The sequence below is a fragment of the Lonchura striata genome, chromosome 4 (genome assembly GCF_050655825.1).
Source record: "Lonchura striata isolate lonStrDom1 chromosome 4, ASM5065582v1, whole genome shotgun sequence".
NCBI classification, from domain to species: Eukaryota; Metazoa; Chordata; class Aves; order Passeriformes; family Estrildidae; genus Lonchura; species Lonchura striata.
In genome coordinates this window covers 65269361-65340009 of record NC_140706.1, presented here as the reverse complement: position 1 = coordinate 65340009, position 70649 = coordinate 65269361, and the positions used below count along the sequence as shown (strand labels likewise).

The window sequence follows — 70649 nt, the reverse complement described above, 5'->3', positions numbered from 1 at the left end:
CAAGTGCCCGCGAGTGAAGCGGGCCGGGCCCCCGCGGCCGCCGCGCTCTCACCTGCTTCCTGCTGCGCGCCGGGCAGCGGCCACCGCCCTGCAGCCGCCGGGCTGGCGAGCGGCAGAGCCGGGCCGGGGCAGCGCGCACAGGCGGCTGCGGCAGCCCCGGGGCAGCGGGGCAGGGCGGCACCGTCGCTGTCCCCGGCGGCGTGGGCTGGGCTCTGCTCCTGACGACGGCCGGGGCTGCAGCCCGAGCCTTGGCACAGGGGGATCCCAGGAGCGGCTGCAAGGCAGACAGGGCTTTTTCAAGCCGTGCCGTCGGAGGCACTGGAAACAGCCGGCGACTAGGCTGCTCGCAGGGGCCCTGGCCTGGCCTGGCCGCGCCCCTCCAGAGCCCCGGGGGAGCCGCAGGCAGCTCCTGGGGAGATCTCACCTGCTACTAGAAAGGCCTTGGCGGCACTCGAGGGCTGTCTTGGGGCAGCTTCCTGCAGATGGAGGAACCTCCGTGCTGTCTGGAGGCCCGTCTCCACCACCAGGCTGGGGCTGTTGCTGGCGGGCAGAACCAGAAGAGCGTCCTGGCTGTCCTGGCTGCTGTGGGATGCCCACTGCTGGCTCCAGGACGCTTGCTGCCCCAGCAGCTGCTCCTGAGCAGGCTCCCCTGTACCGGTCTGGGCTCCCAGTTGGACTTCTGGGCTTTCCCTTGCCACGTCAAGGGTCAGGATGTTGCCTGTGTTGTTGAAGTCCCAGAGTCCAAGGGAGCTGGGAGGCCTGTCCACGGGCTCTGCTCCTTCTGCAGACTGACAGGTCTCACTGAGCCTCTGCAAGGGATGCAGGCTGTCAGAGATAGCAGAGGCCCCTGGCTGGATGCAGGGTCTCTGACAGCCTGAGCTTCCTGCATGAATGGTGATGTCTCTCCCCTGCTGTGCCATCCTTGCAGGCCTTGAGGCTCTCCCAGGGATGGAGAAACTTGCTGGGAGCAGCCTGTGGACGGGATGGAGGCTTCTGGAGGAGCTGGATAAGCCACAGTAGGGCAGGTGGCCTTGGTTCTGCAGCTCCTCCAGTTCTTTCCACAATGCCTGCCACATCCCGGAGTAGAGCGGCTCACATGTCCCGTTGCCATCCCCGAGGTGCAGCATCAGTTCCTGCAGCTCCCGGGCCTCTGCCAGGCAGGGGCCGCAGCTGCAGGGGCTGCCCAGGGGGCTGGCGGGAGCACGTGGCCGCTTGCCAGGAGTCGCCCGAGGCCTGGGGAACCTGGGAGCCGCAGGGGCTCCTCGCTTCCTCCGTGAGCCTCTGGGCTGGACCCTGGGGCGCTTCCTCCACTTCCCTCTCCGTGTCCGCCGGCCCCGCGGTTGCCAGTGGCCAAAGGCCCACCAGACAGCCACGGCGGCCAGCAGCAGGAGAAGCACGGTCAGCAGGACGTCACCGTCACCCATGGCTCCGGCACGTCCCGTCGCGACTGCACTGGCAGCTGCGGGCGCTGGCCCATCTCACACAGCCACAGCGCGGTGATGTCACAGCGATGTCACAGTGCTGCGGCCAGCACAGCCCTGGGACATCACAGCCCTGCCTCACGCCAGCGCTCTGCCCCTTTGTGCAGTCACAGCCCTGCCTCGGCCCCGCCCTCCGCAGTGCCCCAGGAGGGATGAGGGGGCTCCCTAGGGGCACTTGCCAGCTCTCTGGAGCAGAGCGGGTGGAAGATTCTGCTTTACGTAGGACACAGGGATGAGGAGGGGAATGTTGATGGTCTCACCTCCTTGTTGGCAGAGCACGGGACATGGATTGTCCAATGTGACACTGCAAAGTCCTTGAGGAGGGCAAGCCCCACTCAGCAACATCCAAGACATCTGTGTGCTATCCACCACATTCCCGTCCTGAATCCAAACCCAGCTCTTTGCCGCTCCCTGGGAAGAAAATGGATCCTATCCTACTGAAAGCCAGTACATCTGCCCATTCTTCACCCAGCACACCCTTTCTGTGTGTCACACAGCTGGACACCTGCTCCAGGTGTATTCTGTGAGGGACAGGATCAAAACTCCACTTAAAACCCTGAAAATAGAACCTGCTTTTCCTTCCCATCATCCATGAGACCAGGCCAGGACATCGCTGCTGTTTCTGTGCTGCTGGAACTCCAGTGGTGTGAGCTCCAGTCGAGGGATCTGTGACCTGTGGATGAGCCCAGAAAGGAGCAGGACACCCGCAGGCATCCGCGGCTGGGAATAAGCCCATGGCAGAGCAGGAATCTCTCAGAGTACCTGTGGCCATGGTTGTTTCCATGCCCAAGAAGGGATTGTGGGCCAGGGATAAACCTGAAGCCTCTGTGGCTGTGGATTAGGCCATGCTCAGCAGGTAGCCCTCGAAACATCAGTGCCTGTGCCTGGGGTCGTGCTGGAGCACCTGAGAGCCATGACCATGGAAGAACCCCTGGCAGAGCAGTTACAGCCTTGGGGGTGCTGCAGCCGTGGTTCAGGCCACATCCTTTTCTTTAGTGGGGATGGAAAACTTAATTGCCTATACTTTGTATAAAATCATGTTTGTAAAAATGTAAGGTTCTGAATTCTTAGGTTCAGGACAAATAAAACACTGCTAATTTTCCTTCAGCTATTTCGTTACTTGTTCCATGGTTATCTTTAAGAGTGAATAAAGGATACAAAAGGCGCTCTTAAAAATGAATTTCAAGAGCTCCTTGGAATTTTGTTTTCAAAGGAGAATGAAATAAAGAGGATTGATAGTATGACCTATGCAGCTGGTGACAAGCTTGGTATTATGTTTAAGCTTTTTTTAAATTATTGGATATAGCCACTTTTTAAGAAATCTTGCATGTAAATATACTGTTAGTTTTTAAAGTAGAAAAGTGTAAGCTGATGTTTTGTAGAAGCAGCTGAATGCATTGGTCTTCCTGGCAGGTTTGGCTGAGTTGTGTTGGTGAGTGTGTGTTTTGGTTTTGTTGCAGTTATCCTGGAGAGGATGGTCTGGGCAGGAGAAAAAGGCTCTCTGCAAACCTAGCAAACAAAAGTACCTTGTAGCTGGGCTTTGTTTCAGAGCTGGATCTACACACATCCTTTTCTTATGCAGCCTTGGAAATTGCACCGCTCCTTTGCTGTTAATGACAAGGTTATTTAAATATGCCAAGGTAATCTGGACTCTTAAATCATGGTAGCCTTGCACAGCACAGCGTGATCCCTTCTGTTCCCGGAGAAATCTTGGAAGTTTTATGGAAGAAATTGCCCCTTCAAGGCAAATTAATAAAACACTTTATTCTGTGAACTTCATCCTAACATGAGCACTGTGTGAGCAGTGCTCCAAGCAGTGTCCAACTAGAGTCACCCTTGAAAACTGGAATCTGAAGGATCATCAGCCTGCCTGGGTCACTTTGTTGGATGCATGGCATTGCTGGTAAATTTGTTTCTTCCAGAATAGAAAAGAAAAAGAAAATTGAGGCTTTTTGAGGGTGTGTATTAGATAAACTTTTGTCTGATAGTTCCTATTTATTGATATTCTGTGGTCAATATCACCGTTAGAGTTTGAAAATCACCTATCCAATCTCTGTAGTATGTTGAGATCTTCAAATATAGACGTTTCAATATTTGCAAAATAGTACTTATTTCACTTGGGTTAAATTTAAATTGGGTTAATAATGGGGAAGCACAGCAAAATCTACCAGCAACAACTACGTGGAGCAGTGTCTTGGTTTGAAAAGACAGGTGTCTGCTAAAGAAGGCAGAAGCCTCCCCTGAAACGGAAAATGTAAACCCCTTCCCTCCAAATCATTATAATTTTAAAATTAAAAGGCTCTCGGTTGAAAATATGGGAATAACAGTTCTTGTCGTAGTTTCATACGGAAAGAGAATTTTTTCCGGAAGGACGAGGTCAATTTAGATATTAACCAATTGAAGGTGGACACACCTCTGGGAATATAGAGGGGTTAAAAGCAGAATTCCCAGGGGAACTCGCTCTCTTTAGTTCCGGTCAGCGTGCAGTGCAGCCTCCCCCGCCTGGCCCGTGGCTGGGTGGGGAGGGGAAGGCCCATGGCCTGATGGAGGTGAGGCCGAAGGGTGGAGGGACTGAAACCGGGCTGGCCCCTGCAGATGGAAGGGTGGAAGAAACCTAAGATGTCTCCGTCCCCCCGCAGAGAAACACAAGATACACAAGAAGCACATAGAAACACAAGATATAGAGCTGTATTTTCTTCAAGAGTCTGTGCCACAAGAGACTCCTGCCTCCCTCGAAGGGCTGAGTATAGATTGTTTAGAAGGTAAAAACCTGATTGGGGTCTAGATTGTGTCTCACTGTAGTTTGTTAGAGTTTGGTGGTAGGAAGATGAATGCTTTGCAAGGTTTCAATTTGATCTTTGTGTATTTTTTCTTTCCCTTTTTTCCTTTCTCTTTTCTTTTGTAGTAGTAGCTTAATAAAGTTTTTTTTTCTGTTATTAAGCTTAGGCCTATTTTGCTCTGCTCTAAATTCCACTTCACAGCATTCAAGGGAGGGATCACATTTTCATGGGAGCACTGGCATTGTGCCAGTGTCAAACCATGACATTTTTGGTTTCCTGACCGGGAAAAATAAAATAAAATCAAATAAGACAAGATAAGATAGTGATAACATAAAAGCTGTAAGATGAAATCAAAGAAGAATAAAAGCAAAGCTTGTGTTAAGTTTTGAAATAAATTAGGGTAGAAATTTAGTATAAGTTGATGTTTCATATAGAATGTGTTAAATGTAATTTTGATACTGATTTTTTTTTTTTTGTAATCAGTGTTCTCCGAAGCAAAGGGTAGAGTGTCGTAGTTTGACACGGAAAGAGAATTTTTTCCAGAAGGAAGAGATCAATTTAGATATTAACCAATTGAAGGTGGACACGCCTCTGGGAATATAGAGGGGTTAAAAGCAGAATTCCCAGGGGAACTCGCTCTCTTTAGTTCTGGTTAGTGTGTAGTGCAGCCTACCCCGCCCAGCCCGTGGCTGGGTGGGGAGGGGAAGGCCCATGGCCTGACGGAGGTAAGGCCGAAGGGTGGAGGGACTGGAACTGGGCTGGCCCCTGCAGATGGAAGGGTGGAAGAAATCTATGATGTCTCCGTTCCCCCCCCGCCAGAGTTTCTCTCCCGAGAGAGAGAGAGAAAGAGACATCGGCAGTTTTGTCAGCAATTCCACTGTCAGGAAGGAGGAGCGGGGGGAGCTGCAAGGTGCCCAGTGCGTGGGAGTTGCCGGAGTCTGGGCATCGAGCCATCTGTGGGGAGTTTGAACTTTTAACCCTTTCTTGAGAAATGAAAGCTTTGTGAATTTTTCCTTCCCCTCCTCAGTTTAAAAGAGAGGAAGAGAGACACCTTAGACCCTGGGATGTTAGAAGGAGAAATTCTAGATGGGAGGGGGACAAGGAGTGGCTTTTGACTGGACTTTTCCGTGTTAGCCACAAACTGAACTAATCTTCTTTTAAGAGAGACTGTATTTTGAGAAAATGCCAGTGAGTCAAGAGACCTGTTTCAGCTGGGAAGACACAGAAGTGAACAGAGAAAAAAGTTAGAGGGTTTGTGGTGGCGCCCCCTGTCTTTAAAGGAAAGAGAAGAGAAGATCTCTGTTTTTAAACCCTCAGCTCTAGGGGAAATGGGAAAATAGGGGGGACAGTGGACCCAAACAATGAAAAACTGAACTGTTGTTTTTCTCCTCTCTTGGCAGGGCATCCTTGAAAGGAAAAATCCTAAAAGCAGTCTGTCCATCTATGCATTGGTGGTGAGAGTACTGTGCATAGAAAAGAGAAGGTCACTATAGCAAACTTTTCTCCAGGCGGTGCCATGTGTGACATAGAAACACAAGATGTAGATCTGTATTGAAGAGTCTGTGCCACAAGAGAGACTCCTGCCTCCCTCGAAGGCGCTGAGTATCGATTGTTTAGAAGGTAAAAACCTGATTGGGGTCTAGATTGTGTCTCACTGTAGTTTGTTAGAGTTTGGTGGTAGGAAGAGGAATGCTTTGCAAGGTTTTCATTTGATCTTTGTGTATTTTTTCTTTCCTTTTTTTCCTTTCTCTTTTCTTTTGTAGTAGTAGCTTAATAAAGTTTTATTTCTGTTATTAAGCTTAGGCCTGTTTTGCTCTGCTCTAAATTCCACTTCACAGCATTCAAGGGAGGGATCACATTTTCATGGGAGCATTGGCATTGTGCCAGTGTCAAACCATAACAGTTCTTTACTAGGAAAACTCAAAAATACAAATGTAATAGGACAAAGCTCAACAAAAAGAAACGAGTGAGAGAGTCAGAATAAGACCTGACACCCTGTGGGTCAGGGTGGTGGCAGCATCCCATTAAATGGTGGCTGCAGTGCTCCTGCAGTTCCAGCTGTGCTTCTGCTGGAGCAGGGATCCTGTAGAAAGGTGGAGTTTTCTTCTGAAGGCCCAGTAGTGGTATAGATGGGCCTGGTCTTCCTCTGGGAATCCAGTGGCAAAGAAAGCTGCACCTCCGGGAATCCAGTTGGGAGAAAGGCTGCCCTGGTGTCCCAAAATCTCTGATTATACCCAGTTAGGAATACTTGGTTCCTCCCCCTGAGCCGAAGATCTCCCAGTGAGATGATATAATTTTATCAGCCATGCAGGGCCACTCCATGGCCCATTACCAGCAGATTTCTCCCCAGAGAGAGTATTGGTTTGTAGAAGAGATAAAGAAAACTGCCCAATGAACAGAAGATAACTGCCACACCTCCAACAGGTGGCAGAGAGAATACACACATTGCCTTGCAATCTAGGACAAGGAATAACCAAGCAGTTTGGTTGGATTATTGTAGGAAGAAAAGTTACAAATGCTCACTTGAAGAGGGCAGAAGATGCTGAACAACTTCCAGCTTGCTTTAGATCTACCTAAAGAAAAAAAATACATCCCAGGGTTGTGGTGTATAACATTTCTGGATTGTTAGTGTTCAATTTATGGATGGAATGGAGTGGGGAGAGAGGGAACTTGCAATACCTCTGGGAAGGGAGGATGCTTTCACTCCCGGAAAACCTCTGCCACAAATGGCATTCCTGAGATCAGGGCTCCACCTTTTCAGCGTAAGGGTGGTTGTGATGGAATGGGATTGCTTGGTTCCAGTTTTGCTCTGACAGTGGGAATGAGAGCAGGAGAATGCGCTGTTGCCTCGCAGAGGCAGCCACACTATTTTCTGAAGGTGGCACAGGTTTAGTAGATGGAACCTGCCACAGGCGGGCAGCTGGGTGCTTTCCTGTGACTGGTTACTGCGCTTTCCATTACCATCGGTTGTTTTTAAGGCAGCAGAAGATATTTTTGGGGGGTAAAATGAGACCAGCACTGTGGGAATGACTCTGGCATCTCAAGATTTCCTGTGGGCTCCATGCACATGACTTAGGATGATGCAGACCAAGCTGGTCAAGTGCCTAGCCCTGCCTCCCATTTCATAGGAAGAAATAAAAAAGAGCTCAGCAGGGCTCAACCTGAAATGATATTTTGTAGCTTCTGGCTCTCCTCAGAGTTCTGCTAAGAGAGGAACGTCTCTGTCCCGGAAACCAAATAACCCTTGGAATTCACACATGGACCTGTGTGTCGCTTCAAGAGACACCAAGAAGCCCTGCCACTTTGCAAGGGCAGCTGTTGTTCCGCTGCTGAATTTCTTGGCTGGGCAAAGCCCCTCCTGCCCGCACTAGGGCCTGAGCTTGAAGATATAAAGAACCAGCCGGGAGGGCAGGCATGGAAAGCTTGACAAAGTCTGAAGGCAGCACTCTGATTCCCCCTTTTCCCAAGACGTTTCTTTAGCTGAAGTTGCTGAAAAGAACCAGCCCCTTGACACACCACAATGGGTTTGCTGTTTTATTTTTCGGGTTCTCAGTCCTGCGTGGAACTCGGAAAGTGGGTGCTGCAGAGGCTCCGGCAAGGCATCAAAAGTGCCGGCCCTGCACCCAAGGGTGGCATGAGATCTCCTCCAGCTCCGGCCTGTCCGCAGGGTGCTTGGCCAAACACCATCGGATCAGGTGCTGGAGCTCTGGGGAGAGAAGGCAGAAAGCGCCGGTCACCGGCAGAGTCTCCTGCCCAGCTGCCCCCGTCGCCCGCGGGGCCCGGGCCATGTTGTGCCGGGCTCTGGGCCGTGCCGGGCTCCCGACCGGCTCTGCCCCACGCAGGAGAGCGGCACGGCGGGACACGGCCGCCTCCTCCGGCCGCCCGTGCCGCGCTGACCCCGTCGGCACGGGCCCCTCCTGCGGCCGGCCCTGGAGGGCAGATCCACGTCCCGCGGAGCTGGTGAGGGCCGCGCCGAGCTGCGCGCCGCCAGCTGCCAAAGCCCGCCGGCTTGAGGCCGGACACCCACCTGGAGAGAGCTGCTGCCGGAAGACGAGCTTGCCCAGCACGATGTCAGGCTCATCCTGGAAGGGGAGGCTCCCGCAGACCATGACGTACAGCAGCACGCCCAGGGACCAGATGGTGGCTGCGTGGCCGTGGTAGCAGCCGAGCCAGATCCACTCGGGCGGGCTGTACACGCGCGTTCCTAGGGGAGACAGGCGGCGCTGGCCGGGCGCAGGCTGCTGCCTTCCAGAGCCTGGCGCCGGCCTCCTGGCCGAGGCAGGGGCTGCAGCCGTGGCCACAGCTTCCCCCCGAGGCCACCCCGCGTCCCCCAGCCAGCTGGCCAAAGGCACGAAACCATTCCGCAAGGCCAAGAAGGCCAGCGGAGCAGCCCAGGCCCTCGTGGGCCCGCTGAGCCCAGGGGCTGGGAGCCGCTTTTGTCCCCCCTCTGTCAGCAGGGCCGGCAGCCGGCTCCTGGGGCTCGGCATCCGCCCCGTTCCTAAAGGCGGCCGGCTGCAGGACGCAGCCCGCAGCCCAGGAGGGAACGGGGCCGTGCGGTGCCTGGCACCGGGAGCAGGGCCCAGGCCATGGGCTCACCGGCAAACCCCGTGAAGGCCCGCTCCTGGAGGAAGGTGCCGCAGCCGAAGTCAATGAGCTTCAGGTGGCCGCTCTCCGGGTTCACCAGGAGGTTCTCTGGCTTGATGTCCCGGTGCAGGACGCCGCAGGCGGTGCAGTGCCGCACGGCCTCCAGCACCTGGCAGAAAAGGCAGCGCGCCTGCTCCTCGCACAGGCAGCCCTGCTCCTGCAGGAGCTGCAGGAGATCCTGCGATGCCTCCGGACGCTCCAGGACCAGCACGAAGCTGTCAGGCAGCTCAAACCAGTCCAGGAGCTGGATGATATTCTGGCAGCCAGAGCCCACCTTCTCCATGAGCACCACCTCCAAGGGCACGCGGGTGCCGTCGGGCTGTGAGCAGGAGAAAGTCAGTGCCTGCAGCAGCCTGCTGCTGCTGCTGCTGCTGCTGCAGCAGCCCTGGGGCTGCGCTGCGCCCTGCCCGGGATGCCCCAGTGCCCCCTGGCGCAGCCTCCCAGGCGCTTGCGCTTCCTCCCGCCCGGGGGATGCTCGGGGGTGCCGCTGCCCGGCCCCAGCTCCGCTCTCCGGTGTGCCCAGGCCCGCGGGGCTGCGGCTCCGCACGCTGAGCCCGCCCCGGGATTCTCCCTGCCCGCCACGCCCCGCTCTGTCCCGCTGGCCCCGTTCACTCACCAGCTCGTCCCACTGCAGGACGCTCTCCCGGGCCACGCGTTTGATGGCCACCTGCGAGCCACGGAGAGAGGAGGGCTGAGCTCCAGCCCTGCCGCTCCCCGCCGCTGCCCCTCCTGCCCCGCCCGGCCGTGGCGGCCACTCACCGGGCTCCCGTCCGAGAGGCGGATGCCCGAGTAGACGGTGCTGAAGCCGCCGCTGCCCAGCTGCGGGCCCCACAGGTACAGCTCCTGCCGCTGCCTCTGTTGCCCTGCGGCCGAGAGAAGCCATCAGCCTTGCGCCCAGAACCCCCCGCAAGTGCCCGCGAGTGAAGCGGGCCGGGCCCCCGCGGCCGCCGCGCTCTCACCTGCTTCCTGCTGCGCGCCGGGCAGCGGCCACCGCCCTGCAGCCGCCGGGCTGGCGAGCGGCAGAGCCGGGCCGGGGCAGCGCGCACAGGCGGCTGCGGCAGCCCCGGGGCAGCGGGGCAGGGCGGCACCGTCGCTGTCCCCGGCGGCGTGGGCTGGGCTCTGCTCCTGACGACGGCCGGGGCTGCAGCCCGAGCCTTGGCACAGGGGGATGCCAGGAGCGGCTGCAAGGCAGACAGGGCTTTTTCAAGCCGTGCCGTCGGAGGCACTGGAAACAGCCGGCGACTAGGCTGCTCGCAGGGGCCCTGGCCTGGCCTGGCCGCGCCCCTCCAGAGCCCCGGGGGAGCCGCAGGCAGCTCCTCGGGAGATCTCACCTGCTACTAGAAAGGCCTTGGCGGCACTCGAGGGCTGTCTTGGGGCAGCTTCCTGCAGATGGAGGAACCTCTGTGCTGTCTGGAGGCCCGTCTCCACCACCAGGCTGGGGCTGTTGCTGGCGTGCAGAACCAGAAGAGCGTCCTGGCTGTCCTGGTTGCTGTGGGATGCCCACTGCTGGCTCCAGGACGCTTGCTGCCCCACCAGCTGCTCCAGAGCAGGCTCCCCTGCATCGGGCTGGGCTCCCAGTTGGACTTCTGGGCCTTCCCTTGCCACGTCAAGGGTCAGGATGTTGCCTGTGTTGTTGAAGTCCCAGAGTCCAAGGGAGCTGGGAGACCTGTCCACGGGCTCTGCTCCTTCCGCAGGCTGACAGGTCTCACTGAGCCTCTGCAAGGGATGCAGGCTGTCAGAGATAGCAGAGGCCCCTGGCTGGATGCAGGGTCTCTGACAGCCTGAGCTTCCTGCATGAATGGAGATGTCTCTCCCCTGCTGTGCCGTCCTTGCAGGCCTTGAGGCTCTCCCAGGGATGGAGAAACTTGCTGGGAGCAGCCTGTGGACGGGATGGAGGCTTCTGGAGGAGCTGGCTAAGCCACAGCAGGGCAGGTGGCCTTGGTTCTGCAGCTCCTCCAGTTCTTTCCACAATGCCTGCCACATCCCAGAATAGAGTGGCTCACATGTCCCGTTGCTATCCCCGAGGTGCAGCATCAGTTCCTGCAGCTCCCGGGCCTCTGCCAGGCAGGGGCCGCAGCTGCAGGGGCTGCCCAGGGGGCTGGCGGGAGCACGTGGCCGCTTGCCAGGAGTCGCCCGAGGCCTGGGGAACCTGGGAGCCGCAGGGGCTCCTCGCTTCCTCCGTGAGCCTCTGGGCTGGACCCTGGGGCGCTTCCTCCACTTCCCTCTCCGTGTCCGCCGGCCCCACGGTTGCCGGTGGCCAAAGGCCCACCAGACAGCCACGGCGGCCAGCAGCAGGAGAAGCACGGTCAGCAGGACGTCACCGTCACCCATGGCTCCGGCACGTCCCGTCGCGACTGCACTGGCAGCTGCGGGCGCTGGCCCGTCTCACACAGCGACAGCGCGGTGATGTCACAGCGATGTCACAGTGCTGCGGCCAGCACAGCCCTGGGACATCACAGCCCTGCCTCACGCCAGCGCTCTGCCCCTTTGTGCAGTCACAGCCCTGCCTCGGCCCCGCCCTCCGCAGTGCCCCAGGAGGGATGAGGGGGCTCCCTAGGGGCACTTGCCAGCTCTCTGGAGCAGAGCGGGTGGAAGATTCTTCTTTACGTAGGACACAGGGATGAGGAGGGGAATGTTGATGGTCTCACCTCCTTGCTGGCAGAGCACGGGACATGGATTGTCCAATGTGACACTGCAAAGTCCTTGAGGAGGGCAAGCCCCACTCAGCAACATCCAAGCCATCCGTGTGCTATCCACCATATTCCCGTGCTGAATCCAAACCCAGCTCTTTGCCGCTCCCTGGGATGAAAATGGATCCTATCCTACTGAAAGCCAGTACATCAGCCAATTCTTCACCCAGCACACCCTGTCTCTATTTGTCTCACAGCTGGACACCTGCTCCAGATGTATTCTGCGAGGGCCAGGATCAAAACTGCACTTATAACCCTGAAATAGAACCTGCTTTGCCTTCCCATCATCCATGAGATGGGTGACTTTATGTTAGGGTGTGGGATTCCTTAAAATCAGAGGGTTTTGGGCATGTTGCAAAAGGCAGACCTCAGAGACAGCAGGATGGTGATTTAGAGCTAAGCAGTACCTATAAGATTTGTCAGTAAAAAAATTATACAAGCAGTAGTAAGAAAGAACAAATAGAACTATGGTCTGTGTATTAACGCCTGGGTAGAATAACTTCCTAAGTTGCAGAAAAGTATATCTGTTGAGATATTATGAAGTTCTAAGCTTAATAATGGACCTCTGTGCATTTTATCTTAAGGCTTACAAGCAAGTATTGTATTTGAAATAAGCAAGCATTGCTTTTACCAAAGGTATGTGTATTTATAGTGATTGAATAGAACTACTGTCAATATGCTTTTGCTTTGTGTGATTGGTCAAAATGTTTATAAAGTATGTTGTAACATTAAGTTCTTGGTCTGTTGCTTGGGAATGTGAGCTGCTGGCATCTTCCCATTGTCATAACCATGTAATGAGACTGATGCTAAAAAACAAACAGCTCAAGTCGCATACTACAGTAGTCCTGTCCCGTTCATGACTTGTATCTAGCCCCTGGCCGGCGATAATATAGCATTCAATATTTTTATACAGCATGACTTCTCATTACCTAATAAAATGATTTGTATAAATGAATTGGAATACAGGAAATAAACCAAGAAAAATATTCAAGCTATAAAAGATGTGAGTTTTCTTTCACAGTTCAAGATTTTCTTTGTATTTCAGACGAAAAATATTAGGAAGCTAAATGGTCACCCATTCTTTTAAAAAGTATCTGGATATCCAAAAGATATAAATTTTGGCAGGACTTGGATGTCAGGTATTCCTGAAAAACTTGATTTCACTGCTGCCCAACCTTGATTCAATCCACTTAAATGCAGCTATATTCCAGGTGCTCAGTGAAATTCTCCATGGAATGCATATTGTTTAGAAATCATCTGCAGAAAAAGCTAGATACATTTGAAGATCTTTTTTTGGGAATGGCATTTCAGTTCTTTCTACAAACACACAGATGGGATTTCTGCTGTCTTCTTCAGGCCACTTCCTCCAGAGACCTCTCCATTAAATCTCTCTAGTTCTACTCTTCTGGTGATCCAAAGTCAGCACTGGCATTGTCTAACTGCATGGAATTACTGTATGCTACAGCCACGCACTGAGGGCTTCTGTGTGCAGCATCACGTAAGCCACCCTAATGGCACCCTGTTGCTATCAACTCAGCTAGCTCAGCTGGCTGACAGTTGGATCTTAGGGGACAAGAATGTGCCCTGATTTTGGAATACAAATGAGGTACTAAGAAGGAGGCTGGAGGATTTCAGTATTTCTGCCTCCAGCTTAAGCAACACTAAATCTTGGTCTTTATCTGAGAAATTATGTGAATTAACCCATTTGGCATTCATATGCCAAAAATGTGAGTAATACTCCTTAAGAACTGTCAAAAATGGAACAAATCCAATCATCACTTTATTAAAAGAATTCACTTGAAGAAGTCAGGAAGAAGGACTAATCATGCAAACATCCTTCCCTGAGAATCAGTCTGTTTATTTGCACAGCTCTCTTCTTATATTCCCATCTAATGCATTGGACATGTCTACTTGTGATGAGACAAATTCTTGCAAAGCTTACCAGATAAACCACGTGTTCTCTTCAAGCAGCAAAACATTTCTTTCTGCTTGGGTTTGCTAATTACATTTAGACTTAATGGTCTTTTCCAACCCAAGTTATTCCATCGTTCTTAAAGTTCGCACATACTACTTGTTCTGCTTTAGGGCAGATCTGGGAGAAGACCTTTGAAAGGGGACACCCTCAGAAAGCCAACCCACATGGCCCCTCCCCCAACTGGTTTGGGAAAAATTTCCTGGGAGAGAAGTGGAAGAAACATGTTGATTTAACAGGCAAAGCACTCCCCAGCACAAAAAATGAACACTAGCAGATGACAAAGCTCATTTGCTGCTCTGAAGAGATGACAACTTCAGAAAGTCTCTCCTGTGGCTGGCCGCTCTGTTATCAGTCCCTCCGGCACTGGGAAAGGCTGCTGCCCAGAGTAGGTCACAAAGTAAAAGCTCTCGCTGCTCCCCAAATTCCAGTCCGGGGCAGGTTCAAACAGGTCCAAGAAAAGGGAAAGAAAAAGCAACAGTCCAGAGAAAACTTCTCTGCCTCAGCAGCTAAACTAACTAAAAAGCAAAGTGCTCTCTTCTGCTCCGTCCGTGCCCAGACAGCACAGTCCAGCACAGAATGTGGAGTGTTGCTTTTAGAGGAGTGAGTGTGGTCTCTGATAACCAACTCCATGCTTTGTCTTCTCTTTGCCTTCGCTCTCAGAACCAGTCTTGAAGGCACAGAATATAATAGCCAGCATCAACAGAGCAGACCACTGGGGATACAAGCATCAGAAAGTCACCCTAGGACACTGCTCTATTGAGATATGTCAGGAGACTATGCTAAGACCAGGTTTTGGAATTGCTAATTCAAATTCTACAATCACAGTGGAAAGCTGAGGAGGAAACATTGTTCACTTCAGTTATCTTGTGGCATATCAGTACTTCCTTTCAATCCCAATGTTTTTTGGTTTTAATCCCATGACATCACAGGCATAACTAAACATCTTTTGAGCAGGAAGGAAGATATTATTCTTCTCATGATACTGATGGGTAAGCTGAAATGCAAAGCAACTAATTCAAAGTGAAAAAGCAATAATGTCAATTGTAAAACTCACCACAGTTTTGTTTACTCCCCTAAATCCTTACTATCCCAAAAGACAAGAACAGCTGGAAACACCTTGTGGCTACTTAATTTTTTCCTATACCTACATGGTAGGGGAAGGGATAAATGATCCCAAACAATGGTAATCCACAACAAAGCATTCTTGGCATCACGTTCAGGTCCTGCATAGCAAGCTCTTCACCTGGTAAAGTTATTCCATTGCAACAGTTTGGGGAGTATCTTAGAGGGCTGGGTTTAAACCATTAAACCATCCTGATGATTGAGGTCTTCAGTAGCAATGAGAAAGTTTCCAAGAAGATAGTACTATGCATTGATTTTCATCTATGACAGACACATTTCTACAAGACAGAAGGCTGACCTAATGCTTTACTACATATGGGTGAAGTGGCATCCTGTTGCCACTTTTTTCTGGTTTTCTGTTTCTTTTGAACTGCTTTCTTACCAGATTAATGAGCTGAACTACCTCAAAAAGGAATCAGGTAAGTGCCAGAGCTTTCAAAAACAAAACAAAACAAAACAAAACAAAACCCCCCCCCAAAAAAAATCAAATGCAAAATGGTGATCTATAAGTGCATTTGAAAATAAAAGATTTTCCTACTTTTCATAGACACATGGAATTCTCTAGAATAATATTGTTCCAATGTTTTGTTTTGGCTTTTTAAAATTCTAAATGTTATGCATTATTTTTGGCCATTTTAGTAATGAGATTTTTTTATATGTTCTTTCAAGCTGAAATTGATTCTAGTAGATAGAAGCACACTGGTAGGTAAAAGTAGACTAGAAAAGAGAACATTCAGATATTCAGACTGGCAGTTCATTAGCTTGAACAGTCTCTTTACAATGAGATTGATTTGGAACTTCTACTTGCCGTGGGTTTGAAGCCATTAGGAAGGCTGCAATATTAAAAACAATCAATCAATCAATGTCTAGGTTCGAGACAGGAATCTGCGAAGGAGGGCTAAAGCCTCCTGTGCAATGGAGGCTCTGAATTACTAGGAGTTTCAAATCAAAAGGCTCTCAGGCAAAGATATGGGAATGGGAATAACAATTCTTTACTAGGAGAAAACTAGACAACAATTTAAAAAGGCAAATGCAATCGGTACAAACAAAACCAGTGAAAAAATCCAGAACCTGAGAATTCGGGGTGCCAGTAGCAGTCCTGCTGGGACGATTGCTCCCCTTGCAGTAGTTGATGAATTGCAGATGCAGTGGTGATCTTTAGAAGGGTATAGTTTTCCTCTGAAGATCTGGTGGCAGTGGGGCCGATCTTCCTCTGCGCCGGGGTTGCCTCCGAGCTCCGCCGCCGTCGCCTCAGCACGCTCCGGCGGCTTCGCTGCGAGTCCCGCCGAAGAGAGCTGCTTCTCTGGGAATCCTGCGAAGTAAAGAGCTGCTCTGTCCCCAAAAAGGTACCCCCTTATATCCAATAAAAGAGTGCTTGGCTTCCCCCTCTGGGTGGAACATCTCACAATAGCATGGTGTTATGTTACCAGCCCTGCATTGAATCAGTCAATGGCCCACTAACAAACCATTACCTCTTAGGACCAAAACCAGTTCTTGGAAAAGATAACAAAACCTGTCCAACAGGTTTGCCTTCAACAGATGGCAAATAGAATACAAGCTTATCTTACAACCCAGGACAATCAATCAAACAAAAAAACAAACCAAAACAACTTTCTCAAAAAGCTTTGAGAAACTAGAGAAATGATGATTTTTAGGGGTTCAGTAGTCCTTTAAAATTGTCTCTGGGAAAGAGATAAAAAACCTGTAATGACTGTGGAGTATATTACAAAACTGTAATGAAGCCTGTAATAAAAAGACTATGCTGGGTTCATCTGTTGAAAGCATTCCAGAATGGTCGAAATGACTATTCACGTGTTGTGAGAGAAAAAAAAAAAAAAAAAAAAAAGAAATCTGATGAAAAAAATTTGAACATATTTTCCCTTTCCAAGATGGTACAATGGCTTTATTTCATTTTGTTACTAAGACTATGTAATATCTGAAGTGTTTTACAAGAATGAGAGTGTTCACACTAACCATACCATTTGGATGGATCTCTTTTACTTTATACAGCAGCAGATATGGTTTAGCCTCCACAATTCATTCCCTGAAAGTGAATGAGCAGCAGATTTAACCTATTTGCCCAGTCCACCAGAATCTTTCAATATCTTTAAAAATGCTTTGCTATATCTCATTATCTGGACATATCTTCTTATCTCCACTGTGAGCTCCTTGATCTTTCATCGACAGGATGAGATCCAAATTAGCCTAACAAGGATATAGCCTTTCAAAACCTCATCTGTTATCTTCTCTATTCCTACAAGTACATTTATGTGGATGTGATAGCCTGGTCAGAGAGAGAGAAAAGGACTAAGTTTTCTCACAGGGGACTTGTGAGACTTTTCGGGAGTTGTAGAGAAACAATGATAGCTTGTTATTGTAAATAACCTGCAGATTGTGTTTTTCTATTCTTTCCTTTTCTCTTCTTCTCAAGGATTGTTTGTGAGGAAAGTGTTTTTGCTAATTAGCCAATGTCCTGGTTTGTAAGATAAGCTTGTATTCTATTTGCCATCTGTTGGAGGTTGGGCAGGTTTGTTATTTCTTCCAAGAACAATGGTTTGCTCCGAAGAAGTAATGGTTTGTTAATGGGCCATTGACTGACTCACTTGCAGGGCTGGTAAACGTAACATCATCCCATTGTAAGATGCTCCACCCAGAGGGGGAAGCCAAGCACTCTTTTATTGTATAAAGTGGTACCTTTTGGGAGATGGGGCAGCTCTCTCTCTCTTTGCGGGATTTCCCAGAGAAGCAGCTCCTTCGGCGGGATTCCCAGGGAAGCGGCTGGAGCGCGGTGAGGCGCCGGCGGCGGAGCTCGGAGGCGACCCTGGCGCAGAGGAAGACCGGCCCCACTGCCACCAGATCTTCAGAGAAAACTATACCCTTCTAAAGATCACCACTTCAGCTGCAATTCATCAGCCACTGCAAGAGGAGCAGCTATCATTTCAACCGGACTGCTACCAACACCCCGAATCCTCAGGTTGTGGACTTTATCACTAGTTTTGTTTGTACTGATTGCATTTGCCTTTTTAAATTGTTATCTAGTTTTCTCCTAGTAAAGAATTGTTACTCCCATTCCCATATCTTTGCCTGAGAGCCTTTTAATTTAAAAATCCTAGTAATTCGGAGGGAGGGGATTTACCTTCTCCATTACACAGGAGGCTTTTGCCCTCCTTCACAGACTCCTGTCTTGTCAAACCAAGACAGCCAATCAGGTAGAACGTGTGGGAACAGTCTATAAAGAGAAGGGTTTTTAGAATTGAAGTTGTGGTGGTGCAAAGCAGCCTTCTTGGAGTCCATGCTGCTTTCTCACTCGGTAGCGACACCTCTAAACTGCAGGAAACAGTTTGGAAGAGCCTAGTTGTTTTGTTTCTCAGATATGTTGCTGCATAAAAGAGCTCTTCTTTGAATTTTTTCTCTGCTGAAGTATAGCGTCTGTTCTTCAATGATTGTGATGCTAAATCATGGTCATCTATTCTGTAGTCTTAGAGAGTATGCAGCAAAGTTTTCTCTTCTTCTGCGGATATTTTCCTCTTTTGATGAGAAATGTTGAAGGTCTGAATTTAGTTGCAAAGGTCACTGATTCACAGGCTACAAAATTGTTAAGGCTAGTAACAGCAGGGAAAGTGTGCTGTTGATGTGTGTGCAAATGTCATGTCAGCTGCTGTTTGGATTAAAAAGCATGAACATAAGCAAAGATATCTGCATGGCTATAAAAGAAACAAATAAGAAGACACTTGTTGTGATTTCTCCCCTAAGGAACAAGAAGTATTGGAGGCCTCATTTCAGTGGCTAGATGTAGTATCTCATTTGGAGGAAGGCGGGGCAGGAATGCAAGAAGAACGATTTCCACTGGGGCCCTGAGCAGCAGCAAGCTTTCATCCAGATGAAGCAGGAGATGGATCATGGAGTAGCCCTTGGCCCAGTCAGGACAAGACCCAATGAAGAACGTGCTCTAGTCTGCAGCTGGGAACCATGGTCTGTCCTGGAGCCTTTGGCAGAAGGTGCTTGATGAGACTTGAGGCTGACCACTCGAGGCAATCCAGGGATTTTGGAGTCGGAGCTACAGAGGGTCTGAAGCTAACTATACCCCAACAGAAAAGGAAATCTTGGCCTCCTCAGAGGTGATTGGTACAGAAGCACAACTCCTCCTGGCACCCCGACTACTGGTGCTGGGGTGGATGTTCAGAGGAGAGGTTCCCTCCACTCGCCATGCCACCAGTGCTACATGGAGCAAGTGAATTGCTCTCATCACACAGCGCACTCCTATTGGTACATTGAATTGCCTTGGGATTTTGGAAGTAATTACAAATTGGTGTGAAGGTGAAAGTTTTGGTGTCACAGATGAAGAAGAAGAACCAGTGACACGGGCTGAAGAAGCTGCACCATACAACCAACTGCCAGCAGAGGAAACACACTAAGCTCTCTTCATTGATGGTTCCTGTCGCATTGCAGGGATGAATCGGGAGTGGAAAGCAGATGTATGGAGCCCCACAGGACAGGTTGCACAAGCTAGCGAAAGTGAAGGTGGATCAAGTCAACTTGCTGAAGTCCAAGCCGTTCAACTGGCCCTAGACATTGCAGAAAGGGAGAATTGGCCAAAGCTCTACCTCTACACTGATGCACGGATGGTAGCCAATGCTCTGTGGGGATCACTGGAGAGATGGAAAGAGGCTAACTGGCAGCGTAGAGGAAAAGCAATTTGGGCTGCTGCAGCATGGCAAGACATCACTAGCCAGGGAGAGAAACTACCTGTAAAGGTTCGCCATGGAGATGCCCATTGAGGCGTGCCCTGGACCTTTGTCCCACGGGGAACACCTCAGTGGGGTCAGTCAACAGGAGCCTGCATAGCTGTAGTATGTTGTTCCACCGAGGCAGGATGACTCACAGGCTGCTGTATTTCTCAGAGGGCTTTATTGTAGGAAAGGCAAATCGGAGTGAAGGGAAACAGCCACTCGAGAAGGGAGCAAGCTCTGAGAGCCCCATCCTGAGGGCAGGCTAAGGTATATAACTGGGTAAGGAAAGGAGGGTCAAAGTACATAAGGACCAATAAGGGAAAGGCTCAGGGAGCAGCAGGGGATAAGTGACAGGGGATAAGCCAATGGGGACAAGGGGTAGGAGTGGTTATTAGGAGGGAACCAATGGGGGTACAGAGAACAGGGAACATTCTGGAACTGAAGGATAGTACAAACAATGATTGACAGGAACAGGGAAAGGCATAACAAATGATTGACATCAGGGGAGGCAGGAAATTACACAGTGGTAATCTCCCAGCGCATCCCAGGGCAACTATCCCCAGAACCCCCTCCCACAGCCCATGTACCAAGAAGCAGAGCTAATGAAGAGCAGCAAAACAATCAGCAGGTAGATCAGGCTGCAAAGATAGAGGTGTCAAAGATAGACTTTGAGTTTGGGAGCACAACGGAGGGTTATTCCTAGCTTGATGGGCCCATGCCTCAGGTGATTAGGGTAGAGACACCACCTCTAAGGGGGCACGAGACTGAGGTGTGGATTTAACCATGGGCAGTATTTCTCAGGTTATCCATGACTATGAGACATGTGCTGCCATCAAATAGGCCAAGCAGGTGAAGCCCCTATAGTATGGTGAGTGGTGGTCCAAGTACAGCTATGGGGAGGCCTGGCAGATTGACTATATCACACTGCCCCAGACACGCTACGTGCTCACAATGGTAGAAACCACCACGGGATGGTTGGAAAGCTCCTCTGTGTCTCATGCTACAGCCTGTAACACCATCCTAGGCTTTGAAAATCAGGTCCTTTGGAGGCATGTTACCCCTGAGAGGACTAAGTCAGACAATGGGACTCATTTCAAGAACAGCCTTATCAACACCTGGGATAGGGAACATGGCACTGAGTGGGTGTATCACATCCCCTACCATGCACCAGCTGCAGGCAATGTGGAGAGGTACAATGGACTGTTAAAAACCACCTTAAAAGTATTGGCTGGGAATCTTTCAAAACTTGGGTGCAGCATCTGGCAAAAGCCACCTGCTTAGTTAACAGCCGAGGTTCCACCAATCGAGCAGGTCCTGCCCAGTCTGATTCCCTTAGGTCAAGTTTAGTTAAGACTTGTTTTAATTCAAACAGTAATATCACATCCCTCATAAAGAGCAAGTTAAACCATCCCTTGCGTTGAACATCATCATGTTCCCAAGAGTTTCAGTATTAGCTCAAGTTAATTATGTTTAAATTATTTCCTTTAGTGAGCTGATGTAAAGATCATCTGACCCCTTAGAACATGAGCAGCAAATTAAAGGTTTCTGCCACTGCCAACAAAGGCTGCCTTACCACTGCACCCTCGTGGTGGTTTGCCTGTCTTGAATTTTAACACTGAAGGGCTACATCATGTAAAAATCATTGCTCAGTTACACTGCTTGGTTTTTTACCTAAGATTCTTCCAGGTAGGTGCTCAAAGTTCTCATCTTCCAAATATCTTTGTCAGGCAATGGCATGAAAACAAAAATCACTGAGCATAAATGCTCACCTGTGGAAGTTTCCAAACATAGGAATGTGTAAATTGGAAGCTCTTTCTGTCTTACAGCACAACTAAAGACAGATAACTTCCAGGTGAGACAGCTGAGAAAAACCCGGGGTTTCTTGGGCAGCATTCCTTTTTTGACTGTTTTAAAATAAGCCCTTCAAACACATAAAGGACACGAATGAAAGAAACTGGATGAAAATGCCTCAAATCTGTTTTACGAGTTTTCAAAGTTTTTAGCCCAGGAGCATTCAAATTATCAGACAATTGGAACCTTTTCCACATATTGTAAGTATACAGATACTCTGGCCACAAAACCAAACAAACAGTAATGAACCAGAAGAATTTGTAGCTAGTGTTATCAGTGGCTTTAATCCTTGTGCTGAAGGCATGCCAAATCTCTGCACAAATTAAAAACCAACCATGAAGTACACGAAGGGACCTTTTCTGATTCTGGCAAATGCTTTCTTCTGACCTTTTGTGTTGAATTTCTACACTGTAAATAAATAAAAAATTACTTAAGGCTTTCTTCTAAAGACTTACACTTTGTGATCTGATGGGTAGGGATGATGCCATGTGCAGAAGACAGGCTAGTCTTTTGTCCTGCTGTACAGGGATTTTCACAGGAAAAAAGCTTAAAAGCAGCATAAATCTCCAAGCTGTTTTTTCTTACAGCCTCCATTCAAAAACGGTGGCATTACATTAGCTGCATACCAGATGAATAAACATGATAACCTCAATGCTGTCAAATTGTTTAAGAGAAGGCAGAAGGCAAATATGATGTTGTCTTCTAGCCAAAGCTTCAGAGGACTTTGGTTTAAAAATTAGGTGAAATACACCAATGCCTGCAGACTAGCACTCTTTTCAATTCCACCCTATCAGGGGGCTCGAAGTCCCATCCAACCTGGCCTTGAATGCTTCCAGGCATGGAAACTTTAAAGCCATTCTTCCTTTCTCTATCACTAGATCCCCTTCTAAAAAAAATCCCTCTTCATCTCTCTTGTAGCCCTTTTCGATACTGGAAGGCTGCTAGAAGGCCTCTTCAGGGTCTTCTCTTCTCCAGGCTGAACAACCCAAATTCTCCTGTGCTGTTTTCATAGGAGAGGTGCTCCAGCCCTCTGATGATCTTTGTGATGTTCCCTAGACTCCCTCCAACAGTTTCATGTCCATCTCATGTTGGGGATACAGTATTCAGGCTGGGGTCTTAGGAGAACAGAGTAGAGGGACAGAATCATCTCCCTTTACCTGCTTCCCAGGACACATTTGGCTTTTTGGGCTGCAGATGCACATTACTGGGTCATGTCAAGCTTCTCATCCACCAATATCCCCAGTTCTTCTCAGGGCTGCTTTCAATCCCTTTGCTGCCCAGCCTGTACTTGTACTTGGAATTGCCCTGACCCAGGTGTGGGATCTTGCACCTTGTTGAACTTCATAAGGTTCACATGGGCCCACCTCTCAAATCTGTCAAGGTCCCTTTGGATGGCATCCATCCCTCCAGCATGTCCACCACACCACACAGCTTGGTGTCATTGGCAAACTTGCTATAGCTGCACTCAATCCCCCATCCATGTCACCAAGATTTTAAACAACTTCTTTTCAAGCTAAACCTTCTGTTTCCCTTTGAATAGGAAGTGTTTGTAAACATGTATTTGTGCTATGTGAAATTACTTTAGTTGTGTAATGACTATAATTTGTCAGTTTACAACAGAGCAGGCTAAGGTTAAATTTACAGGCTGCTTTTGAAAGTACATCTGGCATTAGAAGAGCCAAGGATGCTGCAAGCTGGAGAAAAAAGCTTCCCATCATGTCCATTCACTTTGCCAGGCAACCTCCCTAGTTTTTGTTTGAAGCTGAAATAAGCTAGCTTGGGACTGGGTAGAAATTAATTTTGCTGAATAGAGGAGGCCATTCAGGTGTGGGAAAAACTGTTGAGTAACAAGGTGTCAGATAGCTTTGAGCTCAAGTTGAAAATCTAAATTTTTCATTTCTAATTGCTAACTATGCTTAGCCTTGAAGTAGTACTCTTTGCATGGGATAGGAACAATTTGGCCACTTTGCTTAAGTGACTGGGTATAAAAGCCTCTAGAAGAAAGTCCATCAAGATAAAAAAAATCTTTCCGATTAACACGCTATGTTTCGATTAAGCCTGCTCCAGTTAATGCAAAATCTAGAGTTTCATTTAACCTTTGCAACGTGTTTGGGTAGCCATAATCTCAAAATACACTTGAAGTCACTTTTGTTCAGACAAACGGAATGGTTAGGGAGTATTTAAATCTCCAAATCCAGATATATGCTCTGCAGGACTCCTGCAAACTGACCCTGAAGATTTTGACAACACAAATACCCACAAGCTTTCAAATTTAAACTCCCCAGGTTCATCTACTTCTGCTTTTGGGACAGCTCAAAGCATGAGTCTCTTTCAGCCTGAGGATTAGCCTGCAGATCCTTGCTTCTCCTGAACACATCAAACCCAGATCATGGCTTGCCACATCACCCCCTCTCAGTTGCTTGGCATGCAGTATCTGCAAAGGACAGTTTTTTCCAGAAGAGACCAGAAATCCAGAAATCCAGTTTTTTCCAGAAGAGATCCAGAAAGACATGATTGCTTCCCAAGACAGAGAGAGCACTGGGAATTAGGACCTGCGGCTTTGGAGGTAAATGCCTTGTCGTTTAGGATAGCTAAACACGGAGTTTCCTTCTCAGACAACTTCTGCATCACAGCATTCTGCTACAAACAGCCACTGTGAGAGTCAGGGTTTCATTCCTGACATAGTACAGAGGTGCTCTCTAGAGGCAAGAATGAGACTGGAACCTGAGCTGGCCACTGTTGTACACTGGAGGGGTGATGGCTGCATTCCTTTCCTGCTGCTGGATGTGGAGGGAATGCTGGTCCTTGCTTGGCTCTTAAGAGAGAAGAATTTGTTGTCTCTCTTCAGCAGCAGGAGGTACCTCACTATAAATCACAGTACCAAAATACACTCTATTCTGACCAGAAATTTAAGGGGCTCTGGGATGTACCGGAAGTTGTCTGCAGCTGACACTGCCAGCTCCTCATTCTGAAACACCCAATTCTTATTGACATTTTAAAAAATGCCTGTTACCAAGATTATCCTGAAATCCCCAAACACGTCAGAACATCCAGATTTCTAGCCTCAAAACAGTGTATCTCTGGTGCAACTGGAAGTCTGCTGAGACACAGCTTTGCCCAGTAGAAGCTGTCCTTTTATCCTGTGACCTCTACCACAGCTGGCTGTCCCTTGCCATTCTTTCGGTGAAGGAAGTTTCCTGATACCCAGGCTGTGTCTTCCCTAGTGGAGCTCATCCTGTTGTTTGCTACTTGGGAGAAGAGACTCACCCCCATCTCACTACACCCTTTTCTCAGGTAGTTGTAGAGAGTGATAAGGTCTCCCTTGTCTCCTGATCCCGCTGCTCGGCCGCTGATCCTTCCGCAGAGCCTCCCGCTCTGGGAGGGAGTGGGATGGGGCAGGATGAGGGGGAATGCGGCGGGATGCGCGGACGGCGGGGACATCTAGTGGTACCCAGGCCCGGCCGGGAGAGGTTTTAGGTCCTGCTGCCTCATTCAGATACCTGGTGAAATGCTTGTGGAAAAAGTAAAGTCAAGTCAGTATTTTTGGACCACTCTGTTCAAAAGAGGGGAAAAGCATGTTCAGTGTAATTGTCACAAAACCGGGTCCACAAAGTGTGGCTGTTTGCAAGTGGCACACACTTATTACTTAGTCTAACACTCTTTAAGTCTTACAAACTGAGCTTAAGAAGGGAGATGAACTGTTAGAGACGAGAAGGAGGGTCCATTCAAAAATGGGATCTACTCAATAATTTTTGATACCAAAAGCATAAGGCCAGAGCCTTCCTTAGGGACACTCTAAATACTCTTCTGACTTCATAATTTTCAGCTCATGCTAGGCCACGTACTGCTATTGTCCATTTAGGATGTCTCAGTGTAGTGCAGACATGCCATATACTCATGGGGCTGCAGTGCTCTGGCACAGTGGCTGGCCCTCAGCAGAGGGAAACACATCCCATCCCATCCCATCCCATCCCATCCCATCCCATCCCATCCCATCCCATCCCATCCCATCCCGTCCCGTCCCGTCCCGTCCCGTCCCGTCCCGTCCCGTCCCGTCCCGTTCTGTTCCATCGTCCTAAGCAGGAGCCATCACCTGCTTAGAAGTAATGAAAGTACCCTCTGAAATTTAAAACTGTTCTTTTTCTCAGCTTTTTGTGTTGAACCAAATTTTGTACACACACAACTCAGGTAATTGGGCTAAACTGACAGTTTTATTGAAGAAAAATTATAACATATTATATACAAGTACATATAAAACACAGTCTATTTGCAAAATGTGTGTGATAAAAATGAACTAGATCTAATCATAATGTCTGAAGGGGAATCACAGACTGCTGTCACAAATACATGGCCAAGAACAATCTGGCAGCAGGATGGTCTGGGGACAGCCAGAGGCCTGAAGAACTGGTCCTGCATCCATCCCTGCTGTGCTTCCCCGTGTCACTCTCTCAGAGGCCACTGCTAAGGCTCAGAGCATCTGCCTCCAGGTACCTGCCTGGTGCTAGGAGCAAGGCACTACTGCTCCTGCTCCTGTGGGTGGTGGGTGCCAAGGAATACCCTGCACACAGCCCTGAGTGCCCTCCTGAACAGGGACTGTCGCTGCTGTTGCACCATGGTGTGACTGGCTGTGAGGGAACGAGATCTGTCCCCAGGGGACTGTGAGGGCGACAGGCGAGCTCCTGCCTGCAATCCTGGCACTAAGGGCACTTTCCAGGAAGAAAAAGATTGTTCATGGCTAGTGCTTGTGGGTGTGGTGTGACCAGTCTCCCCTCGCTGCTGTGATGCTTGAGCTGGGGATGTGGCAGGCTCATCCTTGGTGTCCATGGAACCAGACAGGGCAGGAGATGTGCTCTGCAGTTTGCTGATAGCCTCTCCTGTTGCTGCTGTTCTCTCATCTTCTTCCTGATGAAACAGCTCTTGGTCACTGTACACTTCTGACATGTCTCGGGACTCCTGGCTTTGGCTGTAGTCTTTCCATATGTCTGAGGTCACTGGAGATGTGATGTCCTCTTCCAATATCTCATGGAGCTGCTCGTTGTCAGTCTTGTTTTCATAGTCCTGATCCACCTTGGCCAAGGCCTCTGGATCATTTGGAACATGCACTTCAAGCCACTCCAGCACCTTCTGCATGCTCGAAATGACCTCCAAACCCTCCAGGCCTGTTGGTGGTGGCTGCCCATGGTTGCGAGATGTGTTTCCCTGGAAAGTGAGGAAGGAGAGAGGGGTATTTCTTGAGTAGTTCTTCCCCAGCTTGAGTAAGAACTTCTTCACACTGGGGTGGCAGAGCCCTGGAATAAGCTGTCCAGGGAGGTTTGTGGAGCCTCTCCCTCCAGAGACATTCCAAAGCCACCTGAACTTTTATGTGTGTAACCTGCTGAAGGTGACCATGCCTTAACAAGGTGTTGGACTGGACTGTCTCCTGAGATCCCTTCCAAGCCTAATATTTGTGATTCTATGTGATTCAGTGATTCTGTTATTTGTAAAGGTCACCTGTCTTCCTCCAGGAAATACCTTCTGGAAACCTGGCAGCAGCAGCTGCTGGAACAGTGCTGTGGGAGATGATAGGGCTGCAGTGGTACAGTGCAGCTGGCCCTGGTCAGAGGTTCATCCCCGTGTCCCATCCTGTCCTGTCCGTGGCAGTCACCTGCCTGGGTCTGCCATGGAGCCACCAAGACCACGTCAGGAAGGCAAGCTGCTCCTTGCCTTCCTGCTTTGGGGGCTCTTTTTCCTCCAGGCTGTCCCGCTGCTGTGGCAGGATGGCATTCCTCTGCAGAGCCCTGCCCCTGGGATGGGCCTGGCCAGTTTTCTCCAGCCCTTGAAAAGGTTTCCACTTGCTTTACAGGATGGCTGGGGCACCCCCTCCATCCTGAGAGCTCTGGGTGGAGGAGCCTGTCCCCATGGAGGGACGAGGCCTGGACCTGCCTCTCCAGAGGCGCTGCCTCTGGCAACTTGTGATGCACCCTTGGGAAGCAAGACCAGGAGGAGGAAGAGGGGGATGGAAGCAGCTGCCTTGGCACAGAGTCCCTCACAGTGCCAGCCAACCCAGCCCCAGCCCCCGGCAGCGCCATGAGCCCCACAGCCGGCCTGTCCCTCCTGCCCCGTCCCTCACCTGGCACATCCAGTCCAGGCTCAGCAGAGTCCTGTGCCTCTGGGAGCTGGCATTCCTTGCCCGGTTCTCCATGTCTGTCCTTGACACTCTCTGCTGCAGGGCTGCCAGGGCTCCAGGGGAGACGCAGCCTCCTGAGGGAAGTGCTCTCCTGAGCGTGGCACCCCGGGGCTCTGCGTCCTTCAGCCTGCCATGGCCCAGCAGGGCCCGGCAGGGTCACAGCGGTCTGTGGGCACCGAGCCCCGAACCCAGCCCCGCTGCCTGTGCACGCCTTCCATGGCAGACAGAAGAAATTATACACAACCATTTTATCCCTCAGTTCTTGTACCTTAAGCTGATATAAGAACTGTAACTCAGATCGTTCTGATGCCTGCAGGAGCCACCACCTGCTTAGAGGTAATAAAAATACCCTGTGAAATTTAAAACTGCACTTTATTTCAGCTTTTTGGTCTTGAACCAATTTTTTGTATACACACAACTCAGATGTGTGGGAATCCAGGGCTTCCCTCTGGCTGCCCTGGAGGGCCTGGGACCCTGGCAGGGGTCAGGAACCCCCCTGGACAGAGCCCCCAGAGACACTGTCTGTGATCTCTGGCCATGGAAAAGAGTTTTCAATCTTACAGGATGAATTACCAGCTCTGAGTGCTTGATATGAGTTATAATTAAGTGTGGCAATGTAAAATTTAAATTAAATTTAAATAATAATTAATTAAAAAATAATTAAGTGTGCAAAAGTAAAATTTTAGGATTCTAGATTAGGGGTCCAAAGGGGACAAGATGGAGGAAATTGGGTGTGTCTTGTCCTTTTTCTCCTTCTTCATGCCCTCCATGTCTCACTGTGGTGTTGGCATTTTTCTGTTGGTTCAGGCCGGGGACACACTGTTCAACGTAGGTGACAGATATTGGCACATTATTGTAAATCCAGCCCAGGGAGTTTCTGGTATTTAATGTTTGTAACATCCCACTGAGGGCAGAGCCCCACACGCTGCCCTGCAGGACAGAGCTGCGTCAGGGCAGCAGAACATGTTAGAGATAAACAGAATAAACAACCTTGGAACCAGCACAGACCAATTATGGGCTTCTTCTTTGGCAACAGGGCAGAAAGACAGAGACTTTCTACAATCTCAGAATCATCAATACCACAGATTCCAACACAGATGAAATGGGTAAATTGACAGTTTAGGTTAAGAAAATCTAATACTTACTAAATAAATAGGTGCAATAAATTTTATTTGTGAAGTATTTGTAGTAAAAATATGAAACAGATCTAATCATAGTCTGTCTGAAGGGGAATCATAGGCTGGTCTCACAAAGCCACAGCCAAGAGTAGTCTGACAGCGGATGATCACCCAGCAAGACCTGCATCCATGTCAGGGTTGGAAGCTGCTCCTCCTGCTGTGGGAGTTCTCTTTCAGTGTCTCCTGCTGCCATGGCATGGTGGCATTTCTCCTCGGAGCCCTGTGAGGCTTCATCACAAAGCCCAGGCACCTGAGTCTGTTCCCAGTGCAGGTGTTTAATGGAAGATAAAAGAGACCATATAAGAACATTATTTTTGGTTTTGAATCAATTTTTTTTATGCACATAACTCAGGTAATTGGGCTAAACTGACAGTTTTATTGAAGAAAATGTATAATGTATTATACCCAAATACATATAAAACACAGTCTATTTTCAAAATGTGTGTTGTAAAACAATAAAACAGATCTATTTTCAAAATGTGTGTTGTAAAACAATAAAACAGATCTAACTGTAGTGTGTCTGAAGAGGAATCACAGACTGGTGTCACAAAGACATGGCCAAGAACAGTCTGGCAGCAGGGTGGTCTGGGGACAGCCAGATGCCTGGGGCACTGGCCCTGCATCCATCCCTGCTGGGCTTTCCCGTGTCACTCTCTCAGAGGCCACTGCTGAGGCTCAGAGCAGCCATCTCCAGGCACCTGCCTGGCACTGGGAGCAGAGCACTCACGGGTGGGTGCCAAAGAATGCCCTGCACACAGCCCTGAGTACCCTCCTGAACAGGGACTCTCACTGCCACCATGCCAGGGACAGGGGAGATCTGTCACAAAGGGGCTTTGTGGACATCAGACAAGCTCCTGCCTGCACTCCAGGCACTGGGGGCTCTTCCCAGGAAGGAGTGGATGGTGCATGGCCAGTGCTTGTGGGTGTGGTGGCACTGAGATAGCCTGGCCAGTGCTGCTCTCTGTGATGGCTGGGCCAGGCTTGCCCTCGCTTGGACAACACTTGACTCAGGGATGTGGCTGGCTCATCCTTGGTGTCTGTGGGACCAGCTGGGCCAACAGACATGCTCTTGTAAGTTTGCTTTCATCTGAAGTCAGGAACTTCTTTTGTGCAGCTGGACATGACACAAGATGGAGTCAGGCAGAGCTTGCTCCATCCCGGAACAGCCTGTTTGTATCACAGTTTGTCACATCAGAAACAAGGTCAAAGTATGCAGAACTACACACACCCTTCAAGTACATACAACCTCCAATGATAAGCCCCAGTTAGGTAGGTAATATAAGCCACTACTGGGCAATAAGAGCTCTCGATATGTTTTCTTTAGAGGTGTGCATGATATCAGCCAGATAGCATGAGTATTTCACTTCCTGCAATCAAAGAGCAGGGTCCCAGCAGCAGAAGTGAAAAATCCAGCCTCTTGCTCTGAAAACCACATGGAACTAGCTCAAAACTCAAGTTCCTGCTGAGCTGGGGACAAATGGCCCAGTCACTTCACATGGGAGCAGCAGCCACTCGAGGAAGCAAATTGCTTCTATTGCCCCTTGACAGAGAGAAGTGCAAGTCACCTGGTAGCAATTAAAGGGGACCAAGCCTTGACTTCCCTGTGAAAATATGTTACCTTTACACAATCACTTGCAAAGGGAATGTACATGTTAACAAAATCCTTATAATACCAATCTTTGTCACCTGCTCCCTTAGGGATTGAAGCATAATTCCTTGTAATTCACCAAGGAACAAGCATCAGTATTAAGAAGTCAGGATGAAGTATGCATCCCATGAACAAACCCCAGTGTCTGTAGTACTCAGCTGTACATTAATGGAGGGCTTGGAGTGCTGGGCTAATGACTAGGCTCAATCGTGTCGAGGGTATTTTCTGACCTAAAACTGGTGTGTGTTTATGGGTGACACATTCCCACCTGTTTTTGGCATCCTGTCAAGATACAGGACTCACACTAAAGTTCATGCAATTTGAAATTGCTAAACAGGGAACTGAATATCCATTTAATAATTGGGAAACTACTTGCAAGATAAAGGGAAATTTCAGTTTAGGTAGTAGTACCAGCTGGACAAAAGGACTCTGTACGAGTAACAGTATCAAACATGATCTGTCTAGCAGGAGAAAACTCACTGCTAATTTTCCTCTTCCTTTCCTCAGAAGACCATTAGGAAGCAGACACAGACCACAGGAAAGCTCTATGCTCCTTCACAAGTTTCCTAAAACCCAAGGAGGTGCCCAGCACACACCCAATTGGCTGAGGGTTTAACGTTACACTCTGTGCAATTTCGAAATAAGATGCATTTTTTACCTGGCTTGTTTGAGACTGCAGGAGATAAAGGGCCTCAAATCCAAGACTTAAAAGGGAAGGAACAGGAAAGCAGGGAGAGGTAGCTGCCAGCTGCCTCCCCATCAGCACCACAAATAGTGAATAGTGATAGGTCTACATCAGTATTGTTGGAGCGAGCACCTTTAGGAAAAGATGACAAGCCTGCATATCTTTGGACATGAGGCACATTGTACAGTATTCAGCAACAGATATGGGTGGTCTGAAGTCTAGAGGGACAAAAGGTTGGAAATTAATAGCAGACTTTCTACTAAGTACACAAATGTAAGGAATGAAAGGAATATAAGTTCTTGTTAAGAAAATTCAACCCACTATACATGCTATAAGAAATAAAAGACAGGAGGATTTCTGCCCCAGTTTTATTTTTTTTACAACACCTGCTTCAATGAAAGATTGAAACAGTCAAACTAAAACTGACATTAAATGCTCATACCATTTACAATATTTACAGAATATACATTTTTCTTTTTTGCTCAGCAGGTAATCATAGCCACTTGGGACAAAAGTGCAAGTGAAAACAGTCACTGGTGTAAAAAGTTAACTTCCTTGTTGATCATGTTGCAATGCTTGAACTAACAGAAGTAGCCAGTGTGGTAAATTCTCTTTATAGTAACCAAGCATGGATGTAACAGATCGTGCTCAGTCATATTTACACCAAGCCTAAACCAGAAGGAAGCTATTACTCTACCTAGAAAATTGATGAGTGAGTTCACAGGTGATCCCATCTTCATGTTAACATTGAAAAGCAGAATCGCAGTGTTGAATTTTCTATTGCATACACAGCAATTAATTTCAAATGCCCTATTGCATTAAATACTAAAATATATTTTAACTTTCTTACTGTACATGCTATAAAATTGCACTAAAAATTTCAAGTTTCTGAAGTAACAATTATCCTTTTACATATATATTTTCTATATAATTTTAAAATATTTAGATATTTTAATACCCAGGATAAAGATATACTAGCTCCAGTACAGCTGTGTTTTATCATAAAATATACCAGAGTCCCATACATAACCAAAGCCTCATATAGAAGCTAGTTTTGAAGATATTCTACTTTGGTTTCCTTCACATTTTCTCTTCCCTTGTTTTTAAATCACCTTTCCAAAAGTAGCTGTGATATCTTTTAACTTCAGGTTCTGCTCTATCCAGAGCGAGGGCTGAACTTCAGCCCCCTCTAACTAATAAGTCACAGAGCCACTGATGGACAAGCAGCAGGTGATGTTTTTCACCTCTTGGAGTGTTCCTTCATTACAGTACTGCAATCTCCAAGTCAGCCATAATTTAATATCTATCAATATTTGACATGAACAGGAATTACTTTAGAATTGGGTTTTGTTCAATGTACAAGGGACTGCCTTTCCACACACAAGCTGTACAAGCCCAAGTGCAAAACAGAATGCACAGTGGTCTCAGTTATGTTATGTTCAATAAAAAGCAGTTTGGATTTTACTTATACATCTTACCACTCACCCAAGTGATTTCCTCCATGATTGTAGCCTCAAGTAGCACCAACCATTTAAATTTTATCTTTAGTATATATACATACATCTTTTAATAATTTATATACACAGACATAGATACAGCATCGGTATGTGGAAAAACTTATTTACAATTAGTTGGAAAAATGAAATTGTATCAATTTACAGTATATGAAAACAAAATTGGCATTTGTGCTTTCTGTTTGTACAGCAGTAATTTTTGTCATTTCAAAAAACGTTCATATTTTTATTTGCATCAAGACATGTTACATGTTGAAAAAAGTTGTAAAACAACTAGGATTGAAAATAATAGAGCATTAGTCCTCCTCATATATCCCACTAAATCTAGAGAATAGCTGCTTTCTGTAAAAATTCTCCATTCATATTCCTCTGTGGTTACTTAAGCTTGCTTGAGGATCAATCTTCTTAATAAATAATAACACACAGCAGAAGAACCATGCCTCCTGTCTTGCACTGCGCACATTCATGAGATAAAAGTTTCTGCCTTCACTGAGTAACACACTGATACACACCATTTAAACCTCATTTTTTACTCAGGACCTCAAAGTGCTTTTAAAAAGAAGGAAATATCCCAATTCTACAAAGCAGTTAGGAGGCACAAGGAATAAGGCTTGAATTTCTTCAGACACACAGACCTGGCCGTGGAAACTAGGGACTTAAGCTTCAGATTCTCCCTGATCTGTTTATTGGGCTGAAGAATTTGGTTTTCTCAGGTAATCTCTACTCCTGGAGGTACACACTTGTGTATGATGTGCAATGTTAACAACAAAAAAAAAGCAGCTCCACAGTCCAAACTATCCAACTGTATTTCAATGCCCAGCTGTATTTCCATAAATGTCCTTTTTCTCTTGAAAGCATGAAATGGTTTAATAAGAAAGCTGTTAAATTAAAACAGAGCTAGGTTTAATCTTCATAACAACTAAGTAAATACAGATAGTCTGATACAGCAGGCTTGAACTACTTTGACCAGGCTAACAAGTGTTTTCTGGCCAAGAGTAATTTCAGCATCAGCCTATACAGAAGTTACTGCCTCCCTGATGTGTTTACACTTCATTAACCATTGGAGACCAAAAAGGTATTGCTAAGATATACAGCTTTAAATAATTCATTAGAAACTTAAAGTGAATTTCATAATTTTTTTTCTTAAATACAAAGACTGTTAGGCTGGGTGCTGAAGAACAACTACTCCCATCTATCTCAGAAACTAAAATGCACAGCATGTGTACCATTACTTTATGAGCATTTGAATTATTTTAAGAGTAAGAAATCTTTAGTGTCCTAGTAGGAAGTCATAGCATACACATTCATTTCAGGAAACATTCACCTTTTCCAGAATACAAACTACTCTTCCTTTAGCCATTATTTATGTGCATTTTCGCAATGTTTTTCCACAGGCTTCTGGTAGATGGAGTTTTCTTCTAGTCTTCTGTTTTGACAAGCTACCCTCTTAGAGATGGCTGCAAGATCCCTTTTTCAACGAGGTGAGATTTCAGGGTTTTATACACACTTAATTGTTGTTCGGGCTGAAGTATCAACAGTTGTTTCAGTAATTTGCTGGGATTTGGACCCCTGTCAATGAAAAAAATAAATCTTTTTTGTGACCACAGCTCTAATGAGTCTTTTAGATTTCTTCTTGCTGCCCATACAATGCCTTCCCTTTCTTGAGGGCACCAAGTTACAGATTTCTCCCAGACTGTCTCCTAAGGATGCACAGGCCAGCATTATTGGCAAAGCATACTCTTAGTTAAATATAAACAGAAACTAAAAAGCATTTCTATTTGTTGTCAAATTAGGATATTAAGAAGGCTTATGACAAGTAAGATTTCTTGATTAATCTTATATCACTGTAATCAATTTTTTTTGTTAGTAGATCTTTATTTAGTATCTGTTGCCTACCAGATAAGCTATGTACTACTGAACTAAATGGGAAATTGGCCAAGTCAGTAAAGAAAACTGCAAATTAAACCAAAGTTTTCTAAATATCAGCCTCATTTTTAGCTAGGCACTTACAATCTACTTTAAGATGAACCAAATATAAGGCAAAGAATTTGTTGCTGATTAGGTATCTAATAATTAATTAGCCATATGCATTTACAAAACTACGGGCATGTCTTGATTTGGTCCCTTGAGCCACCCTGCCTCAGAAACTAAAGTGTATGTTATAAGAGAATTGCAATTCCCATTATTTCATCTTGAAAGTGATGGTGTGGTTCAGGGAAGATCAGCAATATTTTAGGAAGCTGTCTCCTTTCCCAAACTATAGTGTTTTCATCTTAAACAGAAAATCCCAAGCCAAGCAACTGAGAAATATTGAAACTCATGGGAACAACTGCAGTCTCTCAACCTACAGGATCTTTAGGAACCACACAGGGAAAGCAGATGCTGCACAACCATCCTGCCTGAAACCCCATCCTCCACCTTTCTGTAATCAGTAAATTCTAATAAAACTTCTGATAGGCTGCTACACAAAACTTTCTTGTATTTCAGGTACACCTGAAGGTTACCTTCAACAGCTGTCACAGAAACATTCAGGCATAGTTTGAACCCAACACAAATCCTAGGCAGGGACATTGTTTTCTTAATAGTCCTGTATTTGAAGTGACTGGATAAATCCTATTTAGCAACCTGCAATCTCTGCTATGCTAACATAATGCATAATGCGCTCCTATGCATTCATTATGGCACAGTTCCTGTGCATGCTTCTGTAGTTAATATTGTAAAAAGTCCATACCTTATGAAACTTGTGATATAGACATGAACAAAAGTGGCCATCAAGTACTGACAATCAAAGCGATCCATTATCCCACCATGCCCAGGGATTGTGTCTGCAAAATCCTTTTGGAAAGACAAAAAAGGGGAAAGAAGGAAAAGAAAAGATGGTCAGTGGTTCCCAAGAAACACACAAATGATGTTATCACTTGGCAGCAGCACATTAGGGCTGCAAGTAAGCCATGGTTTCACTGCCTGGAGCCAAAAGTTAGCAAGAGGCTCCTTTGCTAAAGGAGTTTTTAACTGCAAAGGCAAGCCAAGGGGTGAGAAGAAAAAGAAGAGAGGCAGCAATTTGTCCACAGTTTGGCATAAGAGGACAGTAGTAGATCAGGTGCAGGTGTGCCAGTACTGAGAACACTTGTGTGCCTATACACACATCATATTGTAGCAAACCTCTTAAGCTGCTAGCTGTTGTTTCTTGCTTCTGAAGAATCTAATTCTCCTCTTTAAGACCTTTTTTACTTTATCCTCTACCATAGTTAAAAACCATAATATGTGCAAACAATATAAATTTATCTAACAGAATCAAAAAACACACTGTGAAAAAATGATCACTACTTTAAAAATATATATTTCTGATGCAAACAAAGCTAGGTAACCTTTGTGTTACCTAGCTTGTCTATAGAACAGCTTTATCAATCAAAATACCTTCAGACATCCTTTCTGTCAGCCACACTCAGTCGTGTCCTCTCTGAGTGAAAACCATGATCTTAGTCATGTGGGGTGACTGCGTGCAAGTTAAACTAGTCCTGCCCAGGGCAGGTCAGGCATGGAGTGTGCCACCTTCAGCTGCAATTCCACAATATCCCTGACTTCTGACAGTCCTTAAGTCATCACTTTGGGGCTCAGAAGTTTTAAAATGAATCTACTTTTTTTATGTTCTACTTTAAGAATAAGTGCTGCTTTTCAGCAGCATTTTTTTCATCCCAAATTCCTTCTTCACACCAACAGTCTTTTGCTATGTGACTATACAGGTACAAGAGTGCTGTGGCCAGCAAAGTGCTGGGCAAGCTGCTGGGATCAGCATGAGAAAGGGGGGTAAGTACAAGCACATATACAGGAGTTCAGCACAAACAGAGAGGTTTACACACTTCTGTGCAAAGCACATGCCAGCTTGGTGGACATACAGAACAACAATATGAACAACAACAAGCAAGAGGGTAAGAATTACAGCAGTCCTACCAAGACATAAAGAAGGTCGGGAGAAATTTGGGGCTGCCCTCTTGCCATACTCCTGCTGCCATTTAATACCAGCCAAGGACAGCATTGCCACAAGCGACAGCGCACACCTTGCAATAAACAGAGGGCAGCAGGTCATATAATTTGCCAGTACACACTCCAGTTACAAGGCAGATGTTTGGCAAAGGCAGCCAAACATCTCATGCTTTGGCGAGCCTAACACACGAATGCCACCGGTAAAAATCAACCAGCCAAATTCTGAAGGGTAAACCACTGTCAGCACTTCTGAGGTGTCTACAGATTGCCCTTCATGTCAAGTATAATATCTCACATCTTGCTGTCTAAATCACTTCTGCACCATGATTTGGAAGAGTAATCATTGTCCAAACTATGTAACCAAATTATTCTTAGATTTCCAGCATTGAAGTCACATGCTGACTATGCAAAGTTTGACGAATATCATGCACGCACACACACATCTGATAAAACTAAATCCTGCTTCTGATACTAAAAACCAGCCAAAACATTGTTGCAACTTAGTAGAAGCATAACTACAATGAAGGAGTTAAAAAACCTCTAACTCCTAACCCACCAATTTATCTAATCCAAAGAGAAAAACAAAAGAAAGCTTAGAGTCTTGCAGGATTCATAACATACCTTGATTTTGAAAGCTCTTTTAAATCCACTGGCAAAGAATCCTCCAAATGGCCCAATTAACGAGGCAAATGTTGACAGTGCAAAGCTGTGCATCTGAAATGGGTACATATTCACCGTTTCCTACAAGAAAAATAATTAACACTGTGTTTCAACACATTTGATTGTAGGCATTGTTAGCTTACATATTTAAAGGGTTTGGAGAGTACATTACATGTAACTATTGCTGGCAGTACTTTTTCACTCAGCCTGGAAGTAATGGCACTAACACACAGGATTCTGTGTGGTGAAGAGTGTAAAACTCCAATCCTAACAGCAGTTACACACTAGCCGAATAGAGAATGAAGTTCTACAGGCTTACTTCAGCTTGCCACTAATTCAGGCCATAACAAGCCTTTGTCCATTTCCCAAAAAAAAAATCTCAAAGGTTGCTCTTCAAAAATAAGTTTTCAAAATGCTTAAGCGGCATCCACATGTAGCACAAAGAGAACACAGGCAGGTTCCCTTGGGTGTCTCCAGAGGTGATTCTGACTGGGTGACCACATCCCCTGTATGAGCAACAGAGGAGCTCATGGTATTGACTCAGTTCTTAAGGTTAAGCTTTACCAGCATTCAGATACCCTTTTAAAATGATTTGGAAACCCATTTAAGCTGGGAAGCACAATTTAAATTTTAACCAAAGGCTGTTCGTTGTTTTTTCTCTTACCCATCCCAACACAGCCTGAATCAATGGTGGCACGGAGTACTTCTTAATTTGGAAGAGCTCTGAAGGTTCACATTCTGTCACAAATCTGTTGGTTTCACTGTTGTATTCCACAGGGCAGACAAAGTACTGATGTTGAGCCAAAAAATAGGAAAACTGAAAAGCAAAACAAGAACTCCTGAATTAGGCATTTGTTATTGCACTCAAAAAACATAGTAGATGGCTTTATCACCACAAGCTCAGGGTAATAAAAATCTTTCTAATAAGAGACACAGAATGGAGAAAAATCAGCCTGCTTAAACTAGAGAGTGCCTCAACAAGGCAGATGTTCCATGAGCTTAGTGATGATTTCCCAAATTATTTTCCTTTTTCTATCTCTCAGATTTCTATCTAGTTATCTTCTGCATTATAAAATCCAAAAATGTCATCCACTCTATTTTTTTGAAGTTCACTTGTCCATTAAAATTTGAATATCTCCTCTACTAAGTTTGGCTATTACGAGTTCTGCTGAACTTGGTGACAAATTACTTATCACAACAGTTACTTATGCTGGTATTATCATCTGTGCATATCATTAGAGTAAATTGCTTTCCAGGAGAAATATCATTATAAAGCATGTAAGACAGAAGGACTACTTCACAAAGCATAAATAATGCTATTGATACACTTCAATTTCAAAATATGGATGCAACTAATAGATAAAATTATTCCAGATACTGTGACAGAAATGGCAGAAAATGTCCAATACGGTCTCTTCAGTGGAGGTTAAAACCTTGCCTACCCTTTCCAGCTAGTTACAAATTTGCAGAATTATCTAGGCAAAAAAAAAAACCACCCTAACCCTGAGGCTTTCAGGATTTTGAGATAAAATTAGTGATAAATTTGGTTAATTCAAGTAAAAATATGAAGACTGATTCTATACAAGGAAATTCCCATGTGCCTGGAAGTGTTCAAAGACCAGGTTAGATGGGCTCTGAGCAATCTAGGGTAGTGGAAGGTATTCCTGTCCATGGAAAGGAGATTGTAATAAGATGATCTTAAAAGGACTCTTCCGAACAGGACCATTCTTGGTTCTATGGGTGTCCTGTGCTTACTTACAATAAATCCAAATACAACAGTGGAAAAGAAGCCTCCAATGAACCCTTCCCAGGTCTTCTTGGGAGACAGCTAGGCACAAAAGAGATAGTGTTAGTCCACCAATTAAAACATTGTACCCTTTTTTACTGTATTTCTTGAACTTGTTTGTGAAAATTAACCTCCTATTTTGTTTTTCAAAGGTTTGTGTGAAATACTAAATGTCAGCAACTGGAGCCACTGAATGTGATAAATAGAAGAGTATGGCCATGACCCATTCCAGGCAAGGTGGGGAAAAGCCACACTTTGGTTGGTGCCAGTGGCTAGTTTGAGGGAAGGGAGAGCGCCCATCCCATCTGCTGCTGCTGTCTGGAGGCTGCTGCTGGCCTCTGGCTGCATCTGACCCAGATTAAGCAGCTGAGCTCCCTTCAAGCAAAAGACTGGGACACCTGCATGTTCACACCTCAGCTCTGTTGGAGAGCTCTGCAAGCAAGTGCCCATTTAGATAGTGCCAGAAACCTGGGTGTGACACAACCACTGCTGGGGATGCCCCTCAAGAGACATCAGCTTTCTAGAGAGACCAGTGTGCCAAACTGTCGCCAGAGTCTATCACGTTTTCAATTTAAGAGCATTTAAGTATCAGAATCAACTAAATCCTCAAAAGTTAACATGGTGACATCATGAAAATAACTCATGGCTTTATGTGGGGTCTTGAATATTCTACCAGAATAGGAATATTAATGCTTGAGCCCTTCTCAGTCAACAAGAGGAGCAGGTGTATATGATCTAGCGGCTTATTTCAAAAAAGTTTGTCCAGTAAGTATGCAGCCAAACCTGCATCTGAAATTCAAAGAGAATGCAATTATAAATGCTGATGCAATAGGCTCAAACTGTATTATCCTGTAATGCCAATAACACATTCACATTAATCCCAGTTTCCCATATACAAATTTTCAGGAACCAGTTAGTCAGTCTGGGCTTTTTTAGCAAAGATGTGAGTCATGCAGTACAGTGTAAAGTATTTTTTCCCATTAACAGTTTTTTGAACAAGTAACAAAATGGATATAAATTATAAAAGCTTGTTAGCAAGGAAGTGCCTAAACACCTACCTTAATTAATGGAGTTCTGCCAAAGAAGAATCCAAAAATATAAGCAGTAATGTCATTGCATATAACACTTGAAATTGGAACCAGAAACCTAGAGAAAGACATTAAAAGTTTCACAGAGAAAAACTGCCTGAACCTAAACACCAGACAAAAACTGAAAGAGACAAATTTCTTCCTGGGAAATTTTTCTGCAGTATTTGGAAGGAATTATGTTTCATCATGTGTTCACATTGTTCCCCCATGAGAACCACACTTAGCTATACTGGTTTTAGTCTTCAGGCAAACTGGATTATAACATATGCATGTTAGTTCAAGTTAAAGTGTTATTTTGGTGGATGAGCTTAAAACATGAATGGGTTGGCTTTTTCCTATCAGGCTTAAAGACTGGTACCACAGGTAAGAAGAAATCAACAGATATAAACATGTTAATGTTTTTGGTAATATCAAAACAAGCAAATTACTAAAAAAGTTTAAATGACAGCTAAATTAAAAAAAATAATTTTCCTTTTTTTTTCCCCTCTTGTCAGTTTGGAGCAGCTTTTTAAGTGCTCTTTGCATGCAGACTGAATCTGAAGTTGTTGTTCAAGTCTATTAAGCTTCCTTTTCCCCCCTCCTTTTCAAAGCAGGGATGTATTAATAAGCCAAAGTCATACTTTTTGATCTCCTGCTGAATTGTCTAGCAAGAGTGGCAATAAGAAATAGTAGGCTAGCAAAGCAACTAGGTTCAGTTTTTGACACATGAACATAATCACTACGAAAAGTATTTGTATATAGAGACTTTGTCAAAGGCTTTGGGCTTTCCTTTTGACTGTAAGTATGCATTGTCTGCAATAATCTCCCCAGATGTACATATATCAGGAAGAGAACATATGGCATTATGTCCTTGGAGGAACACAAACCATCTTCCACATGCTTCTTCCTTCTTTCTCAACTTAAAATTTACCATGTCCCTGAAGGGGTAGGAAAACACACCCGCTCTCCGAGGAGTGGCTTTACATAATCAAGTTTAACTGCATTGCCAAAATGTAATGCATTACTGAAAATGGGACACAAATGTTGCCCAACCATAACCAAGATTAAAACTCTTAAAACATATTAAGTACTCTGAATTTATTTGAACAGGACAGGCTACAGGGAACATGGCCAGATTGGGGATTTCAAATTAAATGGTCCAACTTCAATAGCTCTGAATAACTCAAAGCTCCCAAGTAATTGCAAAAGAATTGCTGGATGTTCATTTGTTCAGCAAAATGCTGTGGAAACAATTTGACCTAGCATGTAATAAACCCTATTCCCTGCAAGTAAATGAAATGATTGTTCAAAACTATCAGACTTGTGTCTGTTAGTCTTGATAAAGAGGTTTCTGCTTCCTCTCCTGTATGCTTTTACCTCCACTCCCAATTCCTCCAATTTCCTTTCCAATTAGACATTAATGCTCCTATAATTTGTCCTGCTTAACTGTTCCCACAATTATTCCCTGACCAGATCTATGCAAAAGAACCAACCTTTCAATTCAATAGAGGTACAAATCAGTTTGTTACTGTCCCCTTACCAGATCATGCCTTCAAAGAGATTTTGGATGACAAGATGAGATTGAGTTACAGTGATCAGCAAAGTGACATGAGTCCATGCGAACTGTTAACAATGCAACAACACAACAGTTAGTGAAAACACCAACCCAGAGACCTCCATAAATCCTGGCACATCAGCTACAGGAGCTACTGAGGAGCTCCCTGGGAAGACCAGTTCTAGTGATAATGCAAGAGATGTGTGCATACAGTATATCACAAGTGAGCTAGCTTTTTGAAGCAGGTTCTGAAACTTCAGCAGGTCTCTTCATCACTTACCTCCACACAGAATTTTATAACATGCAGTTTTAACACCTGATTTAAAAAGATATACACCTCTATCATGAAAGCAGCAAAGAGGTTTAAGCAATGTGATATTCTGTATATACATATAGCAGACACGTTTGAACTGTAACAATAAAATGGCAATGAACTACTCATGAAAGAGTACTGTTACACAGATGTGGATCTCTCTCATAACAGAATACACTTATGAAACATGAAAATTCTCAGGATTAGCAAAAGTGAAGTGTTTGCTTTTAAGGGCATGGTCATTTAAACAATCATTTAGTTCAGTACTACTGTATGTACTTGGTGTTTAATCTGTAGAGCCAGTGTACAATAAAGTGGTTTCCAAACAGGCTACCGGTAAAGATTCTGCAATAAATTTTATTTTCCAAACACTTTTAAATCAAGAACTGGCAGTTTTCTCATGATATATCAAACTTAAGCACTCTAAATGTCTGGGCCATTTACACTCAAAATGTCCTACTTCTTTAATTCTCTTATCACATGTGTTTACCTATGGCAGCCAGACTCTGCTTCCAGATAGGACAACTCAAGAAGCCTTAAAATGTTGGGCGGAGAGGGGGGAGGCTACAAGAAATCACAGAAGGTTTCTGGAAATATTACCTGCTGATTAATTAATGCAGCTCTGCAGCAAGGTTTTTAGCATTTGTACAGTGACATTGGAACACCACCTAAACCCAAATACCTATGCTACTAGAATAATGGAACTGTTTGGTTGGAGAGGACCTTAAAGATCACATAGTTCCAGTCTCCTCACCACAGGCAGGGACACCTTCCACTACATCAGGTTGCTCAGGGTCCCAGCCTGGCTTTGGACACTTCCAGGGATGGGATACTCTCCTTTTCCTCCTAAACACTATGTTGCTGCACAGTAGATATATGGTTTCACTCCATTTTGTTGCAATTCCTGGGTATCCACATTTTAATGTTTTCTGGGAAGATGTTGAGTCATGTGACTGGCACTACACATTTCCTCCTTCTTTCCAGAAGAGGAAAAAAAAAACCCATTAAAATCATGGCAAGTTAATATATTTAGGTTGTGTCAATCTGAAGATGAGGATGGTTTTTTGGTTTGGGTGGGTTTTTTTTTTGTTTTGTTTTTTTTGCAGATTAGAAGAGAAAGGCTAGAAAAGCTGCATCTCACTCACTGTCAGGTAAACTCTCCTACAATCAGGGTATATTATTTTGAGCAAAAGATTATTTTACATATTATTATAAGGCTCAGTTAAGTCCTGGTCTAGAAATGGGGATCCTCAATGGTAAAGTGCTACCTAAAGCAGTGCAGAAACAGAAGGGTTAACCACATTACCAAAGCTTTAGGAAATCTTTAAATTGTGCAATGCCCTGATTGCTCAAGTTCTTTCAAGACAGGATTTGTCCTGCTGCTGCTGTTTCCCTGCAATTTCTAATCATTCCTACATAGGCATGGGAGGTGGGGCATTGTCAGTGGGGTGTTTTGGGTGTTTGCTTTGGTTTTAACCTGTAATGTTACAGAATTAGTTTTCAATGTATAAGATACATCTATGAAAAAGTTCATGCTGTTGCCTAGCTACTATGCTGACTATTAGGTGGGCAAATATGAGAGATGGGAATGCTGGTTTCTTTTAATACATCAATGATCTATTGAGACACTGCAGAGCAAAAGAGCAGAACAGCTGTGAAATGTCACAGAATAAATATTTCACATAGGGGTTAAGATCAAGACCCTTCATGGTACTTCAGTGGGGCCTCTAGAAAGCAACATTTGAGTCACAAGAACCATTTTCCACACAATGCTGTACTGTTTGGCTTCAGACCTGGCAGGGAGATGCATCCCCCTTCAACAACCTCTTTCATATCAGCCTATCACTAAGGGAAACATATCATGTTGGACATGCACAAGGCCTCACCAAGGACAGCTTGTACTGACTGAGAGGCCACATCCTGGGATATAATAATCATCTGGAAGGTGAAGAGATACAGTCCAGCATGACTTGATTTCATGCTACTCTCAATTTAAGCCACTTTCCACACCACTCTTCCGAATTATTTTATGAGCATATGGACATGACTGTTTCTAGTGGCATTTGTAACGTGAATGAGCACAGCAAAGTGGGTAATACACACCATGTAAAACTGCAGACGATAATGTTTCTTCACTAAACTCAAAACAAACATGCAGAATCCTGTAAAACAAAGCAAGTGCAGTTTGTACCATCTTCTATTTATTGACACTGAACTGTGATATGCCAGTAATTCTCTTCCTTTGAAGCAGTTTTTAATCCCTCTGCTGCTAGAAGTGTTGGCTTATATTCAAAGTACATCTCGAGTTATTCTCATACAAGACTATGATTTAGTTAACATAGTAAAGAACTATGCTTTAGCTAACATCAGTAAAGAACATCCACAGTAAACCATCAGTAAAGAATAACCCTCTGGGCACACACGAGGTCGCATTGCAGACATCAAGTTCTAGCAAACTTTAGAGTGAGGATCTCTTTTAAAAACCACTCGAAAGCCAGGTCAACAAACTAGTTCTGAATAATGAACAGAAACAAATGAAAGGAAAAGACCAACTTGCCCCTTTCCCCCAGACAGGCATATGACTGCGGGCCATGCAAGTGTGAAGCACAGGTGTTGGAGAATTCAGTTGACCAAAAAGAATTTTCTGGGTTACTAATTCAGTGTTTCATCTCCCCTATGGCAACTTCCTGCACCAGAGGGTGCAGAGGGTGCCAAAAGCCCTCCAAAAATCCTGAAACCTGGGGATAGCCCCTAAGTGACCTCACAATCCCAGCACCAGGAGGCTCTGCTATGCTCTGCATCCTCCTTTTGCTCATGCTTGGCTTGTCTCATGTCTCCCCTCACCAGCTCACAAGGCATTATTTAAGTTAGTTCCCCCAAGCCAAAGCCAGCTGAAAAAGGTCAGGTTCTGCAAAGCTGGTTTCAAGTTTGTGATCTAAGCACTGAGCAGAATGTTTATTTGGTTTAAGGAAAAAAAAAAAAACCAACAAAACAGAAAAACTAACAGATCATCACAAAGATCAGATTTCTTAGTACACTTTAGAAATATTTGTAGCATAGCAGGCCCCTGTCCATTAGGCCAATCTGAGTCTTCAGCTAATTTTACGCTGAACTGCATTGCTGAAAAAACATATTTACACATTCACAAAGCAATACCCCAAAAAGGTACCAACTTGTGTCTCATCTTCCTAGAAAAAAGCCTTTTTCTATGTTTTTATTTGGACAGGGAGGAAATTTTTTCGTGAGGAAAGTATCTGAATATCTTGCAGACAAAATTAAGACTCGGTAATTTTGACTAATCAGTTAAAAAATATATTAATAAATCCTATTACTAGAGACCTAGGAGAGCACTTACACATTAAAGAATCAACCCAACACAGCAATTAAACACAGAAGTAATCTCTACAGCCTGCCAAAATAGCACTGGTTCTTCAGCAATCAAAATTAATGCTTGCCAACCTATTTCAAGCACTATTATTTCAACTCTCTAAAGATCATCCCCTTGTTTAGGCTGCTTTCTTCTTCTCAGTGAATGCAAAATTTGTACTCATCTTTTCACAGGAAAAATGCTTAATTTCCTCAAACATTAAAAGGAAAAAGAAACTGTGCATAATGATAGGGAACAATTAATATTTAAAATTAATATGGGGAATAATTAATATTTTAAAATTAAATGAGCAAATGCAGGACAAAGTTTATTCACTTTTCTGATTTCCTGCACTTACCTGTTAAATAGAGTGCAAAGGATATAAATCTGTGGTAACGAATGAGGAATTGCAGCTGTTCTCTTCTTTGCACAAATGTAGCAAAGTAATCAGCTACAGTCTCTCCATAAAAGAAGTAGTTCACACACAGCAAAAAGTACCTGCAATATACAAAATCTAACAGTTATTTTAATAAGACAATATCTATTAAATGCAATTCTTAAAAGCAAAACAAACAAGGATTTATTTCTAACAAGTTAAAAATAAGTAAAAATGCCAACTGATTTGTCCAAGTTCACAGGGGGAACACAACTACAAAATTCTCTATTAGAGACAGATGTCAAGTTTTATGTTTGCACATGACCCACAAAGCTGTCATTCCACCACAACAGGTGAGGAAGGAGATGATTTAAGTATCACATCCTGGCTTATTGATGTTCTGGGTTGCTACTCACCAGCTGAGGGATCTAAACCATGGTAAATCATATGAGTGGTAGACTCTGTAACCAATAGTAATGATTTCGTGATAACACTTCACTTGGATGCTTAAGACCTAAAATAAGAGAAATAAAAAACTTTGTAAATATGCTGTAGTTGTTTCTTAATGCAGCCTGCATTAAGGGAAAACATTCTGAAGTCAAATTCCACTCAGAAAACAGCTCCAAATCAAATCCAAGGAAAGACTAAGCTCCATTTAAAACTTCAACAAAATCTCCAAAGCACTGTACATGAAAGAAAAAAAAACACATTGGGCTAGCTTCAAGAATATACATGTGAAGCAAGAGAAGGCTTCGATCATTTTTTAATGCTATCAAACATTAAAACAGCTTGATAGCAGTAGATTAGAAGTATTTTCCGGTAAAGAAAACTCTCCTATTTCTTTTGGCTAAGTTTTATCTTTACATTTAATTCTAGAAGTATTTTCTGGGCTCAGTGGAAAAAACTAGCTGTGCAACACAGGACACCTAGGTATTTCACTTGCAAGCATCTCATTAAGGGCAATTAGCCTTTATGATTAGAGGCAAAGCTCATCTAACTCAGGCCTGAATGTCACACTGTCCCACACCTACATTTTGTTTTGCTGACCTCACTGCTTCCCTGGGTTGCCAGCCTCACGGGGCCTTTGGGTTTCAAAGGGACTCTGCCATGTCCATCCAATCCACAGCATCTGAGCAGATCACCCTACCTGTTGGAACTCAAAATGCCCCTCAGACATTTTTAGAGGTTTCAGGCCTTGGTCAGAAGCATTTTAGATCCTGGCAGGCAGCTGGAAACAGCTGTGATTTTGAGTTTGAGCCATGGAATGAATTACCAACTTTGGAGGTGGAACAAGCAGTCACAAAAGGTTAGATAGTATAGTAAAAGTAGTTACAAAACAGAGGGGAAATTTTTTTAGTATTGTACAGGGGGGTTTTTATTTTGTACATGGGGGTCAGAAGTTCTAAGATGGAGGAAAGTGGGCTGATCCTGTTCTTCCTCCTTCTTCTTCCTTGCCTCCATGTTCTTGGTGATGTTGGCACTCACAGATTGGTTTAGAGTAGAAAAGTGCTTTGTAATATAGGTAGTAGGTATTGGGGGAAAACTATAAACATGTAAAACGTAATATATCATATAAAAGATAGCAGCAGCCCTGGGCAGGGGGAAATAGAAGAAGAAGACAGCAGACAGGGAGGATGTCAGGGTGTGTGTGTGAGCTTCTGCCGGGGCCACTGACCAAACAGCCGCAGCCCGAGAAGACAATCTGTTAGATAACTAACGATAAACTGCCTTGAGACCGGACAGCAAGAGACTGCTGAGTTTTTCTTTGGAAGCACGGGTTGGAGGAGAGACTTTACCACCACACGAGACCCCAGACCAAGCCCGGGGTTCTCACACCTACCCAGACGTATGGAATTGCCAAATTCAGCCCATGGGTAACGCCATGCAGGGGCCGGAGCGAGAACCTGCCCACGCAGCCGGCGCGTGTCAGCACGCAGGGCACCGCAGCAGCCCTCACCACCTCTGCTCCTCCGTGCATTTCATCTTGCTCAACCCATCAACACAGATTCAAAAGTCTTACACCACCTCAGTGAGTGAAATCTGAAGTTCCCCTATCTTGTGTTCTGTCTTCTGTTTGGCCAACCTTACAAAACTTAAATGCTACAGGCAAAAGCAACATCACAGGATTGCACTTTACAGCGGAGCAGGGCACCAGGATCCAAGCCATGGAAGCCTGTTACCCAAGCAGGCAGCAAATGCAGAACATACATCCCAGCTCTTTAGAGCAGTCCCACATCTTGTCCTCCAAACCTCACTGCATTACTCTTCCTTCTTCCAGTCCCAGTATTGGTTTTAACATGACAACTGTTATTTAAATACAAACTATTTTATTTCAGTCAAATTAAATAATTAATGAGCAAGACTGTTTTTTTTCCCTCCATTCTCCTTTTTATGCAGTCTCAAATATCAAATTAATTACTCATTATAATAGAAGAGAAACTTTTTGCTTTACAGCACAAAAGAGAAACTATTACAATTCTCTACTAACTTTGATTGCGTTTTGGTTCACATCTTAAGAGCTTGCCCATTAATACAGAAAATCACCCTGCAAATTAATAAATACCTTTTTGTTCATAATCATAATTCTCAAATGTAACTGACTACTGAAGGAAGGATGGCAGGGAAAAAATAAATCTTTTTACAACAACCTGCACTTTAAAAGGGCTTTTTTTGTTGTTTCTTCATATGCAAAAAAAAACCCTATATGAATGAGACAATTATTTAGTAGTTTGTTATGTCATTAATCTGAAAACAGGAAATATTAACCAGACTAATTCAGGAGTAGAAACTGTAATGCAGACCATAATGATGGTGAAATAGCATTCCAGTCTCTCAAGACACTAGATTTTATGACCTTTGGAAGAAGGAGAAGGTGACTCAGAATGAATACAATGTTGTTGTGAGGTTATGCAGGAAGAAAAGTAGAAGGGCCAAAGCCCAATGAGAACTTAATCTGGCTACTGCCATAAAAGACAGTAAAAACCACCTCTATAAAGACATCAAAAGCAAAAGTAGGGCTAAAAACAAGTTCCATCCTTTGTTGGACGCTGGAGGAAACACACTGACAAAGAATGAGGGACAAGCTGAGGTCATTAATGCTTTCTTTGCCTCTTTAATGGTACGACCAGTTGTCGAGTTGGTTACCCTGTCCCCTGAGCTGGGAGACAGGGGCTGGTCTCTTCTCCTAGGCAACAAATGAAAAAATTACCTCAGTTTAGATGGGAGCTGAGGTTTAGACTGGATATTAACAAAAATTTCTTCACCAAAAGGGCTGTCAAGCATTGCAAGATGCTGTCCAGGGTAGTGGTTGAGTCACAATCCCTGCAGATATTTAAAGGATGTGTAGATGAGGGACGTGGGGACACGGCTTAGTGGTGGACTTGGCAATGCTGGGTTAACAGCTCACTCAATTATTTTAAAGGTATTTTCCAACCTAAATGTTTTTAGGAATACAATCCTAAAATTGTCTCATGGGAAGCCAAGAAAAAAATTTAAAAATTTTGATACCTGAACAAACTTAGAGTCAAAAATAGAAGCAGTTACCTAGAAGAACCAATTTCAGCATATTAAAAAATGAATTGCTATCTGTTCCTTGCTAAGACTGGGAAAGATAGTTAAACCATCATTCCATAAAAATACCAGCAAATAAGATGGTGCAAAGAAGCAGTAAAGACTGACCTGCTATATAGCATGTATGAAGATTATTATAACCTTTTTTATTGTTATCCTCACCAGTATTTCACTTCATGACCTAAAAATGTACTTTGTCTGTAACTCAGAAAGAGATCTAGCTCTAACTTACAGATAAATGCAAGGCCAAAATGAAGCCTCGTAGAGAAATATGGAATTAAAGGAGCATGTCTGAGGAAAGCCTGTCAGTGCCGGTTGCAGACAGGAGGCCAGGACTACCTGCTTTCCTTAGCCTCAAAATTGCACTTGTCTCTTAATTTTTTGTTTTTGGATTTTTTTTCTGTTGTTAGTGGGTCTGGAGTTTTTCTTGAATTAATTTTCGTCTGATTTTTGTTTGTTTGCTTTTTAGAACAAACCTCAACATGCAACAGCAGGTGATACAAACTAGCAAGGCAACAGTAATTCAACTTCTTTGAGCGACTTTAATTCCAAAAAAAAAAAAAAAAAAATTACAGTATATAAGAACTCCTTAATCTGTAAGGTCCAGTTTTGAATCCCTCAAGTGTTTTTCAAAAGTATTTGCATTTACAGAAATAAAAGACAATTGTTCTGAAGTGTCCATGTAGTTTCCTTTCAGCTTAGGCATGATGGATGAAGATATCAAACAACTCTTGTACAGAAGAGTGCATTTAAATAAACTTACCAGAAGCATCAGCATAAATGATCCCAGATATATAATCAGAAAAAACCCAGAAATCATAGCTAGAGAGAGAATTCCACGAATCCACCAATTTTTCCACCTATTAAAAAAAAAAAGAAGCAGTTATTAGTGAAAATGAATTATATTTCCTCTGCTAACTAGAGATTTAACTATACTAGAAACAGTGGGAAAAGTAGAAGTCTTTGTGTTTAATCAATGCATAGCAAAACCCCACAGAATCAAGCAACCATCCAACTGCACAGTAAAAGAAATTAAAGTTGGACACCATTCTTGTTCCTGTGTGCTGCCTCAACCCTGCCAAATGTCATTTGCAATGAATTGGTGCAACCCCATATTGAAGCTGCTGTGAAAATACATCAGGACCCTCAAAAAGCATCATGTCAGCTGCAAGACTGATGGGGGCCCAGCCATACAAAGGCTGGCAGAGGAAAGAAAGGCTGCAAGGTAGAAAGCAAGTGATTGTTTGAGGAGTAACAGACACACGACAAAAGCTCTGAAAAATCTCCAAAAGTGAAAAAGTGACCACCAACTTTCTACAGCAAAGCAGCTCTTTTGCCAAGCAGAGGGTTATCTGTTGGAAGCAGTCCTATGCTCTTGTGAGTACTGGAACCAGGACAGGGGACTGTGTGACAGTTGGGGTTGATGGGTCAAACTAGCTGTACTCTTTTGTCCTTGGCAGCTACTAGTGGCTACCTAAGGAAAACAGAATAAAAATTTCTGTAACTACAGAGTCATAGAATCATTTGAGCATCATTTGAGCTGGAAAAACGTTTAAGATCATTGAGTCTGTTAGCCTAGCACTGCCAAGTCCATCACTACATCACATCCCTGACTGCCACATCTACGCATCTTTTAAGTACCTCCAGGGATGGTGATTGCACCAGTTCCCCAGGCAGTTTGTTCCAATGCTTGACCTTTTTCCTAAATTAAACCTCTTCCAAACCTCTTTCCTAAATTAAATTTTGTAACATCCAACCTAAACGTCCTTTGGCACAATTTGAGGCCATTTCCTCTAAACGTCTGCTGAAGCAACTAATCATAAGTGACTGCTAAACACAAAGCCCCCTACCATAACCTGAAGACATTCTTCCTAATGTTTTGCTTTGCATCAGTCTTGTGTTTCACTCCACCAGGAGATACACCTGGCTCAATGTTTGTTTCGAATCATACTCCAGTTCCAATGTAAACTTCAATAATTTGATTTTCTAGAATGTGACTCATTGACAGGTTAATGGCAGCTACAGCCACTAATTGGATTTGCCTTAAGTATCAGAATAGAGACAGAAGAGGTTTTATCACAACATGCTTTATGCTGCTCTATGATGTGGGATACCCAGTAGCAACTTGGCCCTAGTGGCATATCCATAGTGAGCAAACCTCCTCCAGAAGAATTCAGCTTCCTTTATGAGTAATGTTAAAATGCCACATGTAATCTTGGGAGTGTTGGCAAGCACAGCACTGGAAAGACAACTTCAGGAAGACAAGAGGCTCCAGAATTTAGGAAGCCACTTGGCAAGTTTATTGTATCCTAACTCTCTGCTAGAAAGTCATAGATACTATTTCTTTCAAACATCAAATACAAGGAGTATCCATATTTCTGAAAGTTACAGTGCAACTCACTCATGTTTCACATGATGTACAACAACTCTGCTGGAACTGCTGGCTACTGAACTAGCAGGTAATTTCAACACCAGCATCCCTAAAGCACCAAGAACTTAATTTTTTCATTCAAAGCACCCTTTGTGCAAACACTCCAATAAAGAATTTCAAGCCCATGAAACAGGAACGGTTTCAGCTGCATCTCTTAGTTGCAGGCTTTGAGGTATCACCCTGTCCTTTGGAATGAGTCTGATTTGAAGACCTAAGATCTCCACATTTAACACAATGAGAGAACTCTGAGACAGACACTCCTTGCAGTGTGATGGCAACAGAGAATCACATTCTGCTCACAGCTGGTGCAGTTTAGAAACAGGCTTTTTAAAACCTGAAACATTACATCTGCTTGTAGCTCATGGACATAATGGAAACAGACAACAGATTAGAAAATGAGCAAGGCAAAAAACTCATTTCACGGTGCTATTGGAAAAATCTGCTGGAGAGCAGTTTTTTTACAAGGATTTGGAAGGTTTTAATTGTAGTCTGGATTAGAGAGCCTTCTTTTGACTGTTGCAAGACCTAAGTTGCTTCTAAAATGTACACTGCATATTGCTTGATTTGTTATATTGAGCATAACATATACATGACACCCATATTCATTTTAGCAGGTAGTTTTTTGGTATCTATCACCTAAATTCTCTTTCACTGTATCAGTGAAAAAAAAATTTGTTTGCCCCAAAAGCATTTGACTGATCAGGTGTTGTAAAGGGACTGCATAAAAATTATACAAGGACCTTTATCTGACAGCCTTCATGAATATGCAGGTCCACACAACTATCTGTCTATCACACATACACATCCCCTCACATTTGTTGACCATCAAGATCCCGGGAAGACAGAGGTAGAAACTTAAGTTTGAAAAGAAACCACAGGAAAAAAAAAAAAAATTGCTTTTAAAAGTATGGACATATCAGCTTTGATATATTTAACTGTACAGCAAATTATTTAGAAGTGTAAATGTCACAAAAATATAGCAAACCTTATCTTGAGAACTTACACATCATTCATAAACCAATCCCCCTCTCAATCTTGGAGGTAGGATATCAGTTTATTACAACCTCCAGAAATAATTATTCTGTAATTCAAATTCTTTAGTTATTGCAATGCTCTGACTCAGTAGATATTTATGTAAACTGTGTTAACTTAGAAAAGCATGCAATGGATAAACACAGGTGTATGCAAAAAATATTCCACTGAAGGGACTATCAAAGCATAAATAAAACAATAATATCCAGCAATAATTTATCCTTGAAATTTTCACATCTACCATATAAAACTTAAAACTGCAACATAATCTGTATGACTTTTAACCACCAGCCATTAAATTTGAGATCTCCTTTTTTCAGTGTACCTGGCAGATAAGCCTGACAAAGCCCTCTTGAGGATTTCTGGAGTGCTGTCTGTTGGTGGAGGAACATCAGGAACATCCAAATCACTTCTAAGGTCCACCTCATGAAGTCTTTCTTCCAAATCCACTTCCTATCACAAAAAGAAAAATAAAACTATCAGAAAACTCAATACAAAATGAAAGATTATCAGATATTTTGCCAGAAAACAGCATTCTGAGTTAAACATTAGTTTAGGAACCGATACTATCTGCACTACCTTCTAAAAGACAGCAATGGTGAAACTGTGATGTTGTAGGAAACAAATGTATGCCAGTAAATGTTTATAGGGAGGCCTGTACTTGGATGTTGTGACATTACCTGCTGTAGTCAAGAAACTTCCCATTCTAGGCATCACTTTTTCATGGATATATGTTTCCAGAAATATTCCAGCTGACACGGAATACTGGAGTTTGCCCAAAATCCCCAAGCCTCTAACACATCTACATCTCAAACTACCCTTCTATGGAATAAGGGGAAGGTTAAATGTCACATTAAGAAGAAAAAATAGAAAACATCACACATGAAAAAACAGTCCCTTCATACAATGAGAAGAGGTTGCTGGCGGTTTTATACATGGTACATTGAAACCTCAAGCTTGAAAAGAACAATCCAAAACCAAACTGTGAAGTGACCAATTGTTCCATGGACACAGTATTACTCAAAATAATTTTGTGTATGACTGCAATGCTATAATTCTTCCTTCAGTTTTCGCTGAGTGCGTCTAGCCCGAATGCAAAACAGGCGCTATGTATTTTGGTGACAATGTACAAATTGTCACCAACTCTCAGAGCACACTGTCAGGACTATTTTTCCCTCAGTTAAAGCCAATACAAAGGGTGACTTCAGTCATTCTAAAGTTGCAAACACCACAGCTCCAAGGAGCTGAAAATCTGCACTCAGGCCTGGCACAGCACTAATGCAGAGAGCAATCTCTGGCTCAGTGTCTGGCTCTTTTGAGACCTGAACTTCCTCCTGACCTCCCTGACTCGCCTCACCTTCCTACAATCTCAAACAGCTTCCAGCCTGCCCTGGTGCCTCAAGTTCATCAGGAATGTTAAGTAACTGCACTTCAAAACTTTTTCCTCCACTGCTATATGCTATTTCTCCATCTCCCTCCCTTTCCACTTCCTCATCGCAGTTCTTTCTCCTTTATTTCCATTCTCCTCTATTTTCATTAATTAGAAACTCACGCTTTTCTTCCCTACTCTTCCATAACAATATTATTTTCTTCCCTTATTCTGAGTAATTTTGTCACTTTTTCTAACCCACCAGAGGTATACCCTCTCTTTCGCCCCCACTACGAGACACCAATTTAGGTGCTTATACCCCCAGTCATCCCACCCAAGCGCAGCGTGGTTACTGTGTTTATAATCCATGTCCTTTTCCCTGCAGCTGCGCTACAGCGTAACCTCTGTCCCAGCGCCCGGCCCGTGCAAACAACGCGCGGCACAAGATGAAGCTGGACGGAGCCGGGGCTGGCAGCGGCGGCCGCGAGGGGCCGGGGCAGGAGCTGACCAGGGTGCTGCAGGCGGCCTCCAGCCTCCCACCCTGCCCCGGCTCTCCAGGGAAAACAAACACCATCCTTGCCATTCAGACGGTGCTTTGAACCTTCCAGGACCTGGCGCTACACGCATGAGCAAGCCAAGTGGGTAAGTACATCCTCTCTTTTTTTAGGGTTTTTCTCATTCGCTTGATGTACCACATGCATGCTTAAGATGAAATCATCATTTTTACGCCATTTACTTCATTCAAAAAGGTGATCAAGGAAACCCCACAGCTGAATAACTAGGCAGACTCAGCCTATAATTAATACAAGTAACAAGAGCAAATAAGGTGCGGTCCAGACTTCAGAGTATGCAGAACACCTGAAAAAGCACATAAATAATAAAAAAAAAAAATTACTACACTCACAACCCTGCTATTCAGAGATGTTTCTCAGAGTGTTGTACCATAGCCTAGGAAGTTCACTACAGATGAAATTGAGGGGATCATAGCTCTCTTCCAAAGCCATGTTTCAACTCCTGTGACCTGCTCTGGAGTGCAGCAAGCTGTCTGTACAGTCCTAGAAGACCTACTCACTGTGCAGATGACAGGCAGTAATCCTGGCCCTAAGACCATGACTTAGCGTCTTTAATATTAATCCCTGCTTGCAGATGGCAGAGATGTTCTCTCTTTTAAGCACTCAGAACTAAGAATATCTCCAAACTTTTTTATTCCACATTGGTGTTGCAGAAAACAATTGTGTTTAAGCAATTGAAAGAAAAATATCACACTTAGTTTTGTCCCTCCGATCTTTAACACACAACTATCACTTCTAAGCACCTCATTATCAGCAACACTTTCAATTTGCTACTTCTGACATCTGAATTCACAAATGCACAGCTTTCTTCAGAGTATCTAACCAGCCTGCAGAAGGGGTCTGTGTTTATCTGATGTGATTTTCAGCAGCACATGGAAGTTTGGCTGGTGCAACCTGAAAATTGCTTAGAACTCAGTGTTGGAAAGGATGGATCAGTGCAGGGTTTTTTGCCTTACATTACTAAAATAACCAGGGGGAAATCAACACCTCAACTATCTTCAACTTCCCCGTGCAACATAATACAAAAATTACCATGAATGCTTTGTTTTCCAGTTAACTGCTATCACAGCCACAACAATTTCCTGAATGAGGCATTTAATTTGTAAAGTCAATAGCCAAAGAGGACAGCTAGTTGTCTTCTGCATCATTAAGTGCTTAGAACCCCATCACTGGGGGATGAGATTTTCTTGCTAATAATTTTCTAAATTATTTTATGTGATTGATTACAAACATTCCAGTTTATAGCCACAAATAACAACAAACATTACGGAAGGAAACACTAAGTTAATCACTATAAAAGTACTCAAAAAAAAAAAAACCAAACCAAAAAACCAAGAGCCTTGCTACTGCAGCTTGACCTTGTAGAAGCAGTTCTGGAGTTCAGCACAAAACAAAGCAGACCTTCCTTCTCCTGCTCTTCAGATTTGAGCTGTGGCCAAGCTTAGTACACAATAACATCAAGGACCTGTGAAGGTCCATGGGAAATGCCATGGGTTTCACACTGTGAGCAGATATTTAGGAGGTTTACAAAGGTTAATTGAAACCAGCACAGGTTGTACTGTCCTAAGTGCCTAGGAAACCTTTCAACCCCAACTCCAAATTAAGTGTTTTATCCCAGGTATTTGGATTTTTTCCTAAAGTTTTCAAACTGCCTGTGACAGAACTGTTTATTTATATACAGAGAGTGTGTCACTCCTTCCTGCTTGATTCACACACAAAGTGTCTGTAAGGGGTAGATGGTTAAATTTAGTATTCTCAAAATACAAGACTTTGATCCGTGTGCTAAATCTCTACAAGAACACAAACACTTGGCCATACAAAGGGGGAAATTCAGCCAGTCAGGAGCTTGAGCCTCCATGCCAGAAATTCAGAACATGTGACATCTTACCATAAATTAGGCTTCCATGTGGATTTCTGCTTGCCGGCTATTTTGCAACAGCTCATGAATTACAGCCATGTGTAATGGAGAAAAAAATAGACCTCTCCATCTTTCATCATCTAAAAGGCCACACATCTGAACTGCTGTTTTGTACCACATGCCCTCCACTACAATTAATACATGCCAAGCGAACCACACGCCAGAATTATTCTGGTTACAAAGGCACTTGAAATGTTCCTCTTGTACAGCATTTTTCCACGACACCATAAGGAACTCCTAAGTAGAGAACAAATATGTTCTTTGAGAGTGTAACCTGCAAATGAAGAGCAACTGAAAAAATGAAGCCACGGTCCAACAACTTATGAGAAAAAGTTACTGAGCAAAAGAATTTAGTTATTGTCATTTTATAAGTCTAAGTGTTACTTGAAGCATGTTTTCTCCTCCATTTTTGATCTTTCTGCAGTCTCTCTCACAAGTTCCGTAGTAAAGTCAATAGTTCAGTTAGAACACATTCAAGAGTATTTAATAAGTTGTACCTTGATACCTCCCTCTGAAGCCAAGATACCAAAGTATCAGAAGGTGAATAATGAAACCTTTTTTCCCACACCATTAAAGCCTGACATATGCAGAAACACGTGAGAGACCTGCACATGCTGAATCAGTGACTGGAAACTACAAACCCTTTGCTCTCTGCATTCACCACCGTTTCCAAGAAAACAAAGGCTTGGAAATAGTCTGCCCTGCTTATTATTGCCATGCTTGTAGCAGAAAGCATAGAGGTTAGACTTCTCTGTGAAAATTAAACTGATCCATTTTTGGGGTACTCCAAAAGAAGTAATCCAAATGAAGCAACTAAGTGATCCGTGGCAGACAGATGGATCCACAATAGGCTATACTGCAATTAGAAATTTCATTTATGTCCCAGCAGGTTTGTGAGGTTTTGGACATCAAAGATCCAAATGTCACACTGAGCTTCACAGGTCTGAGCAACTTATCTGGCAACTGATTCCCTGGAAGGGCTGTCCCATGGAACAGAAACAGTTTTTTTTTAATACCACAAGAGAAACAGCATTCAGTGATTACAAGCTTTCTTGTAGTTATAAATGATTAACAGCCAGCAATGCAATATGATCACACTTCCCCCTCCCTGTCCTACTCTGACAATTCTGTACAGTACAAAGAAGAATATTTGTATGATTTCTTCCAGGATATACTATTTTTTTGGGAAGCATTTGAAAGCACTGTCCCTTGTTTTTTAGCAAAGAAAGTAAACAACTGAAATTTTAAAAGAATCATGAGCACATGAAGATCAGCATCTGAATGCCAAGTCATTCCTCTTTCTCCCAGTGCTCACAGAGTATTTGTGAAGGCACTTTGATCAGACATTCTTAGGAAAAAAGCAGCCAGGGCAAGCAGTGGGAAGTAAGAAAGTGACAACCAAAAAATCACTCCTGTATGCCACAAGACAATACAAATAAAACAGCAAAGTTGTGAAATTGCAAGAAAAGGCATGTTCACAGCCATTTTGCAAAATGTCACCAGCTCAAAGAGCTAGTGAGCAACTGGAGACACTAAGACTTGCAGAGCTTGGGAACTTCAAGAAGCTTTCACAAAGGGTATATCATATTCCTTCATATAAAACCAAGGAAGTTAACTTTCCTTTGGAACTACATCAATATAGAGTAGCTACCAGTTGTTTCCAATTAGTGACAAAAAGGCACACAAATGAGGAAGAAAATCCCCAACAGCTTCACTTCAATTCGGTAGGAAATGAGCATCTATGGACATAGTAAGTGTAACATGAAAAGTACTATATAGTACACTGAATACAGGGCTTAAAGTAGAATACAAAAAAAATCTTCAAACATATTTAGTGTTTCTGGAGTTCTTCAATAAACACAGAGGGCTTCTCTACTTGGGCAAAAAAAAAAAAAGGTGCATGATGCCTTTATATACATGGAAGGCTTGGTTTGGGCCAACAAGAGCAGCAGAAGAATGAAACACATACGATCCAAAGAAACAAGTTTTCTCCTTCATTACAAGTGATGAAGAGGATGATGTTTCTGAGCTGCATTCCAGAAGCAGCTTAAACCCACTGCATCACACCTATCCTGAGTAGTTAACAGCCAAAGAACCAGTTTTGAGTCCAAACACAGGATCACCACACCAAAAAGGTCATCTCAAAATAGCCAGAGGACAATAAAATTATCCACTTGTAAAGTCTAGACAAGAGATAGAGCAGAGTGATAACCATCTAGGAAGTTGCATAAGGTTACACCTGTGAATCCTGATGACCAGGTGCTACTCATCAAATCACCTACAGCAGACATTATGTGTGTGCTCATATTCAAAACAGAGTCCCAAACTGTGACCCACTGATTGAAACCTCAGTACAAAATACTGGTTTATCTCTACAGTTACTAACGGCACTAAAGCCAGCTTAATATGTAAAACCAACCCTTATTGTCACTTGTGAGCCACAACAAGGGTCGCCAGTGCTGGCTATGTTGCAGATAGGTCAAACAACTCCGTGAGAACAAGGAGGGTCCCACAAATAACCCATGAGAAAGTCTCTTGTGCAGTGAAAAAGACTTTCCAAATCTGTTGTTCAAGTGAACACAAATGTATGCACGTTGAAATCCAGCTCCTGTAACCAGCCTCCTGCCTGCTCAACATCATCTGAGATGAGATGAAGCACTAAGCTGTTGAGTAGCTGGAGTAAAACCACAGCAGGCCTGTAAGTAAGAACAGCATTTTCTTCTCTGAAAATCACACAGGTAAACCAAGATTAGAGGCACCTGTTGGAGGTCTGGGTAGCAGAGGCTTTGAAGAGCAAAAATTCTTTGAGGCGCACCTCAGAAATAAACTTACTCTGCAAAATAAAGCAAACCAGAGTATCTCCACAGAAAAACAGCTTTTGGAGCACACTGTGATGGGAAATTAGGTTTAAATGTTAGTTCTTGTCTACAGAGAAATACTGTGCACAGCTATAGCCTAAACACTACTTTCGGTGATCACAGCTCTCAAGGCAGCACAGCACTACAAATTTGCAAGTTCATTGGCTTTGAATTAAAGCAACCAAAGCATGGAATAATAAGTCTTGAGTTTCACTTTCCAGTTCCTTGCCACAATGCCTAAGGCAGACTACACTCTGCAACATTGATATCCATGCAAGTTTAAGCAGTTACTGAGTCAAGTAAAAACACATGTATTGCTACTTCAATTTAGCAATCAGAAAGCTTTTTTTTTAAAAACTTTATTTCCAGTTACCCAAATGAGACCATCTCTTTCATTTTATTCAGACAGTTAGCAACTGTGATGTGCTTAGCTTTTGTAGAGATAAGCCTTAACTCCACAATAAACAAAAGAACAGCACTGTGGCTGTTTTGCCACTGTAATGAACCTGATGCATAGACTTAGTATTTCAAAAACCTCTTGCCTTAGCAGAAATGTCATAGCGTAAGTCCTTTCCAGGCCAGAGGTGAATGCCTATCACTTAACAGGGCATAAAGCAGAAAGAGTTGCTGAGGAAATGCTGACATAGCCTTTAAATGGGGCAGATCATTGTTCTGAGTTAGTTCCAGTGCTACTGGACTGACCTGACCACACTGAAGCATGCTCTTTGCTTGGGCCGGTGTCCTGGTTTCATCCGGGATAGAGTTAATTTACTTCCTAGTAGCTGCTACAATGCTGTGTTTTGGATTTAGCAGGAGAATAATGTTGATAACACACTGATGTGTTGGCTTCACTGAGCACTGCTTAGCCCAAGTCAAGGACTTTTCTGTTTCCATGCTCTGCCAGTGAGGAGGTGCACAAGAAGCCAGGAGGGGCCAGAATAGTTGATCTGACCTGGCCAAAAGCTCTCCTGGGGGGTATTGGGTGAGAAAGGCTGATTGCTGCTCATTGTTGGGTAGGTGATGAAGCAATTGTATTCTGCACCACCTGCACTTCCATGGGTATTATATGCCTTCTTGTAATCTCCCTTTTCATTAATATTACTATTTCATTTCAATTATTAAACTGTTGTTATCGCAACCATGCGGTTTTACCTTCTTTCCCCGACTCTCCTCCCCATCCCAGCGGGTGGGGGGTAATGAGGGGTGTGAGGGAGCGGCCGGGTGGTGCTCAGCAGCAGCTGGGGTTACAGCACGCCATCAGCTCCCTAGTCAAGAGATGAGATACGACACGCAGCTACGGCGCTGAGCTTTCGCTGCGGGCCCGGAGAGAGCCCGGCCGCTCCCATTCCGGCCTCGCCACGGGGGAATGGCAATGGGGTAAAACACGCGTTAGCACACAAACCCTAACTTGGCACCTGGCCCTCTCTCTGCTCCCGCCACCCGAGAGCGCGGCCGCGTTGCAGCCCGGGAGGGACCGGGAGGGTTCCTGATGCCGGGGCCAGGAGCGCAGCGCGGAGCCCCACGGGCGGCTCGGCCCGGGCCCGCGGGGGGAGGCAGCGCTGCCCCCTGCCCCAAAAGCCGCCGCCGCCCTGCGCGTCCTCACCTTGTCGCTGCCCGCCTCCTCCGCCGCCTCCTCCTCCTCCTCTTCCTCCTCCTGCTCGGTGGCCGCCCTCCGCCGCCGCCGCGCCGACATCGCGCCGCGGGAGCGCAGCGCCCGCCCGGCGGGGAGCGAGCGCAGGCGGGGCCGCGATCGGGACGGGGAGGGAGCGGAGGCCGCGCACCGAGCCCGCCCGCCGGCTCTCCTTCCTCCTCCCGCTGCTCGGAACCCGGCGCTGTCCCCACCACCGGGGAGGCGGCGCTCCAGCTGCGGACGCCGCCGCAGCTCGGGGGCGCGGCCGGACCGGGCGCCCCGGGAGCGGAGAAGCGCCCGCGGCCGCGGCTGGGCTGGAGTGGGCGGGCGATGTCGCTCAGGTGCGCTCGGCGCTCCGCCCCCGCCGCCGGCACCGCCCCCGGGGGGCGGGGAGCGACCGGTCCGGCCCGCGGGGCTCCCGGCCCGGCGCGTCCCGTCCGCCCGAGGCCGGGCGGCTGCGGCGTTGAGCGCCGTAACCCGGGCGTGGAGCTCCAGGTTGTTCTCTCCTGGATGCCAGAATGGCCGCGGGACGCTGCGTGCCTGCAACCCGCCGGTGGAATGGCCCGGGAGCCTGGGACAAGCATCTCTAGGCAGCCCCGGGGTCAGCTTCGTGCTGCAGCCCGCGCGGGTGTCTGTAGAGTGCTTTGTTTCCTCCTGGGATGCTCATGCCCACCTGCCCTATGTCCACTTACGGAGGCAGGTGCGCTGCTTGGCTCGTCCCTGCCCCACCATGCCCTGTGCACTGCCGAGTGTGGTGCCACCAGACTGCACAGAAACGAAACACATCTGCCTAGGAGTCGAGAAAAGCGCTCTGGAAGGCCAGATACACGTGCTGAATTCCTGCAGCGCCCTGTGTCGGTGCTTGTGCCACTCCACCGTTTTTGTATGGCTATTCTTGGCCTGGCCATGGCAACAGCTGGCTGCCCAGGAGCATTCTTATAAAGACAATCAGTCTAGATAGCACTTCAATGTCCACACACTGGCTTACTGTGCCTGCAAACACAGGGCCAGCACCTTATTTGAGGAAGTGTCGAGGCACTCCTGCTGTCATTTAGATTATCTGTATGGTGACTGGTTTCACCAACCTTGATTGGTTTTGTTTCAGTTTTTTTTTTAGTTTTATTACATAAACAAGATTATTATTATGTCCCTACAAAACTATGCATGGTATGTTTTTAATGTAAACACCATGGTTCAGAACTGCTGCTGTGGGTGGACATAGATTATGACATTAGTAAAACAATTCCAGTCTTTCTGCCAGGAAGTGGGGACACCCCAGTATTTCAGAAAAGCAGCCATTTATATGAAAGATTTTACCTGTGCATTGCTGACAGCATCAGGGGGCAGTGTTCCCAAAAAAACTGCAAAAATGCAGTGGGTCCAGCACAAGGCAAGGCAGAGACCCAAAGCCAGGCCAGACAGGCCACAGAAGCACAGTTTCTGGCATTATGTCCCTTGGTGCCATAATGGGAAGTGTGAAAGCAGCAGCCCACTGTAGGTCAGTAATATGGACATATGGCCAAGCCTCTCCAATGCTTTGCTCTTGCTAAAGTATAGTTTTGATGTATTTCCCCATAAGTGAAATATTATGGGGTAAATTGAGTTGGAAAAATTCAGCTGTCCTTGCTTAGAATATGAGAGAATGGGAAACAGGTATCCAGCAGGTCAGAAACCTAAACCATACAGTGTGAGCAGAGGGGACCCTGATGAATAATTTGGCCTTTCCACTCTCCCCTCTTTCAATATGTTTCTCCTATTGAGTTTTCCCTTGTGTGTGTTCCTCCAGCAAAGCTCTCAGGAGAAACCAGTTTCCCTTACTTCAAGTGCAAGATGTGCCTGTTGGCCCTGCAAATGGGAGGAGTTGTGTGGGGGGGAAATGATAATTGTTTATTTTCTCTATGCAGAGAGAGTAAGAAGTGGTTTGTCTGGTCTCCACACCTTTGCCGCCCGTGGTTGCTGCAGTGTGTGGAGCACACATCCAGGCTGTTTCCCTCAGCATGCAGGTCCCACACATCCGTCAGTAGCATGGATTGGGGTGGACACCAACTGCCCTATTTGCACCATGGAGCACCTGGATCTAGCTGAAGTACATGCCTTGTTACAGCCCTTCCTGCTAAACCCAGAGTGAAAAATATAGGGCTAGAATGACTAGATTTCTTTTGCCACAGAAAAGAAACCTTTCTGTGGCCAATGTGACAGAGACTATGTTTCAATACCTACATAAAGATCATTAGACAGATCTTTACATCCTATCTAGGAGAAGAGTAAGAACCTCCATTTCTTCTACATCTGTGCTCCATCCTCAACCTAAGCAGTGAAGGGGAAGAGAATTTGTTTAGAAAAGCTGGGAGGAAAAAAAAATTTTTTTTAGCAAATCGTGTGTTGGAAAAAAGTAGCAATAATGTCAAAGAAGGAAAAGGTGAATTACTCAATGCATATTAATAAGCAGAAGGAAGGCAAATTCAAGAAAATGAGTCAGTGTACAGCAAGCAATGAACAGCTGGTGACAGTGGGGTGAGGGGTGAACAGTCCTCTGGGCAGGGCTACTGGGAGAGAGAAAATTAAAAACAAGGAGTAGGCTCTGATGGGATCAGGCAGGAATTCAGCCCTAGCTTCACTCCTCTCTCCCAGCTGGGTGTTCCTGCTCCTGACATGCACCTTTTCAACCATGGAGTGCTCAGAAATGCAAGAAGGGACAGCAAAAACAGTTGTATCACAGCAAAGCATTTCAAGCCTCTCCAGCTCAGAGGAAAGAGGCAAGGGGCTCCCAGAAGAGTTGTGGAGCAGGGGGCTTAGGGATGAAGCAGATCGTGGTGTGGTTGTCCCACTTCTCAGCTGCAGCACCTTGCAGCCATGGGAGACTAGGACCTGGTTAGACTGGTCGGATGGGAATTTTCCAAGTCAACACCCTGTTACTCAGGTTCCTTTGGGGCAAGTAACTACACTGGCTGGAATGTAACATCACTTCTCCAAATGTTGTGACTGGGCATGGTTTCACAATGTGTGGCAGAAACTTCCATGCGCTTCCAGGACAAAGGGATTATCATGTCAGCCGACGACTTTCCTGATATCTAAATATTATCACCTCTCCTGGATGGATTTCAGTGTCTCGATGTGTGAGACCTCAGGGGTTTCTGCTGCTCTGTGTTGCCTTGTATTCCCACATTAATTTAGTGGCTCAAAGCTCTCAGTAAACAGCCCAAACCTCATCTACCGACTCAACATTATCTGCAGCACAGGGAAGTCTGTAACAAGCAAACCCCCGCACTTCTGCCAGCTGCCCCAGCTCAGGACACATCGCCCGTCCCGGCTGTGCTGCCTCCTGCCCTGCGCTCCGGTTATCCACAGCGGGCACATCTGCCCCGCCTACTGCTGGCTCAGCCTGGAGCTGCCTCGACCTACGTACAAAAGGAGGAGTTTTCTGCAGGCAGACGCAAAACGGGAGCCCTGACATTAAAAGAGTTATATAAGCCCTTACACAAGCTGCATGCAGCCTCCTAGAAAGGCAGCCGGCATGGAGCTGCTGCTGTCTCCGCTGAGCAGCAGTAAAACCCCTCGCATGGCGAAGAGGAAGAGTGGAGCTGCTTCATGGCTGCAGCAGCAGAAGGAAATGGAAGGAACTGGCTCCCTGTCTGCTCAGAACCTGGGGAACGGAGGGTATCCGTCTCAAAAGATGTCTTGGAAAGAACAGCATGTCTGCAGTTGTAACACTGAGGATCCTTATTGCCAGCAGTCTCAGAAACAGAAGCGGTTTGCAGGGTTTGGGGCTTCTTTTTAATGGATTCCTACTAATGCACAGAAGTGAGACAAGTGGAAAATGTTGATACCTACTGGCCAGCACAGATAGCAATGTCAGGCCTTGTCAACGATAGTTCAGTATCCTCCTAAATAATGTCAGTTATGAACAATATTGTAATGTGCCACATTCAATCAATTTTTTTTTTTTTTTGCATCCCTAAATCATTTCAAAGAGGATAACCCCAAGTCAGAAAGAAGCAGAGGAAACAGAGATACAACAGCCTCAATCAGGCTGTATGATTGCTCTCCAAAGCACAAGCCTAGCTATTAATACCCTGTGCTCCCCTGACGAAACCAAGAGCTGCAAAACACTGCCTGGTGCTGCCTTGAGACAGTGCATGGGAGCCCAGGTGTTCAGGATATGCTTAAAGCTGAAATTCCAGGTCAGAAGCTCATTATTACACAACTTGTGCACTCTGGGATGAATCCTCCAGCTCTAGGCACTAGACTCAGATGCTAGAAAAAGGGAAAGCTGCACTGAAATATGGGCTTGTATGAGTCAATAAAGAAGCTGCTTTCCCCCCCTTTAAATGAATACAGCATGAGTTCTAATACTGTCTTACTGGTTTTAACAGGGGTCAAAAGCCAGTGATACTTTGCCAAGGCATCCTGAAGAGAACATACATATCTATATTTTTAGTAATTTAAATCCACTGACAGCATTGAATTGTTCTTTTGTGTTTAGTTAATATGTCATGTAATCTGTTTGCATTTGCTAGTCTGGCATAAAAACCTCGTAGTCTGTGGCATTTGTGGTTGACTATTTGCTTATTAGTTGTACATTTGAACTTTATATAATAGGCCACTTGTATGCCAGAAAAAACAAAGCAACAAAACAAACTGACCTCATTATTTCCAAGTTATGCACCAAAGTCTGAGGAACATAATCTAGTGACCACTGACTTCTCTGGCAGCAGAAACCTTTGCCCTAGGCAGCTGTCTCCTTCTGTTTGGTCCAAGTGACTGAGTATTGCACCGCTACTTTTTCCTTTATTCCTATCATAATCCCAGGAATGGTCATACTTAAAAAAAAAAAAAAAAAAAAAAAAAGGGGGGGGGTTCTTTTGTGGTGGGTGCTTGGCAAGCTGCTGCTGTTTTTGCATTAGATGTGAAATTAATTCTTGAGCTTGTTGAGGCTGTCTGAACATGCCATGAAATTGCAACATACCCTCCTTGTGCAATCACACGTGCACTATGTGTTACATTATCCATGCAGATGGATAATACAAACCTTTTCTTGTCATACAAACCTCCCTTTGGAATACCATAACTTGCAACTCTTCTTTTTGCAAGGAGCTGTGGGCTTGGATAAAGGCAGAGACAAGCCTGATGAGAAAACAGACTTGACAGGGGTAAGGACTATACTTTCTCAATTCCAACTGGGAAAGGCTAAAGGAGTTTAAAGGGCCAAATGGCACCACTCTGTCAAACACAAGTGGCTGCCAGAGAAAATAGAGAAGCTGGTTCCATTCTAGTCAAGTCCCACAAAGTGTAGCACTGGCAGAATCACCTGTCCCCCAACAAATTCAGTCTAAAGTATTTGGAGAAACAAGCTTACTCTCTGAGTGCCTTGGGAGAACTAAAGAGCAAATCATCCTTCAAAAAGTTGCATAAGATGCTTTTAAAAAGGCCTCAGTAGATGCACAGCATCTCCTTCAGGTGACCCCACACACAGTAGCGCCCCAGCACCTTCAGCGTGGTACCAACCTGGTGGAGACTTGGGATGCTGGGACACCTTATCCCTCACAGGACAAGGTCAGGAGCCCTAACTCTAAGCCTGCAGCAGGAAGGGCAGGGGGAAGGAAGAGGAGAGTGATTGCCCCCAACACAGCTCCCATCACTCTCTCTGGCAACACCTCCTTGTCAGAAGAAACTTGGCCAAGCAAAATGATTGTGCCCAGTGCCACTTCCCAGTGGTTTCCCTGGAGGTGGAGACCATTTATGTTAACACATGTATGGCTGGCACCAGCCTTAACACCACAACTGCCTGCAGTTTGCTGCCAGCTACAAGAGATAATCCCTTCTGTATGCTGTCAAGGCAGCCATGTTTGTGCCCAAACTTCAATCCCAGGTCACGCTGGTTCTTCCTATGTAACTGGGCAGACCACAATGCTCTCTGATGGACAGATTCTCAGGGAATGGGCTTTCCTACCACACTATGAGCAATCCCCATTTTATCATCTGGCAACACTCACATGCTCCCCCACAGGCCAGATATGAGGCTGAGCCCTGGTCCCATCTGTGGGAATTTTGCCATCTCAGGCCAAGGCGAAAGCTCTTTGACAGTTTCAGCAATATCTCCCAATATCAGTTCAGAATAACTTCCACAGGAAGTATTTATTGTTTACTGGATTTGTGGTGCATGGAGCACAGCTTGCACTTGTCTCTGCTCTCTGTCACTGGATTTGCTCCCCTCCTCTTTGTGTTGCTTTCAATAAGTTTTATATAATTTCATTTAATTGAACTCCAGTATTACCCACTCTATTACATTTCAGTTCATGAGAAAAGTTCATCTAAGGTATGATCAGGCATATCACCATTGATTTTTTAGCAGTTTATGAAATATCACTCTGTTTTGCCAGGAATACCATCTAACTATCTTATCTCAAGGGACAGGAGGAGCATTATGGCCCACTCAGAGTGTATTTTATAAGTGGTGAGCAACCGACAGTATGCAATTAAGCCAAGTATTGCAGTCACGATCTGCAAAGGTTGCCCTGTAAAGTCTTGGTTTGCTGCCACTTTGCTGTGGTAGTCTTCAGACTGAAGTACATCTTGGACTTTACGAAGGTGTTCCTCCATATTCACTCAGGCTCATTCTTTGAAAGTTACCTTCCAGTGGTATAGCTGTAAAAATACCCTAGAAATTACCAGCTGGTTATACATCTTTTCCATCTTTCTCCAAACCCGGTGGACTGGAACTATGTAACACAAGATCCTGAGGTTTTTACTAGGGGCACACATGTTGTGAGAAGCATCTTCCCCATACCTGAAGAGTCAAGAGAAAGCTTCAAAAGACAGAGACTCAGGGCCTATTCTCTTTTTTTCTCTGTGTTTCCAGGTTTGTGGTTGAAAGCTCCTCAATAAATCTTGACCAGTAATTTTGAATATATGCCACAGCACTCCCATTCCTGATCTCACTTTTCTTGTTCCTAAGTCACACTCACATGCAGAAGCAGCTCCCAGGAAGTTCTTCTTATTCCTCTTTATCTTACCCAAAAATGCCAGATTTATCAGGAAAGCACTTGATCCTGGAAAGCTTTTTCTAGATATTTGCTCTGTTGTGCTAAATGGGCAAAGGCATCTGGACTCCATCTGTGTTGCCTGTCTCCCAGGCCCCCCAGGTGGCTGCCTGCCTCGATCACAATGAAGGAGGGGTCTGTAACACCAGGAGTAATGGGTACTAGTTGCTCCAAAGAGAAATCAGTTACACCTTTCAGCATATTTAGCTCTTTTGAGGGCTGTGACCAAACTGGCTGGTCCTCAGTGAGCTACTGCCAGAAGAGCAGGACTCAAAATGGGAATGGAAAGCAACCATAGCAAGTGACTTTCTACTGCTTCTATTGTTGTGACAGCAAATGTCTGCTTACCTAAAGCCTGCAGTGTAAAGCCAAAACAAGAGAAAGTCTGTAATTGCGAACTAAAGAAATTCCTTGTTTGCCAGCACAAGAAGACTCAGTTTTAGCCAGCTGCTGTACTAGCATGGTGCTTTCTGAACAGCATCCTTCGTGCCTTCATGACACCTAGCCAAAGATAGTACTGGAAGAAATTACCTGGGTATCTTATTACAGCCAAGAATTCCCTGCTGTCCCAGTGCCACTAGAGGTTCATGCAAGCTGCACAACATGACATGACATCACTGGTTGTGAGAGATGAAAAGGAAAGTGTGAATGTAATCAGAACAGGAGCTGATAGAGAGGACTGAGAAACATGTAGGAAAATGAGAGTTTCCTCTGATGGGCAAGAAACAGCAGTATGCTTTATCCCAGGAATTCTTGACATTGCCACTGCAAACTGAGGCAAGAAATGGGATTCAAACTCTCACAGTGGGAAATTGCCCCTTCTGGATGCAGGCATTTTAGTGATCTACATTTCTGATCCTTCACTAGAGAGGGAAGAGCAGGGGGTAAAACCTCCCTAAAACACAGAACAGTTGCCCTAAGGATTCAGGTTCTTACAGAAAAAAATCTGACCAGCGGTTTTCCTGCTTCCTCAGCAGCTCCCTCACACCTCTGGGGAGCAGGTCCAGCCATCTTGCGCTTCCCTGCACAGGGTCATCTCCAGCTGTCGCTGTCGAGGCAGGACGGGAATGAGAAGACTGACTCAGAAGGCTGCTGAGAGTAAAACTCCGGTTTATTCAGAATACACTGCTCTTTTATACAGAGCTTTACAAGGATCAAATCCATTGGTTCTGAAGTGAAAACAACGTATACCATTGGTGCAGAGTGCTTGATGCACAGTGATAGAACTTAACTATAAACAATGTGAAAAACAATAGAGATAAAGAATTATTTACATTTTTTCCCCAGCTCTTTCCCAGGCTTTTGCCTGGATAGAAACTCTCCGTTTCTTTCTTTGACTGAATCTGAGACCCACATCCAGCTATGAGCGTGCTGCCCCTGTCGCCTGTAGCATTTCACCTTCTCTGCCAGAGAACGGGGTGGAGCCCCACAGAAGCCACCACACCCCTCAGTCTCTGGGCATAGCACTCACAATTCCCCTTAACAAACCCCCATGCTGTTGTTTGGACCAGTCAGCTGGAGTTTGCAGGGCTGGATGGCACCGCACCTTGGAGAGAGGGAGGGATGGAACTCTTCCCTGCTGCTCAGCGTGCTGCCAGGCTGTTCTGCTCCGGGAAGCCCCAAAGGCAGGAATTGCGCGCACCAAAAGCACCAGTGGAAGCTCCAACCCTGACCCACCCAGGGACACGCTCTGGCCCCTTCCATTACTGCACCACAAGCCTCCACTGGCATGGGGCAGGCAGAGCCACACTCTCCTTCCCGGCTGCACAGACAGATTTGTGCCTTCCTGCGGTTTCCAGCGGCCGGCGGGCGCGCCTCGCTAGGTGGAGCTGCCGGAGCGAGCGCGGCAGCGCCGGGAGCCAGCGCCGGGATCCCAGCCCTGCTCCCCGAGCTCCCGGGGCTCCTGACACCGCCCGTATGCCTCGGCTCGTTTTGGTTACACCGAAACTGAAACGGAGAAAGCAGTTCTTTTCTCAAACGAAGCCGTGGTACGAGGTATACCGCTATCAGTGGTTTTGTCCATCATTTGGACTGAATCTGCTAATCAATGCGGCCCTGTCAGTCTTTGATGTGATGGAAAATGCTGAAATATTATTTTCTAAAAAACATAAAATTATGCACATAATGATAGCCATCGCCACTGCTTTCCCCCTCCTAACCCCATTTAGATCATCAATTTAACGATTTTCAGTTCCCTGATGCTGGGTTACCCTGTGCCAACAATTCCTAAGCAAAGCTCTCGCTGCTGATTTCCACGGTGGGGCTGCTTAAAGATCAATAGCAGCGATGGCCTAGTGTACATATATTTGTCTCACAGAGTGAAAGGAACTGCATAAAAGCTCCAGCTTTGCCAATTAAATTTCCATACATTTTTGCTGCTAATGTGGAAGCAAAGAAAAGCTAGACATTAGTTTTAGCCATACAATAGATGTGGTTATCCACATCAAGAAATCCCTCACGTGGATGCCAGGGCAGTGCCTGGATCCATATCCAACACCTGTGGGGGAACTCACTGCCCTGCAGGTGCTCGGGAGGCTCAGCGAGTCAGCCAGGGCTGGGGGATGACGGGTGAACTTCTGTTGGACTTAAAGTGACATCTTTATCCACATCTCATATGCACACACACACTGCAGAGTGGGAAGTTTCTGTGCAGCAAT

At 45.1% G+C, this 70649-nt stretch overlaps 3 protein-coding genes across 4 annotated transcripts in view; all 3 read right to left on the bottom strand.

The window, feature by feature from the left end:
* LOC144246175 (serine/threonine-protein kinase pim-1-like) overlaps positions 1-1424 on the bottom strand; it is a 2477-nt gene extending 1053 nt beyond the window's left edge. The window contains exons 1-2 of the mRNA XM_085579546.1: positions 1363-1424; positions 425-540 (exon numbers count right to left, since the gene is read on the bottom strand). Coding sequence (XP_085435672.1) covers positions 425-540; positions 1363-1424 — 178 coding nt within the window. The remainder of the gene's footprint in view (positions 1-424; positions 541-1362) is intronic.
* Positions 1425-8759: 7335 nt separating this feature from the next.
* LOC144246173 (uncharacterized) lies at positions 8760-11236 on the bottom strand. Its single transcript, XM_085579545.1, has 4 exons — positions 11151-11236; positions 10439-10637; positions 10237-10352; positions 8760-9768 (listed from the first exon to the last, which is right to left on the bottom strand). Exons 1-4 carry the CDS (start codon positions 11234-11236, stop codon positions 8760-8762), a joined length of 1410 nt encoding a protein of 469 aa, XP_085435671.1.
* A 20068-nt stretch (positions 11237-31304) lies between these two features.
* On the bottom strand, positions 31305-61256 carry CDS1 (CDP-diacylglycerol synthase 1). Of its 2 annotated transcripts, XR_014954931.1 has the most exons (14): positions 60926-61256; positions 52931-53058; positions 49906-50002; positions 45989-46086; positions 45555-45694; positions 43933-43991; positions 41502-41584; positions 39953-40040; positions 38868-38936; positions 37773-37925; positions 37070-37189; positions 36416-36522; positions 35196-35299; positions 34014-34033 (listed from the first exon to the last, which is right to left on the bottom strand). XR_014954931.1 is itself a non-coding variant. In XM_077783039.2 (13 exons), exons 1-13 carry the CDS (start codon positions 61013-61015, stop codon positions 33904-33906), a joined length of 1359 nt encoding a protein of 452 aa, XP_077639165.2. In that variant the 5' UTR covers positions 61016-61252; the 3' UTR covers positions 31305-33903. The 2 variants fall into 2 exon arrangements, 1 of the variants encoding a protein (XP_077639165.2); XM_077783039.2 differs by lacking the exon at positions 36416-36522 and having other exon boundaries at positions 31305-34033; positions 60926-61252.
* Between the last annotated feature and the right edge of the window lie 9393 nt (positions 61257-70649).

Coding starts and splice junctions, on each gene's coding strand:
- LOC144246173 (XM_085579545.1), bottom strand. CDS start 11,236: ATGGGTGACGGTGACGTCCTGCTGACCGTGCTTCTCCTGCTGCTGGCC. Junction 10,353..10,438: donor AGCCTGCTCTGGAGCAGCTG/GTGGGGCAGCAA, acceptor TCTGCACGCCAG/CAACAGCCCCAGCCTGGTGG. Junction 9,769..10,236: donor CAAGGCCTTTCTAGTAGCAG/GTGAGATCTCCC, acceptor TCTCGGCCGCAG/GGCAACAGAGGCAGCGGCAG.
- CDS1 (XM_077783039.2), bottom strand. CDS start 61,015: ATGTCGGCGCGGCGGCGGCGGAGGGCGGCCACCGAGCAGGAGGAGGAA. Junction 50,003..52,930: donor TTGTCAGGCTTATCTGCCAG/GTACACTGAAAA, acceptor TTTTTTTAATAG/GTGGAAAAATTGGTGGATTC. Junction 43,992..45,554: donor CTTTGCACTCTATTTAACAG/GTAAGTGCAGGA, acceptor TTTGTTTTACAG/GATTCTGCATGTTTGTTTTG.